We start from the raw sequence: 72,089 nt of genomic DNA, 5'->3' as shown, positions 1-72,089 counted from the left end.
GTTTATCAAAAATTGATGAAAAGGGGATTGCTGACACCTTTACAACCTAAGCCTTTGCCTAATCTTCTTCCTCCAAACATAGATAATGGACAATTATGTGAATTCCATCAGATGCCTAATCATGTTCTTGACAGGTGTATTACTCTCCGTCATAATATCCAAAACTAGATTGAACAAGAAAAAGTTATCATATCCACTTTTACCATACCTAATGTTAAGACTAACCCTTTGCCCACATTTCAAAATCAACCTCCCTCTACTTTGAACCTGATATCCATATCCAAATCCAAATCAGTTGACCCAGTTTCCTTCATTCACCCAATTAGTTTTAACAATGCATTCACTCCAGGCTAGAATGAGCTCAATTATCTTAAGGTAGTGGCAGAACTAAAGAACATAGAGATTATTGAAGCAACGTGTTGTCCAACATATGACAGACTTGAATCGAAATATGAAGAGATAGTAAAAGCAGACAAGTTCAAGTCATCCATCGAAAATAATCGAAGTGGCATAGACTTTAGAATTGTGTCATTCCATTTATAATAATGTTGTCTTTTTTTAAGTCTTCTTAGTTTTTTTAGCTTCAGTTACGTCAGTCTTTGAGTTCAGTTAGTCATTGTTAATTTTAGGCGTTAGTCAGTTTATGTTCTTTTTTTATTCTAATAAATAAAGAAGCTTTTGATTATCTTGTGTACAATAATGATGTGAACATAAAATCTAACATGAGAAATGACTTAAAGTTCACTAATCAAATTTGATAAATATTGGAGTTAAAGAGTACACTCAAGAAGTGCAAATTGGTGATACATTATCCTCAGGAGAACATGAGAAAATAGTAAACTTACTTGAATAAATTCAACAACGTTCCTACATGGTATCAGGAGGATAGATTGTACCAAAATAGATCAAGGCATAAAGTCGAGGGTGAACTTCAAGATCAAAGATTATTGATCGAGAATGATATAGTTGAAACTATTACAAATGTGCCAAAACCCACAAGAAGGGATCCATTGTGTTTTTTACTCAGAGAAAAGAATCATCATTCACAAAAGAATATGAGATTTTCTTCGAAGTTTGAAAATGGTTGAATAAGTCAACGTTAAATACAAAGAACTCAATCACACTCAACTTCGTAAAAGAAGATTAAAGATTACTCATTCTTAAAAGAAGATTGAAGATTACCCCTTCTTAGAAGAAGACTGAAGAATACTTTTTCTCCAAAGAAGACCTTCCTCGACAGAGTAATTAAGATATGAAGTTCCTAGAACTTTAACCAAATCAATTAGCACTTCACCAAAGGAGGCCTTCTTTGATCGAACTATTTTCCTGTCTTACCAAGGAAAAGATAACCTTCTTTAAGCCCTTTGCAGCCTCTGAAAAAAAAATCAATAGCCTCTTCTTTCTAAACCATAGCAACCAAACTCGGGAGAGAAGTCTAAGAATGAACTACGTTTTGATCTAATTCTAAAAGAAAAATAAATATTTGGGGTACGTAAGCAACCTGAGAAGTTACTTCAGGCCCGATCACGCAAAGAATAAGTGTATTTAAAAGAAAAATCTCCTATTGAAAGGTTCAAAAGAAAAGAATGTCAAACTAAGGGCATTAGAAAAAAAAATCAAAAGAATTGATAAAAAGAAAATAATGCCAAACTAGGGGCATTTAGAAAAAATCAAAATAATTGATAGAAAATAGAAAATATCAAACTAGAGGCACGTTGGGAAGTTGAGCCTTATATCTTTTCTTTTTAAACCATATCATAAGCCCACCTATTAAGTCCTCCTGAATCCTAATTGACTCGGTTAAGGTGCAGAGAACCGAGAAGTTGTCGAGTTGATTATTTAAGATCATCAAGAAAAAAAAGAAGTCTGCTAAGTTGAAAATCCGAAAAGACAACTTAGGAAAAATTTAAGGCATAACCAATAAAAAAGAAAGCCTGCTATGTTGAAAACCTGAAAAAGGCGAACTAGATAAAAATCAAAGCATCATTAGAAAAAAAAAAACAAAACCCGCTAAGTTGAAAACCTGGAAAGGCAACCTCTAAGTAAAAAAATTAGTACATCATCAAATGGGAGGAAAGGTCTCATCAAGAAGAAAAATTCATAAGGAAGATAAGAAATGCATAACCATTCAAGCCACAATGTTCGTTTTTCAGCCAAGAGCTCACATCCGACGAAGACAATGTTGAAGTCGAAAAAATCAAAAGTCATCTTGAACATTGTAAGATCTTCAAGAGTATGTTTACTTGTTCAAGTATTCGCTAATGGAAGATGTAGAATCATCAACCACTTTGCAAAGAAAGATCTTCTTTTCTGATATTTATCAAGATTTTTTAACTCCAGCTCAAGCATTTTTCAAAAGAATTTCGAAAGAAAATGATCAATCACTTATTGTACATATGATAATCTTAAGAGTCTTAAATTTAAGGGAATGTCAGTTCTTTCTATCTGTCATATATCAGAGTTCATATTTTTCAAACGTAATCTACTCCATCAGTCGCATGGTCAAGTTCCAATTAAAGCCAACCTTGAAACTAGGGGCATTTTTGAAAATCATTTAATTCCAAAATTTTATTCTTAATCACATGATAAAAAGAAAAATCTTACTTAAAAGTCTGATGAAGTCCAATGATAATTATGAATCCAGATGCATGATAAGCCAATAAAGGCTCGATCTTTCAAACTTTGAACTTTTTTGAATCATAGAATGAATTAATAAGATTATTTAAGTTCTTATGAATCTGAACCAGAGAAACGTGACTTAGTAAGTTCGAGTCTGAGAAAAGGGACTCCAATTTTTTGAATCATAGAATGAGTAGGCTTTTTGAAGTGCCTATAAACCTAAATTCGAGTCCGAGAAACGAGACTCTAACTTTTTGAATCATAGAATGAGTAGGCTTTTTGAAGTGCCTATAAACCTAAGTTAGAGTCCGAAAAACAAGACTCCAACTTTTTGAATCATAAAATTGGGTTGGCTTTTTGAAGTGCCCATCAAACCTAAGTTCGAGTCTGAGAAACGAGATTCCAATTTTTTGAATAATAAAATGAGTAGGCTTTTTGAAGTGCCTACAAACCTAAGTTCAAGTTCGAGAAACGAGACTCCAACTTTTTGAATCATAGAATGAGTAGGTTTTTTGAACTGCCTATAAACCTAAGTTCGAATCCGAGAAACGAGATTCCAACTTTTTGAATCATAGAATGAATAGGCTTTTTGAAGTACCTACAAACCTAAATGCAAGTCTGAGAAACGAGACTCTAACTTTTTGAATCATAGAATGAGTAGGTTTTTTGAAATGCCTACAAACCTAGGTTCGAGTCCGAAAAACGAGACTCCAACTTTTTGAATCATAGAATGAATAGGTTTTTTGAAGTGCCTATAAACCTTAGTTCGAGTCCGAGAATCGAGACTCCAATCTTAATAGGATTGTTTAAGCTCTTGTAAACCTTAGCCAGAGTCCGAGAAACGAGACTCCAGCTTTATTTGAATTATATTGAATTAACAGGTTTGTTTAAGTTCTTTAGCCAGAGAAGCGTGGCTACAATAGGTTCGAGTCCTATAAACGAGACTCAAACTTTTTCGAACTTTAAAAAAATAATTTCAAATAGGATTTAACGAAGTTTCTACAATGTTATGACTCTAATTACCTTATTGTTTAACCTTTCCATGATTGCTTTAGTTGCATAAACACATTTCAATTTTGAATCATTATTGTCAATAAGAGAAGATCTCTAGGACCTGACACATTTTTACTCAGTAAGCATCACACCATTGCACACACATGCACTTTTGCATTAGTTAAAGAGAATTTTTTTAAAATTTAAGGATTTGACACTATCAATGAGAGCTCACACTCGAGGACCTGACAAACTTGTTCGGGGAGAGTTTTACCTTCAAGGATCCGAACGTCCCGACAAATTGCTAAATCAGGCTACAAAATGAACTTCATTAGTTTTTACATTCAGATATCGCCCTATCTACCAAAATAGATTTGCTATCTAGTTTGCTTCAACCCTTTGCCAAAAAGGGGCATCTGTAGACACCTCATTTTTGCACTCGCCTGATTAATCAAATCGTCAACCCGATTGCAACGGTTCCCAATGATGGATGATTATTCTAATACTTTATTTTGTTATCAGATATGTTTCAAAAATTCGGACGAGATATCTCAAATTAACAAAACTGTAGAAACCACGCTACGCTAGGAAATATAACCCGAAAAACTTAGAAATCATCATTCTTTAGACAAAAAGAAGGTTCACGATAAAAATCACTAAAAAATGATCAAATTATCAAAATACCCCTAATCTTAAAATATCCCTAGACCTTATGTTACGCTTACAAAAATCCATTTAAATACATAAAATAACAAATCGAAATCAAATAAATCATTTTGTCAATTTTCATAGAATTCGATTAAATTACAAAAATACCCCTCATAAAGTTCACGACCATTCCACACAAAAAATTTCATAAATGATAAAAATCAATATTTTCATTGAATTTCGTACGAAAAATCAAATTCTAAAACATCCTGGAACATTGAAAAACGACTTAAAATGCAAAAAGTCCTCTCCGAGGGCAAAATGGTAATTTTATAATTTTAATAATTAAAAATTTTAAAATTAATAAGTAAAATATTAAATAATTAAAGTGAAACATTAATAAATTTAATTTAAAATTTTAAACAAAAAAAATCGATCAATCAGGCTCTCAGGCAAAATTGTTAAGGGTTGCCAAGATATTTATTCAAGGACCCTTTTATTTGGGGGTCCAAAGAATTAAAGATATAATAGAGGGGGGTTCTCCAAAAAATTAAAGTCAATCAAGTAAGACTAAAGTTAAAATTAAAGTCACTCAGGTAAGACTAAAGTCAAGATATTAAAGTCAATCAAGTAAGACTAAAGTCAAAATCTTAAAGTCAATCAAATAAGACCAAAAGTCAAAACCCTAATAGAGTTCTAATTAAATAATAATTCTATTTAACAATCCTAATTAAATAATAACTCTATTTAATAGAATTATAACTAAAATATAACTCTACATAAAATAATTCTAATTAAAATATGACTCTAACTAAAAGAATTATAATTAAACATTAATTCTATCTAAACAAACACTTATAAAATCTATAAATAGGGGTCCCTACACTCTATTTTTGGATAAAAAAATAAACCCTAAGCGAAGTAGGTCAAAAAGCTTATCTAACCTCTCATAAACCCTAATTTTGAAGCTCTAACTCTTTACCTAACACCCAAACATCGATTTTAGCTCGAAAAACACCTAGAAACCTTTTAAAAACACCTAGAAATCCATAAAAAAATCTGAAGAATCTAGATCTAAGAAAGAGATACCTTACCTCGGAGATCAGAAATCAGATCCGGAGACAAAGCGAAGCGAGGAATACTGTACAAGGAGCTACTCTATTAGATCTGAGGGAACAAGACCGTTATCTTCGGAAAGGTATAAATTTCTTATTTTTTGTTTTATTAGGTCTTTTAGCAATGTAGTTTACTTGGGAATCAGTAGAGACCGGCATTTATCGAGCGGGGTTGGTGCTTAACACCTTCCAACTCCGTAATGTGATCCCCGGACTCAGTATTTTTTTAGTAGATTAGTCGTTTTTATCCGTTTCGAGTCTATATTTGGTTATTAGACCGTAATAACTAGGTGGCGACCTCAAACCTCGAGGGTCAAAGGTGGATCTGTGCAACCCGCGGATCGAGAGCGCTTTCATCGACGAGGTCAAACACATCCTGAGGTTCTATAGCTTTATCTTTTTCTTTTCAGTATTCAATGCTTCAATTTGTGTTTGGACAGAAGTGATAATTTGTGCTTGAAAAGATTCTAAAATCTGAGGGAGCGCTGCTTCATCCATGGTACTTATTTTTTCTTATGGCAAAGACTGACTACTTAGCAATGATACTCTAGAAAGAAGACTTTTTTCGTGGATCCAAAATGGTACAGATAGAGGTTTAGAACGTTTAGGACCAATTATCACCTGAATGGAAGTACACCAAGATTAACCAATGATTCTGAAGGTTTGATTCTTAACCACATGGTTAAAATCTTGAGATTAGCCTAAGTCCGGTGGGAAACATTGAATTCAATTGCACTATAAGTCTATAATAACTAATAAGGTGAGACAGTTTAGTCATGGGTCTACCCCTGATTGGGATAGAACCTTTGATCAATTAATTTGACCCTAAGATCGAATCTTTTTGGTATAAAATAATCTGAGTTTTTGAAACTAAAACCAATTGGTCAACTGGTTTGGTTTTTATCAGTTTGATCTATTTGTTGATTGGGCCAATTGATTTACATTTCACACATTGGGTCGGACAGATATTGCGAGTCTAGTTTCAACGGCCTGGATCGATACACCCACTTACCTGTTGGTTGGATTGATTAGAGCAACCCCGTGAACACTATAGTCAGTTCAGGTCATGACCTATATGAAGGCTTTTAAACTTTAGGTTTACTACGTGCAATGCAATTTATCCGGCCACCCTTGCCCAAGTGTACCTATATACCTCTTGAGCGTACTCAATCAGACGGTACGTAGTTGAAAGCGCCCTCGATCCGCGGGGTGCGCGGATCCGCTTTTGACCCTTGAGGTTTGGGAGTCGCCACCTAGTTAGTACGGTCTAGGAATCGATCAATGACTCTAAACGGATAAAAACTAATCTAAAACCAAAAAAAAAACTGAATTCGGGGATCAAGTTACGGGGTTGGAAGGTGTTAGGCACCAACCCCGCCCGGCCAAAGCTGGTCTCTACTAAATTCCCAAGCAAATTACATTGCTAAAACCTAGATAAGAAAATAAATAAAAATAAAAGGTTTACCTTTCCGATGGCAAGGACTTGGTTCCCTCAGATCTGATAAAAAACACTCCTTGTACCGTGCTCCCTTGCTTCGTTCTACTTCCGGATTTGACTTCGGATCTCCGAGGCAAGGTATCTCCTTGTTTTTGAATCTGAACTCTTCAATTTCGTTGCGGATTTAAGGGTGTTTTTAGAAGGCTTTTGGGTGTTTTCTAGACTAAAATTGAAGGAGGGATGTTAGCTAAGGAGTTGGGGCTCCAAAACTAGGGTTTATGGGGGGCTAGGGGAGCTTCTAGACCTACTTTTCTTAGGGTTTATAATTTGATACGAAAATAGGGTGTGAGCACCTCAATTTATAGATGTTTTTAGGGGTTGATTTGGATAGAGTTAGTGTTTAATTAGAGATATTTTAATTAGAGTTGTGTTTTAGTTTGACTTGTTTTAGGTAGAATTGTGTTTTAATTAGAATTGTTTTAGGTAGAATTGTGTTTTAATTCAAATTGTTTTAGGTGGAATTGTTTTTTAGTTAGAACTCTATTAGAGTTCTATTATGACTTTTGGTCTTATTTGATTGACTTTTAATGTTTTGACTTTAGTCTTAATTGATTGACTTTCAATATCTTGACTTTAGTCTTGCTTAATTGACTTTAATTTTGACTTCAGTTTCACTTGATTGACTTTAATACCTTGACTTCAGTCTTGCTTGATTTACTTTTAATTTTTGGAGAACCCCCCTCTAAAATATCTTTAATTCTTTAAACCCCCAAATGGAGGGGTCCTTAAAGAAATATCCCACGAACCCTCAACAATTTTGCCTGAGAGTCCGATTAATCGATTTTTTAGGTTCAACTTTTTAAATTAATTTAATTAATGTTTCACTTTAATTAATTAATTTCGAATTTTTTAATTATGAAAATTGTGAAATTACCGTTTTGCCCCCGAAGAGGACTTTTCACGTTTCAAGTCGGTTTTTGATGTTCTAGGATGTTTTAGAATCGATTTTTCGTAAGGAATTCAATGGAAATATTAGTTTGTGTCATTTATGAAGTTTTTTTGTGTGAAATGATTGTAAACTTTATGAGGGGCATTTTCGTAATTTTGTCAAATTCTGTTAAAATTGGCGAAATGATTTATTTGTTTTTGATTTGTTATTTTATGTGTTTTAGAGAGTTTTCCTAAGCGTAACGTAGGCTCTAGGATTGTTTTGATGTTAGGGGTATTTTGGTAATTTGATCAATTTTTAGTGATTTTTATCGTGAAGTTTCTTTTTGGTCTGCAAGATGATGTTTTCTATGTTTCTGGGTCGTATTCTCCTAGCGTAGCGTGGTTTTTAAGGTTTTGTCAGTTCGAGATACCTCATCCGGATTTCTGAAACATATCTGGTAACAAAATAAAGCAATGGAATACACATCCATCATTGGGAATCATTGCAATCGGATTGACGAGTTGATTAATCAGGCGAGTGCAAAAATGGGGTGTCTACAGATGCCCCTCTTTGGCAGAGGGTTGAAGCAAACTAGATAGCAAATCTATTTTGGTAGATAGTGCGATATCCGAATGCCAAAGCTAGTGACAGTTCATTTTGCAGCCTGATTTAGCAATTCGTCAAGGTGTTCGGATCCTTGAGGGTAAAGCTCTCCCCGAATCAAAAGGTTGTCAGGTCCTTGAGCGCAAACTCTCACTGACGGTGTCAGATCCTTGAATTTTAAAGAATTCTCCCCGACTAAAACGAACAAATGTGCAAGTGTGTGCATTGTGAAAATTGAGTAAAACCTGAGCATAAATTGAGCATAGACTGAGCATAAACTGGGCATAATTTGAGTAAAATTTCGAGAAAACCCTCGACAATAACTGAGCAAAATCCAAGATAACCCTTGGCGGCATCTGAGCAAAATCCAAGATAACCCTTGGCGGAAACTAAGCAAAATCCAAGATAACCCTTGGCGGCAACTGAGCAAAATCCAAGATAACCCTTGGCGGAGACTGAGCAAAATCCAAGATAACCCTTGGCAGAGACTGAGCAAAATCCAAGATAACCCTTGGCGGCAACTGAGCAAAATCCAAGATAACCCTTGGCGGAGACTGAGCAAAATCCAAGATAACCCTTGGCGGCAACTGAGCAAAATCCAAGATAACCCTTGGCGGCAACTGAGCAAAATCCAAGATAACCCTTGGCGGAGACTGAGCAAAATCCAAGATAACCCTTGGCGGCAACTGAGCAAAATCCAAGATAACCCTTGGCGGCAACTGAGCAAAATCCAAGATAACCCTTGGCAGAAACTGAGCAAAATCCAAGTTAACCCTTGGCGAAAACTGAGCAAAATCCAAGTTAACCCTTGGCGACAATTGAGCAAAACTGGTAAAGGAATGAATGAATTTTGGGAAAGAATGAACGAATTTGGAGAAGACTGATTAGAATGAATCGGAGAATGAATAAATCTGGAAGATAATGAATCTGGAAGAGAAATGATCGATTCCAGGAATGATTGAATCTGGAAAAGAATCTGGAGAATGAAAGAATGCAATATCTCTTATGTGAGATCCCAAAATGCTTTTGTTTGAACCTCCAGGATTTATCAAAAAGTTTTATGAATTTAAAACCTGAGTTTTTATTTCTTTTGAACCTCAAAAGTTTTTCAAAAAACTGTTATCAAGAGGGCAACCTTAAATTTGGGGTTCTCATTATCTTTTAGGATTAACATTGCTCAAAAGCAAAATGCCTCTAGTTTGACAATGACCATGGCCTTGAAAATAATTGAACACATCATAAAAAAAATACCCCTAGTATAAGGGGGAAAAGTTACATTAACAAAAGAAAGAAAATGCCCCTTGTATGAAGGTTTGAAATAATTGATTACCACAAGCGCAATAAAGACTTAACTTTTAATTTTGATTAATTTTATTGAAGGTTTTGAGTCAGGCTCAAGAGTACAAAATTATTTTCTTTCGAGACTCATCATAGAATTCACCCTTATCTCCCTTGGTTCACTTGGGGTAGTAAACATTTTCAGATCGATCGTAGACAAGATACTTGGGGCTTCTGCGTCTATGCCTGGTTTAAGCTAAGTATTGAACTTAATTATTCGGACTTCTGATGTTTCAGCTCGGACCGCTCTCAGCTTGGGATTTTCTTCTGTTTTTCTTTGTTGCTCTAACTTTTGCATAGATCGCATTTTCAGGTTTTCAATCTAGCGAGCTTGCTCTAGCTTTTGCCTAGATCGCCTTTTCAGGTTTTCGATCTAGCGAGCTCTTCTCTTTTTCCTTGCTCTAATTGTTGCCAAAGTTGTCCTTTCAGATTTTCAACCTTGCGAGCTTGCCTTAATTTTTGCCTAAGTCGCCCTTTTCGGGTTTTCAACTTAGCAGGCTTCATCATTTTTTATCTTTTTCTTCTCTTCTGAACTTCTGGAGTCGCTGTATAATTATGCTTTGCTATCTTCCTTGACTTCTCGCACGGTACTTAAGAGGACTTTTATAGGTAGGCTTAGGACTGGATATAAAAAAGAAAGGGATTTTGAGGCTCAAAAACCCAAATGCCCCTTGTGTGGCATTTCATTTAAACTTTTTTCTTGAATTTTCTTCCCCATTTTGGATGATATTTCTTTCTCTTTTGATTTTTTTTATTTTTTTATTTTTTTGATTTTTTGTGTGGGGAAATAGATTTTTTTTATTTTGATGTGGTCGGGCCTGAAGTAACTTCTCAGGTTGCCTACGTACCCCAGAATTTTAGGATCAGACCAAGACGTAGTTCGAATTTTTCCCTCCCCTAGGTTAGGTGAACGGGCTGAGAAAGAAAAAGGCACAATTTTTTTTTTTTTTTTTGAAAGGGCTGCAAAGGGCTGAGAAAGGGGATAATGAACTGGGTAGCAAGAAAATTGATTCGGTCAAAGATGGCCTCCTTAAATGTAGTACCGTTTGATTTAGTCAAGGTTGGTTGGTTCTGGTAATTCAATTCCATCATGATCTTGAAGTCTGACGACTTTTCCAGACAGTATTTCCTTAATGAATGAATTTCTCCAATTTAGACTTTCTCCTATAGTCGATGAGGAATGTTCAATTTTCTTTGAAGTCTGATAGTTAAATCTTTGACTTGTAAATGATGAGCTTTGACCTTCTTGTCAAATGCACAGGTGACTCTTCTTAGATAAGCTTGCACGTGGTACAGGGCTTTAACTCGTTTTCTTCGATCAAGTTTAATTCTTCATACTGCTGACGAACCAAATGATTTTCCAACAAGATCCTGAGAGATGGAATTTCCATTTCAACTGGCAAGACTGCTTCCATGCCATACACTAAAGAGTAGGGAGTAGCTCCAATAGAGGATCGAATTAGGGTTCGATATGTCCACAGCGTGAATGATAATTTTTCTGACCAATCTCGATGTTATTGACTCATTTTCCTAATGATAGTCTTGATACTCTTACTAACCGCTTCAACCGTTCCATTGATCTAAGGACGATAGGAGGATGATTTGTGATTCCGGATCTTCAACTTTGAACACGGAGTAATGTTCTAAGCTTTGAAGTACGACCCATTATTAGATATCAGTTCAAAAGGTATCCCCATATCGATTGATAATATGTGATTTGCAACTCAAGATGTAGTAAGGATAGTGCTGATATATTTTATAACATCTTCTTTGATTCCATCGATATAGACGAGTATCTATTCCGTGTTGAACAACACCCAAGCTTGTACCTAACATACCCTCATATGATCACACAATCAAGTCTTTTGAAATTTCTGAGAAAATTCATTATCCCCTTGTGTTCCTCTAGAGATAAGATGGTTTCTATTTGAATCTCTTTAGGAATTTATTTCTGTTCCGAGGTCAATGACCTTTGCTTTCTTGAGCCCGACTCTTATCTTCTTGCTCAGGAGAAAAATCTATCCTTGAAGGCAGATTAGTAGTTAATTCGTTAATGCGCTCGAGGTATTCAAAAATTTTCTTTATCCGATCAATTTCAGATGGGGAAACAGACACATCTATAGACTCGATGAACTAACTTGACTCAATAGGAAAGAGTAGACTCAATATAAGGGAGACATGACCTTGCTGGAAAAAAAGGACTCGAGCTAACCCAAATGACTCATGAAAACTCAAGACAAGTACCCACACGAGTTTGATTAGGACTGAGGACTGAGATATTGCTTATAACCGATAGGATTGAAGCACTATGATCTTTAAAGAACAACTGGATGATGTTGAGAAATTTTGAGGTCATTTCTGACTGTTGATTTGATATTGACGTTTATTCTAACTGACCGGATTTACAACCCTAGCTAGATGATAGACGATTGAGCTTAGATACAATGATAACCCTTAAAACCTCTTTGAAGGTGAATTTAACCAATTTCAGTGTCACCCCCTTGATAACATTTGAAATGAACCCTGAGATTTTATTGAATTTTGTGCACCAATCCATTAAAAAGTTCATCCATTTAATGATTATTCAGAAGAAAAATAATTTTATGTTGCACTCTTGAAAAATATTGGAAAATAATGTTTTTATTTCACAAATCTGATTATATTTTTACAACATTTTTTGGTAGTTTTCCAAGGTCCATAAAAACTTTTCATGCAAAAATAGATCTTTTGCAAATTATTTTTCCTTCTTTTTCTTTTCTTTTGGAAAACATTTTCTTCTGAAAAATATTTTTTCTCTGAAAAATAATTTTTTATTTGGAAAGTATCTTCTCTTGGAAAATCTTGTTTTTATGAAAAATATTTTTTGGAAAACGTTTTTTCTTAGAAAACATTTTTTTTAGAGAATAACACTTTTTTTGGAAAACACTTCTTTTGGAAAATATTTTTTCTGGAAAATACTTTTCCTTTGTAAACTATTTTTCTTCTTTGAAAATTTGATTTCTATTTCGATTTAAATGGCCCGGTCCATCAGGATTGTTGGATCGAGTTGGGCTGGGTCATTTGCAAGAGATGGATATTTTATTGGGTCGGTGCACCCATTTTGATTTTGACTTGGTTTGATATACCGTATAGGTAATAATCTAAAACTCCAACTCAAATCTCTGAAGTAAAAAACAATCAATTTAATCCCCAGTTGAGAGGTGGCGCATGATGCTGAGCAAGGGCCCACTTAAATACCTCTCGTTTAGAATAGACGTTGTCTATCCCCCTCGTACAATAGGGTACATCGAGGCAGGATCTCGCTTACGCACTAATTTTAACCAAGAAATGCAGTTGGTGAACTTAGATTAACTTTGATATGCCGAATAAGTACGAGTCCAGGATTGGCGATCAGGACATGTGATTGTACAGCTTACAATAGGACAAAAGGCTCAGGTCGTCCCAACATGGGCTCATCGATATACCTTTCAGTGTCACTTGATCGAACAGTACTAATGTCCCAATTTTATATATCCTAAGGTATGTGACTGAAGTTGTGATTTTCATGAATGACGTCACATCTCTGAGGAGATCGGGACACACACTAGTGATACATTGGCTAGAAGAGACATGCAAGCGTGCAATGCAATAAAATAAATGTGCTAGTGGTGTGTGCAAAATAAGGTGGGGTGTGCATAGGGCGTTTTTCAAATAAAAGAGCCCATGGGCCTTATCATACTATTACGATATTGATATCACAAGAATATTAATCAAGAAAAATACCAACCCAATCCCATCACATCAGCATTAGGATCACAATAAACACGTCGAACACATATCTCAATCAAGATTATGGCACATCTAATAGGCAAAAATTATAGCACAAAAATAATCAATCATAAGACAATCGATGAAATAGGCACAACAAAATTTTTTATATTTTTTTTTCAAAACAAACTAAAAAAAATGATTCTTTCTCTATGGTCCAATCAAGGGTTACTTTGAACAATCCAAAATAAATTGAGATTTTAATGAATATTAAATCGAGGATAAGATGATAATCGTTGAGATAAGGGGTGATAACATTTTTTTTTTAAATAATTTTTTTTTACGATTTTTAATTAGAATCATCTCCTCATCACGAACAACATTAAAAAAAATAATTTTTTTTGTTTCTTAGTGCATCACTCAAAAATAATTTATTTTAGAAGAAGATGAAAAAATAAAAAATTATTTTCTGTTAACAGCACACTACGCATAAAAATAATTTTTAAAAAATTTTTTTTAATGATTTTTTATTAGAATTATCTCTTCATCACGAACAACATTAAAAAAAATAATTTTTTTGTTTCTTAACGCATTACTCACAAATAATTTATTTGAAAATGAGATGAAAAATAAAAAATCATTTTCTGCTAACGGCACACCACGCATAAAAATAAATTTTTTTAAAGATTTTTTATTGGAATATTTTCCTCATCATGGACAATATTAAAAATAATAATTTTTTTGTTTCTTAGCGCATAACTCACAAATAATTTATTTGAGAAGAAGATGGAAAATAAAAAATTCTTTTCTACTAACGGCACACCACGCATAAAAATAATTTTTTTTTTTTTTTTTTACAATTTTTTATTGGAATCCTCTTCTCATCACGAAAAACATTAAAAAAATTAATTTTTTTGTTTCTTGCACATCACTCACAAATAATTTATTTGAGAAGAAGATGAAAAATAAAAAATCGTTTTTCGCTAACGGCACACTGCGTATAAAATAATTTTTTTAACGATTTTTATTGGAATCCTCTCCTCATTACAAACAACATTAAAAAAATAATTTTTTTATTTCTTAGTGCATCACTCACAAATAATTTATTTTCACAACTTATCATCCATGCATAATAACGTGCTAAAAATTTTTATCCAAAAATTTTCTAAAACAAAAATAAAATTCCATGACTCTTACCCCAACTACCATCATTCCATCCTTAATTCATATGTCAATTTGAATATTTTAATATTTAGAGTCATCATAAAATGACCCTAGATTGAATCAAAGAAAGTGATACTCCAAAATAACATACTCAAAATCAATCCAAATAATGCCAAGAGAAGATAATACAACCCAAAAATATAAAATAAATTAGATAAAAAATGATTCAATAATCATTATTTCATATCATTACCCTATTGAAATCCTGCATTATTTAAGGTCATTCCAAATGACCCTAGATTGAACCATAAAAAAATGTGCCAAAACAAAATATTCACCATTCAAATAAGTAATCAATAATTGAGCAAGAAAGAATGATAAAAAATAAAAATAAACAAAGAAACAAACAACTAAAAATAAAATAAAAAACTAGGTCATTCTGGCAATGTTTCCCATACTTGGGACTTTTCAAGTCTAATCCTTAATAATCCCCAATAGAGTCGTCACTGAAAGCGCCCTCGATCCGCGGGGTGAGCGGATCCACTTTTGATTTTTGACGTTTGGAAGTTGCTACTTAGTTATTATGGTCTATGAACCAAATATTGACTCTAATAGATAAAATAACTAATATACGAATAAAAAGAAACCATAGTTCGGGGATCACATTACGGGGTTGGAAAGTGTTAGGCACCAATCCCATCCGGCAAATGTCGGTCTCTACTATTTCTCAAAAAAGGATTATATTGTAAAAAAAGACCTAGAATAAATAAATAAAATAAATAAATAAAGTAAAAAGTATACCTAGATGATCGCAATGATTTGTTCCCTCAAAGTTGATGGAGAGACTCTTCGTATGAGATTTCTTACTTTTTCCTCCGTTACTGGATCTACTTCAGATCTCCAAGTTGAGGTGTCTTATTCTTAGATCTGAGTATTTCTTAATCTTTTGATGGATTTCTAGGTATTTTTGAAGGATTTTTGGGTATTTTTAAATAAAAGTTAGGGCTTGGATATTAGGTAGGGAGTTGGGGGCATCAAAATCAGGATTTGGAGAAGGTTAGGGAGACTTTTTGACCTATTTTTTCTAGGATTTATTTTGACCTATGAAATTAGGTTGTAGAAGCTCTATATTTATAAAGTTTTTTGAAAGAATTAGGGTTTGACTAGATCTCCTTTTAGATGAGTTAATTAGGGTTTTGACTTAAGTCTTATTTGATTGACTAGGTTTCTTTATATTACAGTTTTAATTAGGATTTTGACTTAAGTCTTATGTGATTGACTTGTTTTTTTGAAATTAGATTTTTTAATCTTGCGTATAATGAAAGAATATATTTTTAAGTCTAGTGGAGAACCCCCTAATTATATCTTTAATTATTTGGACCCCTAGATGAAAGGATCTTTTAATAAATATCAGGGGGTTCCACTTAAATAAGTGGGCAACCATCAACAATTTTACCTGAGGGCTTGAATGATTAATTTTCTTAGTTTAGATTTTTAAATCAATTTTATTAAGATTTCAATTTACGTTAATTAATGTTTTATTTATTAATTTTGATATTGAAAAATTATCGTTTTGCCCCCGAAGAGAACTTTTGCGTCATTTTTCGATGTTCTGAGATGTTTTGGAATCGATTTTTCATAAAGAATTCAATGGGATTATCGATTTGTGTCACTTATGAAATTTTTGGCATTAATGATTGTGAATTCTTATGAGGGGTATTTCCGTAATTTTATCAAATTTGATGAAAATTGGCGGAATGGTTTATTTGATTTCATTTTGTTGTTTTACGTGTTCAAATGAATTTTCCTAAGCGTAATGTAGGCTCTATGGATGTTTTGATGTTAGGGGTATTTTGATAATTTGGTTATTTTTAGTGATTTTGATCGTAAAGGTTCTTTTTGTCTGCAAAATGATGATTTTTATGTTTTGGGTCGTATTTTCCTAGTGTAGCGTGATTTCTAGAGTTTTATTTTCTTGAGATATCTCATTTGAATTTCTAAAACATATCTAGTGACAAATATAACATTGGAATAATCATCCATCATTGGGAATTGTCGAGATCAGGTTGATGAGTTGATTAATTAGGCAAGTGCAAAAATGGGGTGTCTACATCCAACGTTGTTGTCTCATATTTAATTCTCGTTATGAGAATATATACTTGAGACTCTTATGATCGGAGAATACTTCAAACTTCTCTACGTATAAGTAATGCTCCAAATACGTAGTGCGAACACTATAACGGCTAACTCCAGGTCATGAACGGGATAATTCTTCACATGATTCATCAACTTCCTCGATACATATGCTACTACCTTCCCACGCTGCATCAATACAACTCCCAAACCAATCCCAAAAGCATCTCTAAATATCGTCAGATTTTCACCCAGACTTGGTGATACTAAAACTGGAGCGGTCGTCAACCTTTCCTTCAATTCTTGGAATGCAGTCTCGCATTTGTCATCCCATTCAAATTGGACGTTTTTCTACGTTAGCCTTGTCAACGGTGATGCAAGAGTGGAGAATCCCTTAATAAACCTTTTATAATAGCCAACCATCCCTAGAAAACTCCTAATATCTGTCACTGTCTTCGGCTGTTTCCACATCAACACGGCTTCAACCTTAGAAGGGTCTACTACTATCCCTTCATCGGACACCACGTGTCCTAGGAACTTCACCTTCTAGAGCCAGAATTCACACTTGCTAAACTTGGCATATAACTAATGCTCTCGTAGAATCTGAAATATGATTCTAAGGTATCTCTCGTGGTCCTTCTTCGACTTAGAGTAAATTAGGATGTCATTTATGAACACAATGACAAATTTGTCGAAGTGCTCCCAAAATATCTGGTTTATTAGATCCATGAATGTTGCAGGCGCATTCGTCAGACCAAAAGGCATCACTAGATACTCAAAGTGCCCTAGCCTGGTCTGAAATGCAGTCTTCGAAATATCCGCCTCCTAGATCCTCAACTGGTAGTACCCAGATCGCAAATTGATCTTAGAGAAGTATTGGGCATCCTGCAGTTGGTCAAATAAATCATCGATGTGTGGAAGGGGGTACTTATTCTTGATGGTCACTTGATTTAACGTCCAATAGTCGATACATAAATGGAGTGACCCATCCTTCTTCTTGACAAACAAAACAGGTGCTCCCCAGGGTGAGGAACTCGGTCGAATAAACCCCAAATTAGTAAGCTCATCAATCTGCACCTTCAACTCTTAGGTTTCTACAGGAACCATTCGATACGGTGCGATGGAGATATGCCCTGTGCCTGGTACCAAATCAATAGAAAACTCTATCTCACGACTTGGAGGAAAACCCGGTAATTCGTTTGGAAAAACATCTCCAAATTCCCTGACTACCTCTACCACATCCGGTGATGTCTCTAGCTCTGCCACACTCAAAGTTCCCAACTGGTTGTATAAAAAACCATCTCTTCTATACCTAGATCCTCGAACCTTGACCTTCGGATATCCCGACCTTCTAAGGACTACCATCCTCACAAAACTATCTACGTGAGCATGGTTCTGCACTAGCTAATCTATCCCTAATATGACATTGAAGTCACAACTATCTAATGTAATAAGGTCGGTATACATCTCCTGGCCCTCTATCCTAATTATACAATTTTGACACAATCTCTGGGCTATCTGTCGGTTTCCAAATGGTGTGGATAGTTTCATTACTCGACCAGTGTCAGAAATCTCAAAGTCTAGCAACTGTGCAATCTCGGTGGAAATGTATGATATAGAATAATCAGTGTCAAACAAAACTTGAATCCTAATATTGGAAATCAAAATTGTACCTTCTAGTACTTCATTTGAAATTGGTATTTCTTCTAGAGTCAGATGATACACTCTACCCTGGAGTCTAAGAATCATCCCTGACTGTGGTTGTGGTGAAGGGCAGTTTCTTTTGATGTGTCCCATGTGTCCCATCTGTCCGCACCCAAAGCATGCCAATAGTCATGTCTATATAGGTCTCTGTGGGGCAGGTGGTTTTGGATTCTATCTAATTAGTCCCCTTGGCCCTACTGGCATTACTGGAGCCCCAACTGGTCCATAACTCAATGGTGTAGGAGCTCGAGACTGTGAATACGTGGGTACATAGGCACTTGGTCTCGAAAACATTGACCTCTTGGCCAGATCAATCCTAGGAAGAGACGAAGTTTGGGATCGACTAGTTTGCCCCCTCGAAGTATGCAACTCCATATCCTCTCACTTAACCCTTTAAGCTCAACTCACTATGTCTATATAGCTGGTGGTCTCGATCACTGACATCCTGGCACTCAGGTAGGGTCATAGTCCTCTGAAAATTTGTGAGCCTTCTGCAGATCGGTCGAGATAAGCTCGGGTGCATATCGTGATAACCTAGTAAATCTCAACTCGTAGTCTGTAACAGATAGGTTGCCTTGCACCAAACTTGAAAATTCATGATGCTTGATCTCTCGGGCCGTCTCCGATATGAATTTATCACGAACATCCTCTCAAAATCAGACCACTCGAAAAGTCCATCCCCGAAAACATTCCTCTCAGAACGCCACCAATGGCTGGCATCCCTTTCGAACTAAAATACAGCCACCGGTACCCATTGGTCATTCAGACACTGCATGGTACTTAGAATCTCTCGGATTCTCAAAACCCATTCCTTAACCTCAATCGCATCGAAAGAACCTCCAAATCTTGGTGGACGTAGTCTTGGAAGTTCTGTAGCCACATCCCGGGATCTGTCTATGCTTGGGATGGGGGAGTTTTCACGGCTCTCAATGGTACAACCTGTGGCCGTAGCTCTTGTGGTGGCTTCTGGGGTGGAATAAGATCGGCCTCTTGTGAAGAAGCCTGGCGCTCCCTCAACTCAGCCACCTCCTCGGCTAGTCTAGCCTGTGACTCAAGCATTTTCTCCCTAAACTTATTCTAGGACTCAGCCATCTGTCCCATAAACAACATCAGCTGCACTATCAGATCAGGAGTCTGATCCAACACCTGTCTCGTTTTTATTGTGTTTCGGCCTCTCCCTCGGCCTTTGCCTCGTCCGCTAATCTCATTTCTGTTCATCAGTAACATGGCATTTATTATCATAAGGCTAAGGTCATTCTTATGAAAGGGTTAATTGATATCTTGAATAGGAATTTAGTAATGAACATCATCTTTATTACTAATAAAATGAATCTAGAATCCTATCTTAGTCTTACTAGGTTCTATGGACTCTAGACACAGAAGGGCTCATAATCCCAATACAGAACTACTCATGAGCTCTGATACCATCAATGGCACCTCGTCGAACACTAACACAAATCCCGATGACACCTCGAGGTATTAAGTGGCGCCTCGAAATTTCGGCATGGTCTCCCCTGTTTATGTCAGCGTCCCACGAAACTCAAAACCTAATAAACAATCCAACCAAACCTAAATATAACAGATGCCAAGATTTTATAAGGTACAAAAGATAGTAAATTACGAACGGCATAAGGTTAAATCAGAGTGCCCAAAAGATAAAAAGATATATTAGGTTACAAAATTTCATCTTTACTTTAACATAGACCTATTACTCGGCCCAAGAACTATAAACACTTCCTAGACACGATAACTCCTAATGAAAATAGTCCCAGTGCTCACCAGGTAGTAGATTCTGATCGTTGGTATGACCCACCAGATGATCCTCGCCCGATGGTTCTATGTCTACCTCTCTGGCTGCCGGCTCTGAAGTTAAAAAAAATGGAAGGAAAGGGTGAGTAACAATGGTTACTTAGTAGGTCCACCAACAATTCTTACTAGTAACCTCACCTAACGTAATCGAGTAATCATACTGATACATTTCAGAATATGCAAGCTTTACAAAATCAAACTACGGTTAACTGGTACATATAGATAGGAATGAGCAACTAAACAATATAAAATCTCACATAGCATCAGTCATCCATACTCATTATACATTTTTATTCTTATGCAAATATAATTGACAACATTGAAATAGTAGACATGCTTTGCAATTTATAATTCAAAATAAAACAGCAGATACATATTACAAAATGGTGGAATACTAGAATTAGAGAGTTGGGATTTACGACTGGATCACTTCCAGTCTGGACATGATGTTACTACATAAATCTAGCTTTTAACTCCTAATTTGTAGCCGATCGCTGCGCTTATCACACTGGTGACCATTTATCAGGCTTAGGTGGGCCGTTTGATGTGACCGTAAGTAATGGGTCTCTTTTCGATATGTTAAAACGTTTGACTACTACTAGATTGTTAGTAATCACTAACCAATCATCTTCGTCTATGCCTATCAGGCGTGCATGTGATTCCCAAATTAAACACTCCATTCGTAGACAACCACCTTTACAATACACATTCACTGGTAAAGATAGAAATGAATGGACCCGGATTCCAGTTGTGACTCTCCTCTAATACGCGTCCCATACCGCGTATGAGTTTGGTGCTCCCTACCGTACATCCCAAGATAGTTTATCACTCCGGATGATATGACTTACTATCCTTTCAGGCATTCGCAGACTCTTTAACAATTCATAAAATATTACTTATATATATTATTTTTCTTTTAAAAACAAATGAGAAATTAACATAACAAGGTTGAGAGTAGATATCCAGTTCCTACAATGCAACAGTGGCCCGCCTAAGATAAATAACAGTACTCAACGTCTCTACGCTAACAGAATTTAAATAACCATGTAACCATTCATTACCCCAGGATATCCTTTCACCAACCTACACACAACATACAATATAAAATGCAGAGATCACCCCTCGGGTGTGATTTTGACATTGTACCGATCATCTCCTTTTCCATTCTTTCGATGTTTTCATTTCTCGAATTTTCAAATCAAAACTTTTTTTTCAAGTTTCTCAAGTAACTTTGACCATTTAATCAACAAAACCATTAAATTTTTATTAAAATGGGGTCTCAATGAGTACGCGAAGACAAACTGCCAAAATTGGGAAAAGTTGGTGAAAATTTGGCTAACTGTTAGAAATTCAAATTTTCAAAGTTCTCAAAATTAAAAATGGATTTTTGGAAGTGAAAGCCTTAAACACGAGATTCGACACCATATAATTTTTATAGTCTAATTCCAAGTAGCGCGAAAGATATTAATTTTTAAAAATTTATCAAAAACGTCAAAATTTACGTTTTATTCTTGAAACCAAAATTCGGATTTTAATCCTTTAAGATTTGGATCTTGAAACTATTCCCATTGTTCCGAAATGGGGGGTAAAACCTTAATTTCATTAAAGAACTTAAAGTAAATGCATTTACTTAAATTTTTTTAATGAAATAAAATGTGGGGAATCATGTACAAGTCATAAGGAATATAACCCAAAAGCCAGAATCAATTTTGAAAATATTTTTATCGGTGGAAGAAGCATGTCTCTGTCGATGGGACCGACAAAATGGCCTTGGGTAGGTGTCGGTGGGACCAACAGCTCCTGCCAACAGCACTGAACAACATCGCCAAATTTGGATTTTTCGATCTTTTTTTAGATTTTTCTTCCGTTCTTCGAATCCTACGATCCACCCACGAATTTATTGTTAAAACTTGATAAAAGCACATCAAATCTATAATTCTAACATGAATTTAAAATCACACAAGATTTCTATGATTTAAGAAGAAACAATGAGTTTTGTTAAAACCTAAATGCATACTTTTAAATCTAAAGATTACCACTAAGAATCACAAGTCCCCTACTTGGTTTGTGGATGCAAAATATGATAAGCTAGCATAAGAATCAAGTTCAGCGACATGAGTGACGAGTTTGGATTGACTTGGGTGCAAAACGAACGAGTTGGTTACGAAACCCTTGTTGAAGGAGTCCTTCCTCTTTTGACGAAGGTGGACGACTCCTCTTCGACGTATGATGGGCCTCAAAGTGGTTAGGTTCAAACCCTTATGTTATTTTTAGTGAGAGCTCAAGAGAAAGAAATGAAAATGAAGGTTTAATAGGGTGAGAACGTAGAGTTCATCGAGTTCGACGATTTTTTTCCTTCTTCATCGATGATCAATACGAGCTTGATCGCGATGGGGGTTGGTGAGAATGGGTTGAAACCCTAGAATGGAGAAATGGCTAATTTGGAGTTCTTTAGAGAAGAAGTAAAGGAAATGAAATAACAAAAAAGTTATCTTTCTTTTAAACAAGGGCTAGGGCATTTTTGACATTTCTTACTTGTTTCTATCTTTAACGGTAACCCGACTATTCCGACTTGAAAAATGACAAATCAATACTCTATTTCGAATATTTTTTTTTGTTGCAGACCTATTGGTGACATCGAATTTTCCTGATTCTCGTTTTAACGAAATTTCACTGTCTTGGGTCCCATTCTACACGAAATTCGAGGATTTTCTAACTTTTTCATCCAAAAGTCGACTTTGAACGTGCTTACAGGTTAAAGTATATATTTCGATCATCTTGAATCTAATGGCGAAGTCAAAATTTGTTAAAAATGAACGACTGAAATTCGAGTACTTTACCCTAAGTCTTTCTTTTCGAATTTTATCAAAATTTACAATTAGATTTCTTCGAGATATAGATTAAAAATTCGGGGTGTTACAGAACGCGTATGAAAGTGGAGTTACAATTGGAATTCAGGATTATTCCTCTTTATCTTTACCACTGAACTTGTAATGTAAAGGTGATCATATACGAATGGATTGTATATTTGGGAATCACATGCACGTCTGATAGTCATAGACGAAGATGAGTAGTCAGTGATCACTAACAATCTATAGTAGATTAACGTTTTGACACATCGAAAAGAGACCCATTACTTACAGTCACGTCAAACGGCCAGCCTAAGCCGGATAAATGATCCTACAAGTATAGTAAACAGCAACCAGCTACAAAATCAAGAACTAATACTTTATTATGAAACATCATGTCCCGACTGAGAGCGATCCAGTTGTGAATCCCAACTTTCTAATCCCACTACTCCACCATTGTATATTATGTATATGTTGTTTTATTTTGATATATAAAATGAAATGCATGTTTAATATTTTCATTTGGTCAATTAGATTTATATAAAATGAAAATACTATAGTGGGTACTGTTGATTGATGTAATGTGAGTTTTAAAATGTTTAGTTGTTCATCCCTAGTTATATGTATCAGTTTATCGTAGTTTCTTCTGTAAAACTTTGCATATTTTAAATTGATTTAGAATGTTTTTTCGTTCATGGTAGGAGAGATTATTGGTAGAAATTATTTACTTTCCTACTAGATAATCATTGTTATTGAGCCATTTCCTTTTCTATTTTTTAGTTTCAAATTTAGAGCTTGACGAAGCAGGTATAGAGTACGAGTGAGAATCATCTGGTAGGTCAGATAGAAAACCAGAGTTCATCACCTGGTGAGTATTTGAGCTATACCCCCCAAGTGGTGTCAATTCATCTTGGTAGTCTTATGAATTTTGTCTTAAGTGTTAGGACTTTTATTAGAGTGGGGAATGTTTGTATAATCTTGTATGGTTGTTATCCTTTCGTACTCTAATTTATCGTACGTTATTTGATATATATAAGCTTCCGCTTGTATTATATTTTGTATGTATATATGCAGGATAATTTATGTCGTTTATCAGGTGCAGGTTGAACGCCTTGGAATGCTAACATAAACAGAGGAGACCATGTCGAAATTTCGAGGTGTCACCTAGTGCATCGAGATCTGACATGGGGCTTTGTGTTAGCATTTGACGGGACGCCACACATCCCATAATACATAAGAACTCAAACAACGCAATATTATCCTAGAATAACATATCGTTATGAAAATGTCACAACACGTTATTTTTTATAGGTTTAATAATATCTTTAATTAATCACTAAAATATTACATATAAGTATTTATTTTTTTTTAAATGTATTGAAAATAAAATATACACGTGTTTTAAATACCTAATCCCTACTTAAATGTACAGTTTTATCTCTCTTTTCCTTTTCTTTCTTTCATGTTTTATACGATCATTAATTAAAGTATTTCTCTTCTTCGTGACTTATACAGTCTATAACTGAAGCATCTCCCATATTCTTTCTTTTCGTGTCGTATACGGCATTTGCCGAAGCATCTCACAAACTGGGTACTTGAAAAACATGACAATCAATTAAGAAATCGTTCTCATATTTTATTTTAAATAAAAAAAAATTTTACCTAACTTTTTATAAACAAAAAATATTAAAGTAAACTGTCTATTAATTAAATGTATTCAAAATCATGCATGTTTATAAAAAATGAACAAAATATATGAATTGTATGTAAAACAACAACTTATATAGTTGTTGTATTTTCTTTTTTGATAAGTACAAAATAAATATAAAACATGTAAAGCAATAAATGTTTTGATCATTCAATCTAGCATACAGTGTAAATATTATACAAAAACAACAACTTTCATAGTTGCTGTATTTTATTTTTTTATGTATAAAATATGTATAAATTAATAAATATTTTGATCATTCAATCTAGTATAAATAGTGTAAATATTATACAAAAACAACAACTTTCATAATTGTTATATTTTATTTTTAGCACGTATACAGATGCATAAAACACGTATAAAGTAACTAAAAATATATAATAAATTCTTTTTAAACAAAATAATAACTATTAATATGCTTTAAACTCATAAAAACAACAGTATATATATATATATATAATGTGCATGCTCTTGAAACTAATTACAAAACAATTTTTTATTTTAAAATTACTAAATCAGAAATATTTTAAAAATATAGAACAAATTATGTTTTACTATAAAGTTTAGAAATTATTTTCTTAAAATATTCTTAAAGCTATCAAAAAAATTGAAAGGGCCTACCTTTTTTTTTTTTTTCCTTTCCTTCTTTCCTTTATCTTCCTTCTTTCTTTTCTCTTCATTTTCCTTCTTTCTTTTTTGTATAGAATATGAAAAAAAAATCAACTAACACAATATTAGATATTATCAAATAATATCTAGGTATTATCAAATAATATCTAGATATTATTAAAAAAAATTATAATTCTTTTTGAATTTCTTAAAAAGTTTGACTATGATCAATATGACTTAGTCAAAATTATTTGACCATGTTGAGTTGACTTAAGTCAACAATGGTTGACTTGATTTTCTTTTTTTCTTCTTGGACATTGCAGGTGCGAAAAATTAAACCCTTCCCTATTTGGGGTGATAACATGGGATATATGTGTGATAGTGAGGTGTGCGAGTCAATAGGCCATCAATCACTAGAAATGCTTCAAAGATTTTTTCATTTAGATTTATAAATATTAATCCACTTTTCCACTTTGAAGGGTTGTTTGAGTACCTCACAGGTGAGAAGAAACAAGTCTCGGTGTGTTTAAAAGGAAGCTCACCTTGTTAATAGTTCAATAGACAACTTAATTGACTTGGGGGAGACACCCTGTTACATTTATTGCTACAAACATGTATTCGAATTAGGTATATGCTCTTTATCCTATTTCATTGAGGAATTGCCACGTGTAGATAGATATTATTTAGTTTATTTGTGTTGAATGAAAATCCACCACAACTACTACACACCCTCTTAATTCAATGAGATCTATCATAGTTGTCCATCTTGAGTGTTCATGAGAGATTTATGGTATAAACAAATTTCTTTTTCCCTACATTAATTGAGTTAATAAAATTCTTTGTTTTGTAAGCAAGTTGAGTATCAAATTTCCAAATATTGGCAAATATGAGTTTTTCATAGATTGGATAAAATGTCACACTTGAAATATCTCTTCATGATTTGGTACCCAGTGTGAATATCTTGGTTTGGAAATCATAATCAATTGAAACTCAAATAACTTTATGTTCTTCAGACAAAGGACTAAAACCTAATCCATACATTTAGCACAGGAGTTTCGAATTCCAATAAGCAATTTTATGTATCCTTTGCTTGACAGTCATATCTATTGTGATAAGAAAGTACTCTTAGTTCAATTCTATAGAACGTGGGTCTCCAAAATCCGATGTCATAGATTCAAATGATACAGAGCGTGATTTGTTTTTCTTACTTCTTAAGTCGAATTACAATGAAACAACTTAACTAACTTGAACAACAACCCGAATTTGATCCCATAAAGATCTTAAAAACAAGATCGCAGGGGTTGTCTTCCATGCACCCATTGACCCTAACGTAGTTTTAGGTAAGTAGAAGGCATAATTGTTTTAAATGCTTGGCTTTGTTGCTAAGTTAAACTTGACATGGGCAACTGATTTCGATAGTAAAAACTTTCCTGTTTCAACTTGGAACTCTAAAAATCTTAGCTTTTAGGAAAAATTACAAATTCAACTTGTACACAATTGATCAGTTATGAATGTGGACCCAATTAATTTATTATTTACTCTATAAGAGTCTAAATTTAGAAGCCCTTCATCATCCTTTTGTTGACTTGCAAACTAAAAACCAGAAATTTTTTCATCATTTCTGTCTTTGAGAACTTGATTTTTCAAAGAATACATTTTTTTAATTTTACACATCCCTAGAAAAAGTTGAAGGTTTAGATTATTATAAGGCCGGCCAAAATAGGAGCATTAACGGGCAAGTCTAGCCCGATTGGCCCTTACAACCTATCAGAAAATGGATCTAGATTCATTAGTTTTCAAAAACTTGGTAAAGTCCAAGTCAATGACTTTGGAGCATGTAAGAGGGATAAATTAAAAGGTAAGAAATATGTAATTCTTGAGTATTAGATATATTGTTGAACTATAATTTTATATAAAACTATAAAATAAACATATATAACGCACGTGCACTTTACTAGTAATATATAAATATGTTTAAAAGAATGGGTCTAACCCATTACATAAAACATTGAAATACATATGGGGTTTTTTTTTTTTCAAATGTTAGTGGGACATATCCCTGAGATTTTATGGTTTAATGGTCAAGATTGTGTACATGTTTATTTTTTATTTTTTATACCGTTCTTATAAAGCAATGACATTTGTAAACTTTTGCAAATATGATATTTTTTTTTCATTACGGTATTTTATAACACTTTACTTTCCGAGAGCTTGATAGCAACTTTGTAAAATTTCAACAAAATTTTGCAGGTGCTCGGTTGAAAATCATAAATAATTTCTTTACTAAAATATTATTATTTATTTACTATTATTTTTATATAAAATTGATCCAATTTACAAAATGATAAAAGTTCCTATTGTTTTGCAACAATGCATAAATTTATCAATTTATAAAGAAATATGTAATACCTCAAGTTTTCGATTCGTATGTCGAGGAAAATATATAATAGAATTTTGAGAAAATCTTGAAAGTGGGATTTAGGAGTAAAATTTTAGGATGTTTCTGATCATTTTTAATAGAATTTGAGTTCACCATTGAATTCAAAATGATCAAAAAACATATTTTAGCCTGTAAGCATGTTCAAATGGGAATCCGAACACAAAAGTTACAAAATCCTCGATTATCGAGTCGGATTAGATTAAAATAATAACTTTTTGCTAAAGTAAGAATTTTTAAAATTAAATCATACCATTGGGTTCGTAACAAAAAATTATTGAACATGGACTATTTATTTGTCATTTTTGGAGCACAAAAAATCGAATTATCTTAAAAAATGAAAATAATGTCAATTTTAGGGGTCACCTGAGGCCAAAAATGTAAATTTTGTTAGAGACAGAATTTGTAGAAATTGACCAGATCATTAGACCTGAAATGAAACATTAGATAAAATAGAGTATTCATTCGTCACTTTTGGAGTCCAGATGGTCAAGTTATCGTCAATCGAAACAATAAGCGAAATACCAATTTTGTCCCAAGACTTTATATAAATAAAAATTTTAATTTTTTTTATTCTTCACATTCCCAATCCATCCAAAACTAGCCAACGAATTTAAACGAAAATTTCATTTTTCTTTGAAACTTCAACATCAGATTCGTCACGAACGACCCATTTTCGACTATCAACGCAAAAGAAAAAAAGGTCCGCAGCCTCGACATCTATAAAACCAACTCAAGATCTTTTCATTTCATCTCATCTTCACCCCATATCATAAAAAATTAGTTGTATTTATATACGAGAATTTCAAAACTTCAATTTCAGGTTTCATTCGTTTCGAGATCAAATCGTCCTCCATCGCAAAATGGATAAAGGACGATGACGTCGAGATCTTCGAAATCATCGGGTCAAAATTAAAAATAAATCTTCTCGAAGTTCGAACCGTCTTGATTTTCATATCGATTTCCTCAATTTTTGTGCACGTGCTTCAATTCCATCGCCTAGAGATTGTAAGGAACTTTCAATTTCTATTAGTAATCGTAGATTACGAAAATTTCGTTTAGGATTTTAATAAAAATTTGTGGTGAATTTCTAAAAATATAGAATTCAATTGGTTATTTCAAATTCATACAAGAACTTGCATATTTGATATGTTTAATTGATTTTATAACAAATTATACGTGGATAGGATATTTCACCTGGTCTTATGTTGGCCAGTTGGGTTCTATGCAATGCTCGAACCCCATGTTGATAAAAGTTTTGTAATCTTTCAAGTTAATTGAAAAAAAATAAATTTTAAGATTTGAAAAATGATTTAATATTCAATGAACTCATATTGAGTTAATGAATATCAGAAAGTAGATATTTTGTTTGAGAGATTAAAAACTATAAAAATCGAAAAAAAGAAAAAATGGTATAAAATGGTAAAATGTCAGAGTCACACCCGAGGGGTGATGTCTGCATTTTACATTGTTGTGTTGTGTGTAGGTTGGTGAACGGATATCTAGGAATAATGTTATTGGTTGCCTGTTTATTTACTTTCTGTTAACGCGAGGTGCTGTTTACTTTTCCGTTCAATTGTTTATGTTAAGCTGGGTGGCCACAGTTGCATGGTAGGAAACTGAATATCCATTCTTAACCTTGTATTGTTAATTTCTCTTTTATTTTAAATAAAAATAATATATATATAACTATTTTGTGAGCTGTTAAAGAGTCTGTGAATGCCTGAAGGGATAGTGCGTCATATCATCCGGAGTGGTGTACTATCCTAGGATGTACGGTAGGGACCACCAAGCTCATACGTGGTATGGGATATGTATGAGAGTGGAGTCACAACTAGAATCTGGATTATTCCTCTATATCTTTACTAGTGAACTTATAATGTAAAAGAGGTCGTATACAAATGGTTTGTATATTTGGGAATCACATGCATACCTGATAGGCATAGACGAAGATGATTAGTCAATGATCACTAACAATCTATAGTAGTCGAATGTTCTGATACATCGAAAAGAGACCCATTGCTTATGGTCACGTCAAACAGCCAGCCTGAGCCGGATAAATGGTCAACCAAGTGTGGTAAGTGCAGCGACTGACCACAAAATCAGGAATTAAAAGTCAAAGAAAAATTGTAACATCATATCCCGACTGGGAGTGATCTACTCGTGAATCCCAATTCTCTAATTCCAATACTATACCATAGTATATTATGTATCTATTGTTTTACTTTGATATATAAAATAAAATGCATGTTTAATATTACTATTTGGTCAATTATATTTGTATATAAAGAAAATGTTATAGTGAGTATTGTTGATTAATGTAATATCAGTTTTAAAATGTTTAGTTGCTCATCCTTAGCTATATGTAGTAGTTAATCATAGTTTATTCTGTAAAATTTTGCATATATTAAAATGATTTAGTATGCTTATTAGTTCATGCTAGAAGAGATTCTTGGTAGAAATTATTTGTTTCCTTACTGGGTAACCATTATGACTCATCCGTTTCTTCCTATTTTTTTAGTATCAGAACTTGCAGTTGGCAAGGCGGGCGTAGAATCAACGAGTGGGGACAATCTAGTGGGTCAGATAGACAATTAGAGTCCGTTGCTTGTTGAGTACTGGGGCTATATCCCTTAGTGGTATCAGTTCGTCTAGAGGTATTTTGAATTCTATATTGAGTGTTAGGAATTTTGTTAGAGTGAGGAATTTCTATATAATCCTGTATAAAAATTTCTTCTTCTGTACTCTGATCTATCGTACGTTAGATGTAAATAGGCTTCCGCTAGTATTATATTTTGTATGTATATATGCAGGATTGTATGTCGTTTATTAGGTGCAGGTTGAGCGCTTTGGAATGCTAACATAAATAGATGAGACTATACTAAAATTTTGAGGCTCCACCTAGTACCTCGAGATCTAACATAGGACTTTGTGTTAGCGATTGACGGGGTGTCACAAAATAAGGATACACAAGAGTTAAGAGGATTAATTAATCAAACTTGACATTAATGGTTGGAACATCCAGAAGAACTGATTAATCAAACAATTAAATTTTAGAGTTAAGTGGTTGTTCATTTCAGAACCTTTGACGAGGTAAAACAAGGGATTTCTTTTAAACTTGGATGTGTTTGATTGCACGAAAAATATTTACTTAGCAAATTATTCACTTGGCCAGGCATATCCTTTTCCATCGTTTTAGCACATCATGTGGAAAACTTGATTAATTTTATTTTTAAGATTTTTAAATGTTATTTTATCATTTAAGTTATGAAATACATATTTTTTTACATTAAAAAATAATAAAATTTATTAAATGATAAAATAATATTTAAAAAATGCTAAAAATAAAATAAAGATAACCTGTGATTTTAGATGATAATTTAAATCTGTTTAAATAATTTTTTTGATTTAGGTTTGCTTCCTAAACTAAGAAAACATTTTAAAAAAAATACTTAAAATAAATTACATTAAAAAAATGATCAAATAACATTTAAAAAATACTAAAAAAAATCATATTTTTGAAAAAGTATAAGATAAAGTTATATTTTATTATTTTAAATTAAAAATAATTGAAAAATACCACCTTCAAAGGTTTTTTTAATTAAACTAGAACGTGGTAGGTGCAAAAGCACATGTATCAAAATGACTTATTAGTAATTTAAAATACTAATAAAAGGGAATTTTGACGTCTATATAGTAAAAAAGATATTTTTGTAATTTTGACAACTAACCACCTAAATTATAGGGATTATGGAATCTTGCGATGTAATTTTATTAGTTTTAGTAGGGGTACACAATAGATTGGGTAAATCCGAGAACCGAACCAATCCGAAGTCTTTTGGATTGGATTGGTTCGGATTGAGCATGGCTTGGCTTGGGTGCGGATTGTAAAGAAAAAAAATATCCGATTGATTTGATTTGGTTTGGTTCTAGATTAGGGGTATAATAGAACCGATCCAATCCAAAGTATCTATTATATATATATATATATTGTACTAATTTTTATATACTTTTACAATATATTTAAAAAAAGAACGATTTTCTCCTAATGAATTTCAACTTTTTTTCTATTTCATTTTATGAGTGTTTTGTGTCACACTCATATTTGAATGTGATTATATATATATATATATATATATTTCATTAATTATGGATCTTTGAATTATAAGAATTTCTCTATCGATTACTACCCCATTTAAAATATTCATGGAATTTTCATTTTTTAAAATAAATTCCAGTAATTTTTGGTGCATAGGTAGACCGATGTAAGATCGGACTAAGGGTTTGTTAATTTTGTGTTGTGTGTGATGCTTTGTTTATGTTAAAATAATAAGTATGTTGATGCGTGTTATGTGTTATGTGTGATGCTTTGTTTAAAATTTATTTTGCTTAGTTTTAAGTTTTAATTATTTTAATTTTACTATTGAAAATAATAAGTATGAGAATCGAGATCCGATCCGAACCAAGGTTGGTTTGGATTGGTTCAGTTCTGTAAGGTAATTGGATTAGTTCGATTCCAACCTTGTAGAACTGATCATGTTTGGTTCGGTTCCAATTTTGTCAAAATCTGAACCATGTGCACCCCTAAGTTTTAGGGCATTTATGAGATCCAAATTTTGGTCTCGTGTTTTTCGTAGGAGAGGGGTGAGAAAAGATTTGTGGCTACTTGAGGCAAATCTAGTAAAAAAATATTGAAATCAGGTTCTATACATCCTGTAAATAATAAGTGGTTTTTATCTGGCCCACCCTGCCTGGACAATTAGATGGGCATGCTTGGGCTGGGATTTTGAGACCCAAATAGCAACAGCCATATGGCCTAGCACAAGTCAGACTTAGTCCAACCCATTAACATTGTTAAAGCTTGGTGGCAAGTGACCCAACGTGGATTCATGATAGCCATGGTATATGAAAGGAAATATATTTTTGGAGCTGCAGTCTAGAGTTCTTAACTAGATTTCTTTCATTTTTGACGGTTGATACGACACACTTGAGAGATCTACAAAATTTGCCACCTTTTCATTTTTGAGTCGTGCTACACTGACTTTGTTGGACACTACACTCAACATTGTACTAACATGGCAGTGTACAGATAACCATAGACTTCTTTTCTCGAGATTTAAGTTAAAAAAATCAACAATTGTTTATGTACTGCCACATCAGCACATTGATGAACGTAGTGTCCAATGAAATTTTCTTTGCATTTTACATCATAGGAAGTTTCATTCCAACTCTCCTTTCCTTCGTCCCCCATTTGGGGTGGGGGATGGAACAATCTACGTGGCAATTTACACTTGAAAAACTTTTCTTAATGCTCTAAGTTTGATATGCCACACCTGAAAATCCAACAAATAAATATAAGGAAGAAAAAAAGAAGAAGTATGAGGAGATTTGAAAAAGAGTTGTGATTTTTTTACTCGAAAATTTTCACTTATTATGTACTTAGTTGATGTAGCAAGAGCACAGAACCATAAATCTTTTTCTTCGAGATACTCAAGGTAAACGATCAACATTTCTGTGCCCTTGCCACATCAGTGGAGTACGGATGAGATAATAATTTTTTAAAAAGTATTATCGTTTGTATATTCCTCTGTGTTTTAGTTTGAGATGTTCTTTGTTTCTTCAAAATGATGAAATATCCCCTTGACCTTTGTCCTCTTATAGACCAATGTAAAATGACTATCGTTATCTTCAATCTTTAGTCATAAACTCCTGATTTTTACAACCTTGCCTTGACCATCTTGTAGGAAATCTTTATTTTTTTTCTTTATAAAAAATTATGTCATTTCTACCTTATAAATATCTTATCTTATTTTCAAGATTTGAAGGTTAAAGACAGTTTAAGAGAGACCTAATAAGGAAATAAGAAAATAAGAAAATTGACTCACAAATCCACCTTTTTAAAATATACTTTATTTACATATCCTTATATAGTAACGATTCAACTGAATCATTTAAATTAATAGAAAAATTCTAAGCAACAAACCTAACAAACTCAATGCTTAAGATGAAAATTTTTTTATTCAGGAGATTGAATATTTCTCATTTTGGAGGGGACAAATCATTGGTTTTGCTATACATTTAATATGGGTATTTAGGTCATTGATTATTAGCCTAATAGAGAAGACTGAATTCAAGGGGGCCTATCATATCATCAGTTTGAAAACATAGGGGTATCTCAAAAATATTAACCAAAACGTGGAGATTTACGTACCACCCAAAAAAACCTCCTTGTTAGCCGTCACTCATTGCGGCACCTTATCGTTCTAAAGATTGCTGATCCTACGAAGAAACCATGTCCATGGTAATCTTTCTTTTTCTCTCGATCGGTTAATATTGGTTTTTTTTGTTTTTGTTTTTTTCAATTATTTCGAATTTAAATGAGCCAATCTATTGATTGCATTCTCCAATATTGACTGTAAATACAAACCAGGTGATTTCTTAGTATAAAAAATTGATATATTCAATTTACAATCTTTTGTAATAAATAGAAAAAAAAAAGTATAATAAATTAAAATAATTGAAAAACTAATAAAGTTATTTAAAGATGATAATAGAATATTCTAACTCTTGATAACTTGGACAGTAAAGAAAGCAAATTGGCATTTTCTGACACCCATAGATGCCCATTCTTTAGTTGAAAAGATGCAATTTGATACTTTTAAGTGCTGATATGGTCTCTACCTTTATCTCTATCTTTTTTTAATAGATATTTCTTTAATTTTAGTTATCTGGATATGGATATGCCTTCCAATAAGCCACATTCATGCTCGATATTTCGGAATAGACATACCAATTATACCAGAGAATTTATTTCTTTATGACTTAGTGGACTGCATTGTGAACTTGTCTGACGACATTCGCTCTTCATGCTAAGATTAAAATTTATAGACCAATTGTTGGGTTTGGTGATATAAATCACTGTTCTTTTGTTTCTTAAGTTTAATGGGTTTTGTCCAAGGGTATTTTGGGTAATGTCATTTCATCAGTGTATGAGAAACAAAAGGAGTTCCTAGATGGTAGTTGTTGTCCATAAAGGGGGTATTCTCTTTGTTAGAGAGTGTGAGAAAATATTGAGTCTCTATGTATGTATTTTTCTTCTCTTATAAAACCTAAATGCTCATGGTTCTTGAGGGTGATTTTCACATGGTTGTTGCGGGTTTGTGACAACGGGAGTGAGAGTGATTTCTTGTTTGGGTTCTTACTAAAGTTGGGTGTAGAGATTTGGTGGGTTTCACTGGAGAGTTGGAGGCAAGTATAAACTTCCATACTTGTAATTTCTTCCTTGAGTAGTGGATTTCTACTTGTCGACTTGTCCATGGATATAGTCTTATTGTGGGTAAACCACATATATCTTGTGTTGTGGTTGTGGTCATTTCTATACGCTCTTTATTTTTCTTGTATTTGCTTTGCAACACATTTCTTGGGGTTTGGTTGTTGGAATTGATTGCTTTGGTGTTATAAGGGATTAATTTCAATAATCAAATTTCTGTGTGTGGCTTGGGATCTAGCCACAACACCAATGACCTAAAAATGATAGAATACCAATTTTAGTAAAGTTTTAACAAACCACTCGATTATTCAGGACTTGAATGTGTGTATGTGTGTGTGCGTGTGCGTGCTGAAAGGTGGGAGTGGGGGGAGGGGTGCTGATGAAAGGGAGAAAATTGTAATCCTTTAAAATTGATGGTTTCAAGCAATGTTTACATAATCAAATTGGATTACTTAGCAAAAAAAAAATCGAATTGGATCATAAAATCGTAACTAATGGGATTGAATTCAAATCCTTGGATCATAGTATTCAAAAATATTTCCGTCAGAAATTGAGAAAACATGAATAATATACAAAAACTAGATTATGCCTAGTTTGAAATCTGAATCCTACGATTCATTTCAGATAGTACAATTCACTATTTTATAGTACAATTCATGCGTGAGACTCGATTTGTTATTCATACATATCAATAAAAGTCCCAAATCCTACGATTTTAATAACACTAGTTTGAAATATAACGTGCTTATTTATGCATGTCATTGGCATTGGGAAGTGGAAAAGAAAGTGTGTACTCGCCTTAATGGAAGGCATGGCTATGATTGAGAAACCAAGGTGGTTTTTAGAATTGAAACCATGATTCTTTTAAGTTGACAAACCAAACACCTTTCGAGTTGTTGCGAGTAATCCACCATAAATGAGTAGAGCTTCATCTCTCCATCCTATCTCTCGCTCAAATCCTCTAGTTTATTTGGACGACTAGGGCTAGGAAGGGTTAAGTAGAAAGGGATCAAGTTTCATTGTTTTATACATTTTGAGTTATGATACTCATAGAGGATTTGATGGTTTTTAAGAATAAAGTGGAACCAACAATAATAATAGTGGAAAATCAAATAGTGATTGTATGATACCACTTCATTGGGAAGCACAATGACTGGCAGAGGTTCTACTAGAAGCGTTCAACGTCTTTACTGAGAAAGAAGGGTGGGGGAAGTCACTTATCAATGGCCACGTTAAGTTGGCAAAAATATACTTTAAGGAGATTGGAAGATATATTTGACTTTGTGAATGATTTGGGAAATGTTGGAGCCAATCTTTATGTTTCCCAAAGGATTAAAGACGAGTGGGTGGACGGAGGTTGCTAAAGATTTGAGAATCATCGTTTTAGGAAAACTCAAAGGCTCATTGTATGCTTTTGCCTTTAAGTTGGCAACCATTGTTTTCAGGCACCATTAAAGGTGAAAAATCAACGTGTTGTCAAGTAATCAAGTTCTGAGAGGGTCAACGCCTGCCATGAGATCATTCAATATCCATGCTAAGGTTCAAGAAATGGCGATTAGCCATCATTTGTGGATGGTCAGATGAAGGGTTGCGTCCCCTTGGAGTAGGGATTGGGTCTTACATGGATTGAAATTAGAAGGTTGCCATTCCATCAATAAGGGATTTTCTGGGTGGATTATTCGAGACTGATAATTCAACCATTTGCATATTAGAATTGATGATTAGTTCATTGCAGGGCATCGTTAGTCCCTAAATCAATGGGTGTGGCTAATGAAAACTTGTCCTACTCAGTAATCATTCAGGTTATCAATTCAAGCTTGAGATAGATTAACTTTTGTGATTGTGGTGGTGGATTTGCTAGAGGAATGGTGCAGGAAATTGTTAAGGAGGGGCAATCATTCGATATTTAGAGGTAGATTCAAACAAGGATGGCCAAGCTAGGGAGGAATCCAATGGTGGAACTTACTCATATCGTTGGCAAAGCTCAAGGGGTCTTGGGGGAATCATGCCCCAATGAAACTAAAGACTTTTGGAATCTGTATGCCCTAACTCTGAGCATGTCTTTGCCAATAGTGGTCGAAGTCCATTGATTAATTATGGTCCTTGATTCCCACATATGGAAAATTTGAAGAAAAATCAAAATAAAAGCTTTTGATGTTAAGCAACCAAGGGCATCATTGATGCACAGAGCAAAGGAAACCTATTTGTACAAATCATGAGTGTTCTCCGATATCGAGAAGAATCGTACCAAAAGTTGACAAAGTAGCAAGTAACTTTAGGAATTCATACTCTCTTGAAGATTTTTACAATAGTTAGACAAGCGATTGCCTTGCTTTGGTTGCAATCTCAAGGTGTATCGAGAATCCAAAATCTAGTATAGTTCTCAAAGACTCTCTAGAATCTAGATTATACTCACTATGGTCAAGTAATGCCTCGTAGGTCCTATGAAGGTTGTTGATAAATCTACAACGAGCAACTCAAGGATTTTTCTAGCCAGTCTTTTCTATCTTGTTTTGATGCCAAACGAAGATCTTTCCCCTTTCTAATGTCAATTATGGGATTAAACATTTTTGGGTCAAAAGGGGTCGGAGCCCATTCATGTGAGCATGATTTTTGGCCCACGACTGGTGTCCCATTGGCATCTTTCATCTGTTTTCAACACTCCAAATATTCTCAATCCTGTTACAATGGAGATGAACTTCCACAGTCCAACACCCTAAAGGTGCCACCACCAATGCATGTTCTAAAGCTTGCCTAAATCTTGGGATCAATCTTTTCCAGTGGGGAAAACTAGTTATGAATTCCCTATGTCTTCGACTTCAAAAGAATTGCTTGATAGGAGTCTGAAAATCAATACTTTTGTAGTCCAATCAAAATTTGGTCCTCACGCCTTCCCATATTGATGTTAGATCTCCTATTCCTATTGCAAGTTTGGAATCTCACCTAGAAGCTCATCTCCACTTCGAATTCTGTGAAGGCCTGGCTACCTTGCATACCCATGGTTTTGGCTACTGTTCATACCCAGGATTTTTTATCTGGTAAAACTATTTTCTTTTGAGGTTTTCCTCTTGTTTGGGCAAAAGGCACACTCTTTGCCATTCCAAACCCTCTTGCTCTTGATTTGGCTGTTGTCTCAATTTCCACTAGGTTATCTTATGGGGGGGTGGGGGTTGGAAGGAGCGGAATAGATGTATCTTTGAGGATAAAGTGCAGAATCTGCAGGATATTATCTTAGACATTTTGGGTTTGCTGTTTTTTTGTGGGAAAGCCTTTAAGTAGTTCAAGGGAACTTTTTTTTGAGGATTTCATAGTATATTGGGATATGATTTGTTATCTAGATGCTTCTTAGTTTTTGTTTGCTTTTTTGTTTTGTTTTTGTACTTTAGGGGCCTTCTCGTCCCCATTTTTCAACTTATATAAAAAAAAATCCTTATGATATGCATCCATTTTTTTGGTCAATCTTCAATTTTAGTTGCTTGCCAATTCTTGGTGTGGGTTGAATAATTTTTTTTATGTTCTTCTTAAACTTGCTGATTCTGAATTCTGGGGTTGGTTGGAAAGTAGTAGATGCTGACAATTGGTCGATGGTTCACTTCCTGTCTTTCTCAGGTTCTCTTAAATCAAATTCCTTTATTTTGCCCAATTGAACCCAAGCTTAAGAAGTGCCACTTGGCGAAGTGGTAAGATGAGTGGATGGTTGTTCCCACATCCTAGGTTCGAACTCACTTGAACCCATACTTCTTATGCTAACCACTAACCCATCTTTACCTATAAAAAAATTCCTTTGTTTTGCCCTGATAGAACTCCGATATATTACATTCCTCTTAATGCGACTGAGGATGTTGAAATACCTTACTAGGCCTACATATGATTCTAATCGGGGGTTGTTGTTTGGAAGACTTGGAAATGGGTGAGTGTAGTGTGAACCCCCTTGGGATTTAGGAGGAATTTATTGAGAAGATTGTAGATAAGTTTCTAGATCAGTTCCTAAAAATAAAAATCAAGTTGGGTATCTATACTCTAGAAAGACAGATGAGACTCTAGTCTTGTTTCATGTCATAATAGCCAAAAAGATAGAGCTTGGGCTGATATTCAGTAGAAAAGGCAACACTTTTGCTCTAGTGTCCTTGTGGGATGACCAGGCCCATCCCAATTTGACTCCAGGCATGATTTGTAAAAAGATCAAGTACAGGCCAAGAATCATGAGGCCTCCATCTCTAAAAGGATAGCATAGTGATTCTGAGAAGGTCAAGAGGCGTAAATCTAGTTTGGTTAAATAAGTCAAAAGATTAGAGTTAGATTTGATGACTTCCCTATCAGAGTTGCAGGTTTTAGGAGAAAAGGATGGGCTAACTCATTCCAATGTTAACAAACACCTTTTCGTGGAACATAAGAGGTTTGAGGGATGGTTGATGATGTTGGATTTTTTTTGGGGTCTACAATTGTGCCAAGGGAGAGATTTTAACATAATTAGGTTTTCTTTTGAGATGAAAGGCTGTTCCAGGCTAACTAGCAGTATGAGATTGATTTAGGAATTTGGGAAGTGCCACTTGGTCCAACAAGCAGGACGACCCAATTCTTTCATGGTTGGAAAAATTTCAGGTTTCTCTTATTTGGAAAGAATACATCAACTCTGTCTTGCAGGTCAATGTTCCTAATCTAACATTGGACCATTCTTTTATTGCTCTTGAAGCCGTTATTTTTGGGCAGTTGCCCTTTTCTTTTTTGTTTCGAGAACATGTGGCTTGTCCACTAGAATTTTAATGATCACGAGGAACGTTGGTGGAATTCTTTCTCGTTCTCTGGAAGGACGGGATATCGATTTCAGATGTAGTTAAGAGCCTTAAAGGAGAAATTGAATATTTGGAACAAGGAATCTTTTGGAAAATTCGAGTTAAAAGAGAACGGATTGTTGGATCTCATTGTAAGGTTGGACACTAAAGAAGAAGTAGGTTCCATATTGGATTTTGGGAAAGATGGGAGAATTAATGTCAAAAATGAGTTTCAAAAAGTTGTGGTTATGAAGAGTTTTGTCAAACGTAAAAGTCAAGGGTGCAATGGATCACGGAAGGATACAATAACACCAAAATCTAAATTATCCATCGAGCTTGAAAATCAACAGGGAAGTATGCATAAAAAAATCAATGAGGAAGTTTTGGAAGGGTAATAAAATTAGAGAAGGGGTAGTGGACTTTTATAAAAGTTATATTCGGAAGATCATGGTTTCTCTTGATGCCATTCCAGCTAATCATTAACCTGACTGTCTCGCCCCCAAAACCTAAAACTAATCCCCATGATTTCGTGTTAGATTTCAGAATATTGATGGATAACTCTTTCATTGTTATAAACTTGCAAGGTAAACGAGTCCTGTTCTTCCTTTCAATTTGGAGTATTATTTCTGAACTGAAATCAGTAAACCGTAGAAAGTGAGAATGCTGTCGACGTGTTTTGGCACTCTTTTATCGTAGTCATGCTTTGGCACTCATTCATAGTTGGGATGAAACACTTTCAGCTATTAGTCCTTAACATAACACAACCACTAGCTGAGTTTAAGATAGGCATTTTTAAAAATATGTTGGAAATTTTTTTATTTCTCAGGCTATTTTTCATTTATCCATTATGTGCTTTTAGAGAACTTGGGGTCGCTTGATCATGGTTGTGTTTATTTGTGGTTCATAATTATTAGTTACATACTTTAGATGTTCAAACATGCAGGTAATCAGAAATTCTAGAGAAGTGCTGGGGGCAATAACCATTGGCAAGTCTGCTCATGTTATTTATCTTTTTACTTTGTTTTTTCTCGCTCAGTATGAGATATTTGCTTGACATTCTCAATATTACAGGATGCACATTTCATAAATGTTACTTTAAATTCTCTCATATTTTTATAGATGTTCTGTCAAGTATGAGACATGGATTATTGCCAACCAAATCATTAAGCGACCTATCTTTTCGTGGCACTGTAAATCGTGTCCACACAACATGTCGACTACCAATTCCTGGGACAACATCGAGAACCAAAGATAAAGCTTCTTCAGAATTTTTGAGGGACAAAAAATTGGTTCCTCATTCAGATCCTCCTAGTATCAAAGATCTCAACCTTTTATATCAACTGGTTGATCAGAGGTCCATTTTTTCATATGGTTTCCGTATCTGCAGTTTTCTTCTTAATTGCCATGTTGGGACAAGTAGCATAGGAAGAGATGAGAAAATGATTTTTTTTCATTCTTATGATGTTTTAGATAGCATATACTGATTTGTGAGACCCCACATTCTTGGGATAAGGCTTTGAAGCGTATTGGTTATGGTGCAGTAGCAAGCTCACCATCCTGACTGGAGCAGGAATAAGCACGGAGTGTGGGATTCCTGATTATAGAAGGTTTCCTTTTAACCTTTCCATTCCTCAATTTAGTTAAACATTGGGTATTTTAGAAACAACCCCCTTTTAAATTGGTGAAATTAGGTTCACATTCTTTTGCAAAATGCAAGATTAGGTTTACCCCCTTGACTGTAAGTCGATGTTATTTTTTCTTGATGATTTATCAGTGAATTTTTTTCCCCAAATTTTGATTTAGTTATTTAAGTATTTGAAGAGCATTTTGAAAATTTCACTGTTAAATCATCAAGAAAACACAACGTTGATTTACGGTCAAAGGGGGATAAACTTAATCTTGCATGTTGCAAGGGGTAAACCTAATATCACCAATTTAACAGGGGGGTATTTCTAAAATACCCTTAAATATTCATCTAGGTGACCGTCTTGCTTAGCCAGGACCCCTAGTACCATTGCCAGCTTTAGGTGGCACTGATCATGAGGCTGTCACCTAGGCCCTAAAACTCTTGGCATTAAAGCATTGGCGTAACATACCAGCAAAATCCTTATTACACGAAGTATACTATAATTATCTCTAATAGAGTAGTTTCAACATTTTTTTTTTCCATTCATGTTTTGGAGACTTGGCTTAAGTTTTGAATCCTTGCCTATCAAATTTTGATGCCTTGGCTAAGTTTACCTTCTATTTTAATAGGAACTCTGTGAAACACAAAACAATGCCCCTCACTTAAGTTTATAGGAGGGGTTGTTTTGGTAAAAGAGAAGAATCCCTCTTCACTCCCTCTACCTGTTTCACCTCTTACCTGTTTTTTGATTTGGGGCTTTGTTCCCCTTTTTTGTTTGTTAGACAACTGAACTCATCTAGTTTTGGTTCATATTATCGACTTTTCCTTTCAGTTGAAATGTAGGTTTATACTAATGTAAGTGGTGATCAGTATACTTGAGGCCATATTTAATTTTCAGAGACTTAGGCAGGGTCGTAGACTTACCTTTCTATAAAGTACACATTTTAATTTGAGAAAAACTATTTTGATTTCCGAAATTCCAATCTAATAGAAACCAGTGGAAACAATGTCACATTTGCTTTGAAGTATGAATTCTGTTCTACTCTACTTCAGTCTTCTTTTTATTTTTTGGGTACATAACAATATCCTATCTTTGTTTTGTTGCAGTCCAAATGGAGCCTATAGTTCTGGTTTCAAGCCAATTACACATCAGGTGATTTGAAGACACTTTTGAGATCCTATTCCTCCCCCATTACATTGATCATTATGGGTTTTGTGAAAGTTCCACATCGAGAGTGAATAGGCAGGTTCGAAATGCTAATATTAGTAAAATATATAAATATATATATATATATATATATATATATATATATATATATATATATGTGATGGGTACTAATATTGGATTATTTCCTAGCCCTAATAATTCCTATATATATATATATATATATGTGATGGGTACTAATATTGGATTATTTCCTAGCCCTAATAATTCCTAAATTTGTTAACATAGTCAATTCTTGTTTGATTAAGCGGAACAAAGAAGACAGACACGCAAACAGGACAAAAAAGAATAAGATATCTCCCACCATCCTCATGTATATTTAAGTAGTCATGATAAAATTGCATAAACCACCCCTACTGGGGATTTCTACTGAGAAAAGAAATAGAAAGCAAATGATAGATGACACCAACAATGAGAGAAAATGGGAAGTATAATATTAATATACTACAATATGCCTAATTACATAGAAGAAGTGAATTATAAGGCTTTGGCAGAAACTCTACCAAAGGCTTAAACATTGTGATAAAAAATTTCTGAACCAACCAATAAACAACTTGGATTGGTAATGACAAAAATATCATGTATCTATACTTATTTTTTATGCTGGATAAAAAGTGTCCTAACAAATGGGCAAAGTTGCGACAACAGACCCTGCAGTTATAGTAAATTCAATTGAAGGATAAGGGAAACACAGAAGTAGGTGAAGCGTAGATAAAATTTCATACCTTGATTTGATTAGCAGCACACTACACTCCCTAAAATGGTGAATCACTCAAATAGAGAAGAATTGCAGTGATCTATCTCCAACATAAACTTTATCTCCTGAATTCATAAATTTGCAGTTGTCAGAATTTATTTTGACATATTTTTTCCACTGCTATTTTGCAATTTTTGTTTCTAGTTGAATAAAACAAAGAAACAACATGCTTTAATAGTTGAAGGTGCCACCTCAATAAGGTGGTAAAGTTTGTGAGAGGTAACACCATAGACATTGGGATCAAAGCCCCATCTTCACCAGCTTAGCTAATCATTTATTTACCTATCCCATTTACTAAATCCAAATCTAAATCTAATAAGAAGCTTGAGGAAATCAGCTGGTAAGAAAAATCTAGAATAAGATGGCTTAAAGAAGGCAACAAAGATATAGGATTCCCCACATAATTGCTAATGGTAGAAGAATAACTAATGACCTATCCCATATAACAGCGGATGGGATTTTGGGAGGTCAAGAGAAAATCTATGACTACGTAATTGATTACTAGTTTTGTCTTTATATGGAGCCTTGCCAATGGAGACCTAATCTTGAACCATTGTTGGCAATAGGGCTCCTTGAACACATTGCTTTCCTTTGCCTTTTTACAAGACGAGCTGCCACATTCAGTGTTTTAAAGTGCCTAAGGCATACTTGAGGCGTTTTGGATTCTTGAGGCGAGGCGTAAGTCTCAAGATGCAGTGAGTTGCAAGCCTCAATTAATTTAAAACAAAAATTCCTAAAAAATATATATAAAAATTATAATAAATTCAAAAAATATATAAAAACCAGTAAACAACCTTCAAGCATCAAATAAACACTAAACAATAAAAATGTAGGGAAGTAGAAATGTAATATAGGAGCAAAATAGCGATGTATCATTATCATTACTCATAGAGTATCAAATATCAAATAAACTACTACTCTGAGCTTAGGAATGAAGTTTTAGAGTCTATTATAAACTAGAGAAGAATTAAACAACTAAAAATCATCTTCACTAGTAGGGTTGTCCAAGGAGTCATCATGATATCGGATTCCTATATCATCTTCTGGATCTGTCTCTATGTCTTCACATTCCTCTTCATCTATCAAATGCAATGGGTTGGTTTCTTTGCCTTTTCCCTTTCATGCATCTAAACAAATTCAAAATTATAATAATTAATATAAAATAGAATTGAAGAAACCTTTAAATTATGTATAACTTGTATAAGTTAAGAACAAGTGAACAACATAGACTAATCTAATTAATTGCTTACCTCTTGCCTTATGTTGATTCATTGATCTTTTTCTTTTCCTATTGTAAGTGATTGTCGTGGTCTGGGATGTTGGAATTAAAGAGGGTACCATTTCAATGTCCTCATCTTCTCCCTCAGCTTCCTCACCCTTGTGGGTCTCGTGCTCATCACCCCATCTCCATGATTCCTATTGTTATGATCTTAGTCTACAAGTCACTCATTATTCGACTCGATTTGCTTCACCAACAATGGATCTTCGTCTGTTTTCTTTCTCAATTTCAATTGCCTTTGCCTCAACCTCCTATTGTACATAACATAGACTAAGGAGTTGAGCTTAAATTGCTCCAATCGATTTCTTTTCTTAGTGTGAACCTAATGGAGGAAAAAAAAATACATAAATAAAGTAACACTTTAATTAACATTAACAAGAGATAAGTATGATATTACCTAATTAAATACACTCCAATTTTTTTCACACCCTGAAGATGTGCATGTAAGGTTCAGGATTCTTACGACGAATCTTGTCAATGTTGGTGTTGTATCTACATAAGCAATCCACCAAATTTATTATCATATAATTGACATTAACAAGAGATAAGTATGATAAATTATTGAAATGTTAAAAACTTAACATATGGATTAACAAAAAAATAATTAGAAAGTAGAAGTAAAAAACTTACTAGGACTACGTTTGTTTCGGGTAGATATTGTTTGATTAAGACCAAAGAAGTATGCGTAAAGTCATCAATTTGCAAGTGAGCCTCTCTTTCTTTTGGATCTACAATTAACTTCTCTATACAATTATACAATCCAAAATTGAATTCATGGTGGGTAGGGAAGTTAGGCTCATAATGGTATTGGGGTTCAAGTAATATGCCGCGGCATAAAGATGTCGATGTAACTGAAAGTTCCACCTCCGATCAACTATCTCCCATATAGGTTTGTACTTGTCTTCATCACCACCCATGCTTTTTGCAATTTCTTCTTTCGTAGCATCTATAAACTTATATATGAAATCCATTGTTGACACTTTCTTTGAATCCACCCTTTTCAAAACACCTACTAAGGGCTTCGTGGTTTTTATTGCAAAAATAATATTAGACAAAAAACTTTTGTCTTTTAAAACCGAGTCTTTTACTTCTTTTCCTTCTTTATTCTTTGTCCAAGAGATCATTGCCCACTTTTCGAATGCAAACATGACCTCAAGAGGTTGTTTACATTGCATCATACTCTGCAATGTTTAGTAAGCAATGGTGAATTAAGTCACTGCAGGTGGAACAATCTCCTTATTTCTGTAGTTTATCATCAAAGTTAGCACTCATCCATTGCCATAAATAAAATTCGCTATATTCTTTGCATTCTTTAATGCATGGGCATGTCTAAGTAGCTCATCAATTTTCTCAAGCATTAAGTCGATGCAATGGGTCGCACACGGAGTCTAATATAATATTTCTCTCTTTTCCATCGACATCACCTTCATGTTTGAAGTATTGTTTGTAACAACTTGCACAACTAATTCCTCCCCAACCTTATCAACAACTGCATCTAACAATTTGAACATCAATTTAGTATCTTTAACCGCATTAGATGCATCAATTGATCTCAAAAATATACTTCCCTCTGAATTATTAACGAGCAAGTTAATCGATTGTCTTCCATGTATATCCTTCTAACCGTTGGTAATCCTCAATTATATCCAGGTCTTCTTGTATTCATCTATCATTTTATCTACAATTTTCACATCTTCTTTCAAAACCTATGTTTGCATTTCATGTGGAATTGATGGCCTCAAAAAAGATGGACTGCTACATACATTGAAAGAAGTTGCATTTTCCAAAAAAGAAAAATCTCCCAATGTCCAGGCATACTTGGTTTCTCAATTCTTTTTTATTTATAATTGGAGAACTTTTGGACAATGGATTTCGACAGTCTTCGTCAACATCAACAACATACCAATCCATAGGTCTCTAATTCCTCTTGAAGAAACAACTCCAAAGTCCAAACCCCCCTCCCCCTACTACCTCCTCCAACTCCAAGACCCGGAGCAGAGTCAACATCTTCTATAGGGCCGACAAAATATGCCCCTTCATTGGCCAAATTTTCTAAATTTCTTTGGCTCATTATCTTCTTTTCTTGCCCCTTCAATAAATAATCTTTCATTTCATTGTTAACATCTTCGGGTACATGTAGGCATGGAGCAATGTTTTTTTTTCTTCTAGTAGCTGCGAGATGATTTTTCAACCTCTTGACTCCCCCCATTATGATTTTAGAATAATAAAGGCATTTTATGTACATATAAGTTCTTGCCCACCTGAATTAGGTCCATCAACTTTAACCTCAGGCTTCCAAGCGGGGTCTTTTCTATTATCCCCACCTTTTTGCACTTTTTTACCACTTCGTCTAGGCATTTCTATCAATTACCATCAACCACCATCATAAATAAGTAGAATAAAACAAACAACAAAATAATCAAACACAAAATAAGAGAAAAATATGAGATTTTGAAGAAAAAAATAGGTAAAAAAATTCAAGAATGTTGTAGAAAAATCACATACCTCAAAACCTTAGAAAATCCTTGATTTGTTAGTTCTATTTGACCACAATCTTCATAAGAAAATTTTAGGAATGGATTAGAAATCGGATGAGTATTGGAGACTCTAGGAAGAAAACTTGGTGTAAGGAGATTTTAGGTTTTAAAGAGTGATTTTGAGAGATCTCTTGATAGCCTAAGTTTAGAAGACAAAAAACACTTCTATTTAGTAGACTCTATTAAATAAAAGACATTGGGGGGGGGTGTATTTGTGTAAAATAAAGCTAGAAAAAAAATCAATTATTTTACCCATGACATTGGTGTTTGTCGAACACATTGAGGCATAAGCCTCACTTATAATTGAGGTGTGAGGCATGAGGCGTAAGCCTCACTGATTTTTGCTAAGGCTTACCGTTTTTAAAACAGTAGTCACATTATTGGTGTGGACATTCGAAATGCAGTTATTGAATTTCACAAAATATACATTCATAGGTCGGAGGAACACTCATTACCTTCATTACAAAAAGAGATGGTGTTGAGTACCTTAAAGATTATCATTTGATTAGCTTTATTGGTGCTACTTACAAATTTTTCTCTCAAGCTCCTACTTCAAAGATGAAAGAGGTCATGACTTAAAATTATTTTCCTTTCAACGAGCCTATGTGAAGGAGAAGTAAACCTTGGATGGAATGTTGATTGTTAACCAATGCATCGCTTCAAGACTAATTGATGGGAGTCACGGGATTTTATGTTAAGTCAACTTGGAAAAACAAATTATCACATTATCTAGAATTTCTCGGGTTACATGAGTTGAATTGATAGGATTAAAATTGATGATTAATTAATTAGCCCTAATTAGGCTTTAAAGGATTACATAGTGGAAAAAACTAAAAGGGACAAAAAGACTAAAAACCTAATAGAAACATAATTATTCAACAACATGTCTCAAAGGTTAGCTTTTGGTGGTAGATGGATTAGAACTTGCATCTTGTCAGTATTTATTTTCTACTTTTGTTAATAGTTATCCAGATGGCTTTTTTACAAGTGCGAGCGGGCTTAAGCAAAGGTATTGTGACTTTTGCCCATTTGTTGTTGTTACTGAAACTTTGAGTAGAATGACATCTAGGGTAGCTAAATGAATCTTGTAATGTGCTTCAGGGCAGATGAGAAGGGGGGGAGGGGAATCAATTACTCATCTGTAGTTCATTGATTAAAATATCTTCTTTGCAGGAGCAGCTCTTGATCAATTGTCCAATTTGAGAATTGCCCTATTATGTTTTGAGTCAATTTCCTAGCTTTGGGTCAATTTGGTTAAAAGCCATCTCTTATGTCAATTTAGGTATATCATGTTCTCATAGTCTCAATCCACGTTCTTTTTAGTCTTGCTCTCGCTCTTCTAGAACTTCAAACTTGCACATTTTCTTCTATTTGGGGCGGTAATGGCTTGTAGTGCCCATGACCGAACCCTCCTAATCGATTTTTCCTTAGTTTATCAGCTATTGGTGGGCTACTCCTATGTGTTCACGAGTGCTTTCATTTCTATTGTCTTTATAGTCTTTCCACTCATCCGTCTCAACATCCTCACCTCTGCTACCTTCAATCTTTAATTTCGTTTCTTGATCACCCAACCTTTAGACCAATAATACATAGTCGGTCTTGTTGCAATCTTGTAAAATGTTCCTTTTTAATTTGATTGGAATGGGTCAATCAGATAGCCCACCAGGAGTATACCTCTGTTTTAACTATCCTACTTTAGTTCTATGGGACAACATCCTTCTCAAGCTTATAGTCCTTGTGGATAATAGAACCAAGGTTATAGAAATGGCCACTTCAGGGTATTGCCATCAATTTTTATTGGCCCTTTCTCAATTGGATGTTGTTACTAAAGTTGGTAACCACATCCTCTATCTTGGTTCCACTTACTTTTAATCCATTGAACTCCAAAGCTCGAGTTTTGCAGTAACTCCCTCTTTAGTCTCATCAATTTACATTACATCATCTGCAAATAACATACATCAAGGGATGTGCTCTTGAACATGAGTAGTTTCTTCATGGAAATGATGCTACAAAGGTGTGTTCTTAATGCTCACTCTATTGAGTGATTTCTTCAAGAGGGATTTCCTAAAATGGCAAGGACATTCAACAAAGCTTTACCTTCTGGTGGAATCAGTTAATTACGGTGAAGATTATTTTTATTTTATTTTTTTATTGTAATTTGGAAGGTCATGTTAGGTAAAATCCAGATTATTGTTCAATTACAATGTAGAGGATGGTCCATCCCTAATAGATGCATGCTTAGCAACCATCATGAAGGGTGTCAAGTTGACCATATTTTACTTCATTACATATATCTGGTGAAAGATAGAACTTTTCCCTTCAAGATTATGAGACTAGATGGGTGATGCCTAAGAATTCCTACTGTTTGATTGAAGGATGGTTCTTTAAAGGGTTCTTCCCTTGTGGCTGCTTTCTTTGGAAGCTATCTCTTTTTATGATATATTGGTGCCTTGGGAAAGAGTGTAATAGTTGAATTTTCGAGGAAAAATAGGGCAACCATGGAGGCTTGATTCTTAAGCTCACCTTGCTAATATATGTCCATTACCATCCAAGACACGAGAGACTTGGTTATTAATTGGAGGGACATTAGTTTCCAATTGTAATTCTTATTTTGTTTCTCTATTGAGAATCTCTCACTGTGTACTGGTCTTCATTAGCTTGTATTTCTCACTTTTCTCTAACAGATCGTGTATCCGATCATAAAAGCAAACCATGTTCTAATACTTGCTCTTCTCTTTTCTGTTTTTCTAGCTATAAGTGTTCTGTTTCTAACTTTTATTCTCTTGTGGCTCATTATGTGATCAGGAATTCCTCCGCTCAAGCCGAGCCCGTAAGAGGTATTGGGCAAGGAGCTATGCTGGATGGAGACAATTCACTGCAGCACAGCCAGGTGCAGCTCATACTGCTCTAGCATCTTTAGAAAAAGTTGGTCGAATAAATTTTATGATCACCCAAAACGTTGACAGGTAACGGCCCCTATCCCATATCCTTTAGTAAGGAAGTCTAAAGAATCCATATTGAGTATAATGAAACTTATTCATCTGTATTTTGTTTCAGGTTGCATCATCATGCTGGCACCAACCCACTTGAACTACATGGGACTGTGTATTCTGTAATTTGTCTAGAATGCGGTTTTTCTTTCTGCCGGAATTTGTTTCAGGACCAAGTAAAGGCCCTAAATCCAAAGGTTTGCCTTCTGCTTTTTCAGTATACTGTCATTATCTATCCTTGCAGATATGATCTAAACTTCTGACGGTACCATTGTCACTTTTTATTTATTTATAAGTATGGTGCCATTGTTGCTTGCTGCATTATTTTATTATGTGAACACTGTCAAATGGTTGTCCTTGGAAAGAGTTTTGGTTGGAGCTTTCGATACCTTTGCATGGGATGGTTCAGTACGTTCCTATATTGTTTGTTGGAAAACTTTCATGGTTTATTGTGTTACTTTCCATAGAGAAAGCAGTGTATTGTAATTTTTGTTATGTGCACTACTAATTTGAAAGGATTTTTCACTCTTTCTATGATGATCTCCTCGACCTCCATTTGACTGTATTACTTCCTTTACCTTAATGAAGGCTTATACTTTTCAAGAAAAAAAATTATTATAAAAAAACTATCAAATATCAAGTCAAAGTCAAAATTTCAGTAAATGTGATTGTTGATGAACCGTGGTCAATAGTTATAGACCACTCTGCATTACTTGCATCTCTTACAATGGAGCATTAGATTCTGTCAGAAGAATGCCAATAATAGAAGTACGTGGAATAGGTAGACAAATTCCAAATATTAAAATTAGCAGCATTTATATGTTTGGAAGAATTTCACTACGATTTAAATACATTCAGAAAATGTAAATTTTACTTTTCATCTCGTTATGTATCATGTATTGGCAATCTGTCCTTAAATTCAGTTTCTTGATGTGTTAATTTTTATTGCTAAAAACCTTTTTCAAGGTTTTATCAATTGTTTGTACCTTCAGCATTCTGAAACTGAAATTGGTGAGGCCATCAATATTAAATATATATCATTCTGGGTGATTAATAAGTAACAAGGACATGCCACTTTAGGAATGTTGTGATTTTGGACACATATTGACACACAGCACACCCTGATGAACATCTTATGATGTAAGTAGTGTGACCCTTTATTTTAATGATTTTCTTTAAAAAAGAAAATTAAATTATGAAAGAGGGTTGGTGTAATCTTTCTTCCAAATACTATTTATGTTGTTAAACTAAACCATGGTTTAATAGTAGAATATATTTTTATTAAGTTATGGTATCTAGAAATGTTTTCATATACTTGTCATATACACAATTTTTTAGTGTGGAGTAGTCCCAACAGGTGATATACTAACGAAAGGCCAATTGAGATGCTTTGATCATGTGCAGGGAAGGCTGATTGCAGTCCCTGATAGAAGAAATGTACAAGTTGAAGATCCTAAAAGAGAGGAAGAACAAAAAGAAAGTGGATTGAGGTGGTGGGAGTGATAGGAACACACTTGAATTAACATAAAACATAGCCTTATAGAGATAATTGAATGGAAAGCAAGATTTGTTCAGCCTACCCTAGTACGATAAGGCTTTCATGATGATGATATTTCATTCCTTATTTTATTGTAAAAATAAAATAAAAAATTCTGAATTAAATATAGCTAAATATACATCATGTTAGACCTTGTAAATGACAGGTACCGACACATTTGTCCATCTCTTTGTTATATAGTGTTTATTTGGGATTTGCAATGGACATTTTAACTGTTCTATGATGTTTTGCAGTGGGCTACAGCAATTGAAAATTTGAACTTTGGAAACCCTGGGTCAGATAAGAGCTTTGGCATGAACCAAAGGCCTGATGGTGATGTTCAGATTGATGAGAAATTTTGGGAGGAGGATTTCCATATCCCTACCTGCCAAAAGTGCAATGGAGTGCTGAAACCTGATGTAAGATTTTCTTCCTACTAAAATGAGATTTACATTTTATGAGAACCACAATCAAATCAGTGCTTTTTATTGGTAATAATTCTTTTTTTTTTTCTCTAATGTACTTTAGGTAGGTCTCTTAAACCCATTTTTGTTATTTTTGCATTTAATTTGTGGATGGTGAAAGTAGATAGATGTGGAACAGTTCACAGTTCACGGGCATCGGTCCCAGCTGAAAGCTTAAAACAAGTTCGCTGCACATCAGATACAAACTGGGGTCTCTGAAGTGATTAACACTTCATTATTCAATGTTAAATATGATGTTTGCTAAATTAATTTAATCCTTTCCAGATACAGCGTTTATATCACGCAACAACAGCAAGAATCAGAGAGTGATAGAGTGTTGATGTTTGTAGAAGTTTATGAATGACCCGGAAAACTGAGAGAATATTTCAGCACACACAAGTGGTGTTATTCTATTATACAATCCAGCAACAAATCTTGTATTGTTAAGTCTGGCATGCCATGGTATGAACGAGGCCCCAAATGTATATTACAATGTCATGAGTTACATAGTGTTGCTTGTAGAAAGTAGCAAGCATTTTAACCTGAAGTATTTCCATGCGAAGCATGCTTATCTCTGTAGGATGCTCTCAATACAAGAAACTGGCATATGAGCTTCCTATGGGAGTACTAAAGAGCAGTGGTTTACTTCTATTTACTGTTTCTTTCATGTATTTTATATATGATATATAATCTTTTTAGTTGTCAGATTGGTTCTTTTCATTACTAGATATGAGGTTTGGTTAGTTATTATATTATTCACCCTTGCAACTTGTGTATATTTTTGCCATGTCAACCAGTGAATGCTCCTGAATTTCTTTCATCAATAGTTTTGTCGTGAGAAATTGTGAGCGATGATGATTGCAAAAAAGAGAGAAAAAAATGAAAAAGAAACAAAAGAACGGTATGTGGGAATGAAGTGTTGAGGTGCTCTTATTTTGTTGTTTGTGTTTAGGTTGTCTTCTTTGGCGATAATGTCCGCAAGGATAGAGCTGATAAAGCAATGGAAGCTGCAAAAGGATGTGATGCTTTGCTAGTCTTGGGTTCCTCACTAATGACCATGTCTGCTTTCCGACTTGTGAGGTACAAATAGTCTGTACATTTTTTCCATGTTAAAAATAAGCCCGAGATATGGAAGTTTCCATGTTATTTAGAAAATTGAACTATGGAAACTGGGATCATCATGCAATGGAATTGTTTTTTTAATTACTTGAATATGAAAAATATATATATAATTTCACCTCCTCTTGTTTTGGTAAGGCCTCTGATTTACTTGGCCTTGGTTATAGTCTGATGGAAATAGTATTCATAATGAAGCTAAGGAACGCAATTGGCCAATTTGCCAAAGAATACTCATCATAAGATATGAATTCCATTAGCAAGAATAAATATTTGGGCATATGGTTGTGTAATTCCCTTTGATGACTCTGACACAAGTGGAGGCTCAGCTATTGTAGCACTAATGTCCCCCTATTTGGGGGCATTTCTTCATCATTGTTTCCCAACTGACACCCCTTGTGTATCATCCTCCATGCATGAAATTTCTGATTTGATTACTGGGTACCATGTATTGGAAATATTAGAATAGTTAGTTCTAGTTTTACTAATATTAGTTTATTTCTTCTTATTTCTTTATTTATTTCTTTGTAAGGGCATTTATGACTAATCCTTCATTATTGATTATATATATGCCAAGCTCTAATTATAGAGCAAGGTTTTTCTTTTCTCTTCTAAAACTCTTCTTGGTATTAGAGCCTCCATCTTCGTTTCTTCTCTTATTAAAAAAAAAAAAAATTTCTATGATCAAACCTGCGATCAGGTTTTTTGCTCTAAACAACCTGCGATCAGGTTGTATGGCTTGAATCAAGTCTGTGATCCTAACTTTAGGTCATTAGCAAACCTGCGATCAGGTTTTACGACCTACAACAGCCTGCGATCAGGTTGTATGGCCTGAATCACGTCTGCAACCATACCTCTAGGTCCTTAGCAAACTTGCGATCAAGTTTTATGCCTTGCAACATCCTGCGATCAGGTCGTATGCTCCAAATCCAATCTGCGATCACATCTACAGGACATTAGGAAACTTGCGATCATGTTTTATGCCCTAAAAACTTCCTGCGATCAGATTATATGATCATAAACAAGCCTGCGGCGCCAGCAGACAAAGATTGCAGCCTTGCAATCTGTTTATATGCTCTATTCAAGCCCTGCGATCAAACATTCAGGCTGCAAACAGTCATTCGATCAGTCTCCAGACCCTAAACAACCCTTGGGATTAGCCCACTAGACCTTAACTGCCCTTACGATCAGTTCTACAATAGCTCTAAGGTTGTACGAAGATATTATTTTGTGGCTTTCTTTGATAGCAACAAGGAGCATTTATTTTTTTCTTTGAACTTCATAGTTGCAATGACAACGCCTCACGAGACTAAGGATTCTACCACAACTCTTGGGGCAAATTTCTTAGTCCAGCGTATAACCAATGCACCATTAGATGGTCTTAACTTTCAGTCCTGGTCTAGGTCTATACGCCTCTATTTGGGTAGTAGAGGCAAATCTGGTTGGTTGTCAGGTGTTATTTCTAAGCCATCATTCACTGATCCAAAATTTGAACAATGGAAAATTGATAACTGCACCATTATTGGATGGTTATATAATTCCATGGAGCAACGCATCTACACTATGTTTATGTATCATGAGACCGTCTCTTCTTTGTGGACAACTTTCACTCAAACATATGCACATGCTCGTAATGACTCCCGAATTTATGAACTTTACTGGGATATTGCTCAGGCTACACAGGGAAATCAGAGTATTGCTGATTACTTTGGATTCCTTCAGTCTCGATAGGAGGAACTCTCGCACTATGAGTCTATGGCTGAGTTGTCTGTTGAGGCAGCTGAGTATGTAGTCAAGAGAATTGCTCGTCATCGGACATATCAGTTCCTCATGGGTCTACGCCCTTAGTTTGAAGCACTGTGGATTCAAATTCTTAATACCACGCCTTTACCGTCCTTATTTGAGACATTTGCGACCATTGATAGCGATGAGCATCGTCACCGTGTCGTTCCCTCTTAGATTCAGTCTCCTGCCATTATCTCTGCTTTAGATACAGATCAGATGGCTCTCGCGATCAATTCGAGTTTCTCTAACTCCCGTACTCAAGTATTTGGGAATCGAGGTCGTGGAAGCCATGGACGTGGTAAAGGTAATGGTCTTACGTATAGCCACTGTGGGAAGACTGGACATGAGAAGGCCCGTTGTTTTCAACTCTATCCCCACCTGTTGAGATCTTCTGGTGGACAGCCCCGTGCTGCTGTTGTGGAATCTATTTCTGTTGAACCTGCGTCCCTTGGAACTATTGATTTGCAACACCTACAGACACAGATTACAACTATTGTACGGGATCAGCTCCAAGCTCAGACTCCCTCATCCTCAACAGTCGCATCTGTTACCATACCTCCAGGTAACTCTTCTGCATTTCATGCCTCTCAGTCTGGCTCTGCTCCTCTGACTTGGGTAATTGATTCTGGTACCTCTGATCACATGACCGGTGAATCTAATAATTTTATTTCTCCCATTTTTCCTACTATTCATAAGGAGGTTCGTCTTGCTGATGGGTCTCTTACCCCTATTCACAGCAAGGGTACTATCTCCTTGACCCTTGACTTTTCACTTGATTCTGTTCTCCATGTTCCTAACCTATCTCTTAACCTTATGTCTGTGAGTAGTATAACAAAATATCTAAATTGTTCTGTAACATTTTTTCCTACCTACTATGTCTTTCAGGACCTGACTTCGAGGAGGATTTTTGGCAAGGGGCATGAGAGGGATGGGTTGTACCTGTTTGGCGTTCCACCCACTGTTGCTCCAGTTTCCGTCCTCCCACTCATCGGAAATCATACTTTTTCTTCCCAGACTTTAGACTTATGGCATGCTCGCTTAGGACATGCTAATTTTCAGCACTTATGTTCATTATTTCCTGCTTTAAAAACTTCTTGTAATGGACACAAATTTTAGTGCTCTGTATGTGAGCTTTCTAAACACACACGTACATCTTATATTCCTCGCATGCATCGTTTTAATGTTATTTTTGACTTAGTACATTCTGATGTTTGGGGGCCTTCTCCTATTGTGACTTTTAATGGTCATAGATATTATGTTACATTTATTGATGACTATTCTCGTTGTACTTAGATTTATTTAATGCATTCTCGTCTTGAGGTGCTCCCTATTGTTGCTAATTTTCTAAAAATGATTCAGACTCAGTACAACATAACTGTCAAATCTCTTAGGACTGATAATGGAGGAGAATATATTTCTGATGGGCTTCGGTCCCATCTCTATACACATGGTATGCTTCATCAGTTAACTTGCCCATACACCCCTGAGCAAAACGAGGTGGCGGAACGTAAGAACCGCCACCTCATGAACATTGTCCGTTGTCTTCTACGAGGGATTTATTCCCAAGTCCTATTGGAATATGGCTGTTCTTACTGCTGCTTTTTTAATAACCCGTGTTCCTAGCCGTACCTTAGGGGGACGGGTGCCTTTTCATGTTCTTCATCCTAATAACACTCTCTTTCCCATTACACCGAGAGTTTTTGGGTGTACTTGCTTTGTTCAGGATAGAATTCCCCATCGCACCAAACTCGATGACAAAACCCATCGTTGTGTTTTCTTGGGTTACTCATCTATGTCAAAGGGGTATCGGTGTTATAATCCACTCACCCATCGTCTTATTCATTCCCTGGATGTCACATTTTTTGAAAATGTTCATTTTTTTCCTGTTTCATCTTCTTTGCAAGACTATTTTCCTTTGCAGGACTCTATAGTACTACCATCACCGGTGTTCTCCCCATCTTCTTTTTCATCGCCGCTGCAAGTTTACTCTCGGTGCCCTCCCCCTTCTCAACCTTTGCCACCATCTTCTTCGGACTCAAGTATACCACCTTCTACATTTACTCCTGTTCCTTCTATTTCTGACTCTCACTTACCTATTGCACTTCGCAAAGGTAAGCGAGGGTGTGTTACTAATCACCCTGTTGTCCAGTTTGTTTCCTATCAGGGTCTCTCTCCTTCCTATCGAGCCTATCTTGCCGTCACAGACTCTATTCGAATTCCTCGGTCTGTATCTGAGACTTTATGTGATCCTAAATGGACTAAAGCTATGACTACTGAGATGGATGCATTGCAGAAGAATCATACCTGGGAACTTGTTTCTCTTCCCTCTGGGGTGCGGACTACTGGCTGTAAATGGGTTTTCACCGTCAAGTATCTTGCAGACGGTACTATTGATCGCAACAAGGCCCGCCTCGTTGCTAAGGGATTTATACAGACTCCAGGACAGGACTTTGGTGCCACATTTGCCCCTGTAGCCAAATTTACTACTGTTCGTCTTCTTATCTCTTTAACGGCATGTCATTCATGGCCCTTTCATCAACTTGATGTGAAGAATGCCTTTCTAAACAGTGATTTGACAGAAATCATTTATATGGATCCCCCTCTTGGGTTTCATCTTCAGGAGGAGTATTTTGGGAAAGTATGTCGTCTTCTAAAATCTCTGTATGGCCTAAAGCAGTCTACGCGAGCTTGGTTCCAGTACTTCTCTGAGGTCATTCTATCTATGGGTTTTTCTAGATGCCACTCTGACCATACTTGCTTTATTCGACGAGGAGTAGGTCGCAATACAATGGTCTTGGTTTATGTGGATGATATTATAGTAACTGAAAATGATGTACAATGGATTAACAGGGTTAAGAGGCAATTGGGTAATGTTTTTAAGGTCAAGGACTTAGGTCCCCTCAAGTACTTTTTGGGGATAGAAGTGGCCCGTTCACGTCGTGATATTTCGTTATCTCAATGCAAATACACATTGGATCTTCTTCAGGACATTGGTATGCTTGGTTGTCGTCCTGTCTCTTCTCCAATGGATCAGAATCATCGTCTTCATGCTGAATCTGGGGAGCTTCTATCTAATCCTTCATCTTACCAAAGACTCATGGGCCGTTTGATTTATCTGACTAACACTAGACCGGACCTTTGCAGTCAGTGTAGTCAGTCAGTTTATGCATACTCCGCGTATCTCTCATCTTGACGCTGTGTATCGTATCCTTCGCTACTTGAAGTCTCGTCCTGGTCTCGGTTTATTTTATTCGTCTACTGCTCAGCCATATTTGTCCTGTTTTGCTGATGCTGATTATGCGGGTTCTATTACAGACAGGAGATCTACATCTGGTTTCTGTACTTTCTATGGTGGTAATCTTATTTCGTGGAAAAGTAAGAAACAAAGTGTGGTTTCTCGTTCGTCTGCTGAAGTCGAGTATCGTGCTATGGCTCTTGACACATGTGAGCTTCTTTGGCTTAGATCTTTGCTGACAGAGTTGGGATTCCCTATTGCGGGTTCCTCCTCGCTATTCTGTGACAACAAGTCTACTATCATGCTTGCATCTGACTCAGTCCTTCACGAAAGAACTAAGCACATTGAGGTTGATGTTCACTTTCTCAGGGAGAAAGTTCGATCTGGTGCACTTGAGATAGTCTTTGTTCTTTTTTCAGATCAACTGGCCGATATGCTTACAAAGTCTGTGGGACCCTTTGCCATTAACTCTCATCTCGCCAAACTGGGTCTAGTTGATATATTTGCCCTAGCTTGAGGGGGAGTATTGGAAATATTAGAATAGTTAGTTCTAGTTTTACTAATATTAGTTTATTTCTTCTTATTTTTTTATTTATTTCTTTGTAAGGGCATTTATGACTAATCCTTCATTATTGATTATATATATGCCAAGCTCTAATTATGGAGCAAGGTTTTTCTTTTCTCTTCTAAAAATCTTCTCCATGAACATTTTATGAAACTCTATGGCCCTTGAAAACAAAGAGTACTATCCTACTTTCGCGTGATTCACAATGGTGAAGGAATCTACTCTAGTGTTCAAACAATAGAAAGGCTATTTCTTGTTTAGTTTAGAGGGATGCACTGGGATGTAGATTATTTATCTTGTGATGGCACATTTTTTTTATTTGATAAAATAAAGGTGACCTTGAATAGATAGTATCCTACTTCCATGTGATTCACAGGGATGAAGGAATCAACTTCTTTATTGTTCGGACCTATGTTACCTGGTTCGTTGGTTCGCTTGGTTCAAATCCAGGTTTGCTGTTCATGGTTCTCCACTCTTAAACAAACCTGGTTCTTAGAGGTTAGGTCATAGAGGATATTTGAAGTCATTTATTTTAATAGCATAGAAGAAAACTCAGGTCAAGGGACACCTCATCAGTTTGAAAACAGGGGTATATCTCTAATATTGACCAAATCTTGGGATTTCTAAAATGAGGGTTATCTCTAACATTTACAAAACTGTGGGGGCATCTCTAAAATTCACCAAAACATGGGGGTTCGTCAGATTCATTGATGTTGACGAACCCACTATGAACCAAACCTCAAATTGGTTTGATTTGTAGTAGTTCACAGTTTGGTACTATATTAGCGAACTCGGTAACAAAGCTTCAGACGACAGAAATTCTATTTCTTTTATAGTCCAGAGGAATGCACTGGGATGTGGATTATTTGTCTTGTGCCAGGCACATTTTTTTATTCAATAAAAAGGTGCGTTTTTTGTGCAAGATTATTTGTCGAACTTGGTTTTTCTTCATGTTAAAAATAATCTGGGGTGAGTTATCATTGCAGCCAAATGTGCCCATAGGAGCATAAGATGACTCGCCATAAGGCCATGGTGATATTGATGACAGTAATTGATGGTTGGCTGGTTGATATGTGCATGGTTACTCCACAATATATTCCCATATCTGACCATGTGGACCTATGTATAGACTATAGAGAACTATTTAAGCACAAATTCATATGTACCCACTTGTACAAGCAAGATGAGTTTGAGATTTAATTATATGCATAAAGCTGAAGCTTATTTTGCTATTTCATTTACCATGTGAGCTTTCATCATAGTTATTCAAATTCAATAATTAAAATAGATGGTTTTAATTAAGATGACTAGCTCTGCCCTGTTCTATTATTGTCATTTGCTGAAAAAACTCATCATACTGAATTTCTTTTCAAATTGAATTCCACAGAGCTGCTTATGAGGCAAATGCTGCCATTGCAATTGTGAATATCGGTGTAACTCGGGCTGATGACTTTGTGCCCTTGAAAATCAATGCTCGATGTGGGGAGGTATAATCCTGTAAAATCAAACTTAATGGACAATACTAGGCATAGTTGTGTGAGCTTCATCTTATTTTCAAGTGCCTATATTTGCTTTTCCAGGCTCTACCTAGGTTGCTTGACATTGGATGCCTCACTGTACCCACTCTGCAATGAGTCCTAAAAGAAATATCGTAAGAGGTGAGTTAATGAAATATTATTTCTCATAAAATTTTATGATTTTACCATGACCTGCTAAGTAGTGTTTAGTTTAAAGTTATTAGAGGTGATGTTCAAACTGTTGTGCTGCCTCATTGTCCATTTTTAGATGCACACACATAGCCCAAGGTTTTTATTCAATGTTATCAAATAGCATTTGCGACCCGCGTATGGCATATGTGGTAGCATATTGCACAAACTATTTTTTTAATCTAAAAAAAAATTAAAATAAGAAAAAAAAAGTTTTAAAAGGTCCGAAAAATATTAGAAAATTAAAACAAACCTAAAACAATACATTGGATACCTTTCATTTTCAAAATTGATTATGTTTAGTCATTTAGTAACAAAAACAAAAGAAGTCAAAATAGTCAGTAATGTATAAACTTTTCCATTATACAAATGTGGCTCTACTTCAATTATTAAGTTCTAGTTTGGAAACTTAAAATGGACTCCACCTTAAGACTTTACTCACAGGATTATATGATCTTATGGTAGAATGCATAAACTCAATATTTTGAAAAATAAGATTTAAAGAGAATATATGTGAGTGAAAGAGTACTAGAAATAGCTTAGAATGATGCAAGAGTAGGGTATTTTTAGGAGAAGATAGATTAAAAAAAGTTAAAAGTTAATGCTCCAATAATCAAAATTTTAACCACTGGAGTAATATGCCATCACATACTGCATGTGCCATTGCATACTTTTGTTTGGAATGGCATAATTTTTTAGAATCACTAAATCACATATGCCATGGCTAATATGCAATTTACTGATAAAAATTAACATATGTGATTGCATTTGACAACATTATTTATATTATAATCAACATTCATCTATATTATAATGAAAGAATACCGAGTACTTCCAGCCTAGATAAACATCACTATCATCGATTTCTCTCTTGATTTCAGCTAGGCTTGTTTCAGTCAGGCAAGGGAATCATTCGTCTTGGCCTTCTCAACAAACAAAGACTTCACTTTCCAAAGAGCAATGGCGTCACTAGGAATGGAAAAAATCGTAAGGAAATCCTTGGACCTGCTTCAAGACTTCATGTTTCCCATATTTTTATTTATGTTATCAATTGATGGTTATTTCTTGTATTACGGGCTCATGTTGTTTGTATATGATCGTAATAATTAGTGAAATGTTTAATCAATTAATCTATGTATCTATCATCATCAAAGCCTTCTCAACATTTTGGGTCGGCTGAATGAATCTTGTCCTCAGCACAATTCATTGTGAAGCCATGTCTCTTGTTAATCTGGTATGTTTTGAAGTGGCAGTTAGTTGGACTTGGACTTGGTTACAGGAATTTAGTCTAGGAGTTGTGTAAGCCCTATCATTTGGCATGCCAAATCAGAGTTGGAGTTGATAGATTTACACATGTTAATTTAACCGAAAAAACAACATTATCGGTGATTTGTAAAGACTAAATTTGATCATTTTTCATGCAGTGATATGATATCTAGCCATTGTATTGGAATGTAATTACTTTTTTTCCAAGTGTGTTGGTTTTTTGTTTTTTTGGTCGATGGGAATTTACTAAATGGCCCATCTGATTGATTTTCTTTTTGAATTATGCATTGATCTATCGTCCCATCCTACATGGGCCACAATGAATTTAGTTACATCTACATGTCATTTGCATTTGATTTGGTTTGTGAGAGAGGAAGAAGGGAAAGATTTGATTAAAAATAGAATCATTAGCACTATAAACAAGGATCACATTGTATTCAAACATTACACTTTTAAACAAAAGAGTGTCAAAGAGAACAATCTTTGTTCTAATAGAATTCATGTGTCATGTACATAAAAACCAAACAAAACTTTCATCTGTGAAAAAAGATTCCAACTTTTTGAAGATGGAAACCAAATGATCTTCAGACAGGTAAAAATCATGAAAATAACTTATCAAGAAGATTTGGTCTTGAAAATAAAGAAATAATAGCAAAACACATGAAAATTGATAAAAGATGTCCCTAATGCAAATCTCTCTTTTTTTTTCTTTTTTTTTTTTTTCATATTCTTCAAAAGAGGTTGGAAATAATCAATATAAAACTCTAGAATTGCCTTCCCTCATTTGAAATATCCAGCTAGATGATTCAACGTGACACAAACTTAGTGAATACTCAACACCATTTGATTCATCATTGATTAGATTGTTAGATTTATCAATTTAGAGCTTTATCATCTCTGCTTCAAGTTCAAAATGACCAATGTAGCAAACTTTGTTAACATAAAAAATCTTGTAAGCTATGATTTGAACTGAGAATCTATTATTTATCCTAAATAATAGGGAAACTAATTAAAGCAAGAAAGAAAATGGAAAACATGTAAGAAACCCTGACTTGAGTAATTTTCTTCATTCAATCCATAAGGAGAGAACTTTTGATGCTTATAGCTCAATTTGAAATGGGGTTTCTAAGCTAAGCTGTTTATGGTTGCTACTTAACTGCAAAAATATTTCTGAATAGATCTTCTTTAGAGCAAATAACTGTGTCAATCCCTGCATAGGTGGGCACTCAGCCACTTGGCGGATCTTTCCGTCAGTCCCTTCTAAGGATCTTGTACACCGTTCCTTCGAAATATCCCCCAACATTATCATAAAAGTGAGTTTATTCATAAGATTCCTCTTTCAGAATTAAAAGCATGGCAACTTCAGCTGGATAACAGATTAACTACAGCAAAGAGAGGGTTCAATATATATTAAAATGAAGAAATGAATGAGGTTATTTGTTACAATTGAATGGGGTATTGTTGGGTGCAAGATGAGGTCTCCCCACCCTTGTCTACGAAAGCATTGCTGAAGGCACCATTTATTCAATAATTTATCATTCATTCCTCAGTAATCCCAAATGCCAATGGCTTGTTAAGCGCTTATTATCAATCAGGAAAGAGCCACCACAGCAGCTAAACAATGTCCATCCAACAATAAGCACTCAGCACTGCTACTCATTGTATAGAAGCACAACCTGAAATGAGACACATAGAAGCAAAGGCAGGTACACGCAAATAGAAGGAGATACAGAACAACAAAGATATCATCCATAGATTAACAAATGAATGAAGTCATGTTGAAGAATTCCTGTGAATTGATGACCTTTCAGAAAGGAAATGAGTTATAGGAAAAAAGGGCCAAATAATCCCAGATCTAATCCATGTTTTAGTGCAAGACCAATTTGGTCGCACGATGCACCCCGGGACTATGAAAAAAATTGCATCTTCGTTGAATTAGGGGCAATGATCCAGAAATGTTGTCTATGCAATCCTATTAAAGGAGGAATGCAGCAAGCGCTTGGAAAATGGATTTTGAGATTCCCCATTTCTCTGATGTATGACAATCATCTTCACCTGAACTTGAAACGTGCACTTGATCTCCATGCCTTCGCTAAAGAAAATAATAACACAAAAATTATTAGAAAATTAGGATCTTATTTACAGTTGGGAAATTCTCATAGAAATCAATTCAGTTTAATGTTTTGTACAAATGGTCATGCATTGCCCTGAAGAACTCGTGAGAGTGTTAATGGCAATACGTATAATTGGTTTTGCCAAGTAAAATGACAACGTCACTCAGACACCCTTTTAATTAAGCGAAGAGTGTGCCTGACATACCAGTGCCAGTGCTTGTATCACATTGTGCATGTTTCAAGAACCTATGTCTAGTCTTACATGTGCCGTGCTCGTGCCTGTGCCAGTGCCAATGCTTGTGCCACATTGTTCATGCCTCCAAGCACCTAAGTTTAATCTCACCTGTGCAGCCTTACTGAGAGGCCCCCAACATTCTATACGGTTATACTTCTTCGAACTAGAATGGAAGCACACCCAAACCAAAGCCTCCTTAAGCTCCGGATGCGCTTTGAATAAGATTGATTCTCCATGTAACACAGCTTTAAGAACCTAAGAATGAATCACAATAACTGTGAGAGCAATGATCTTCCATATCATCATCGTGACTGTCATTTCCACACAAGATAGCAGTAATTCAAAAAGAATGGAGTACCTCATCACCCAATATTCAAGGTTAAATTTTTTAATGATCTATTGATTCTACTGATGATGATGACGTGTGCAAAGATGTTAGAATGGAAACATTAGACGATGAAGATAAGATCGATAGTTCTTGTAGGTTGTTGTGGTAGAAGATTAGCTCACCAATGGTAACTCCTTGGTGAAGATATGGTATCTAAACTCTGCTGCTAGGTCTGGCAAGACATGGGGACCGCTCACATGGCAATGGACATGCAGACACATCTCCTCCTTCACCTTCTTCCATTCAGCCACCACATCATCCCTACTATACCACCCTTTCAACTGCAACAACAAGCGTATATGTAATGCAAATAACCAATACAAGCACCCAAGCTTTCCTAACTGGAAAATATGGTTTAATCCCAATACCATCATCAATCAAAACCATTCGATCAGAGGTTTCCATCTAGTATATGGCATTTAAAATGTGTTGCATTAGAGTCATTTTTTATACACTTTTTTTTTTATAAGCAAGTGGGTTAGTGGTTAGCAATTAGTAGTCGAATACGGGTTCTGAGCCCAAGTTTTGGTATCAACACGCACAGACTTTAAAAGACTTTTTAAACACTTTTTTTTCCATAAGCAAAACGGCATAGTGGTTAGAATTAGTTGGTGAAGGCAGGCTCTAAGCCCAAGTGGTGGTATCCACACTCATAAACTTTAAACAAATTAGCAAGCTAGCACTTGCAAAGTAACCTTATTATACACTTCTTTTATGAGAAGGTGGGTTAGTGGTTAGTTATTAGTTGATGATGGAAGGCTCTAAGCCCAGGTTGTGGTATCATCATTCACAGACTTTAACCAACTTAGAAGATCGACAACTTCAAGGTCGGCTTATATACACTTTTTTTTACAAGCAAGGAGGCTAGTGGTTAGTAATTAGTACGTGAAGGTGGGCTCTGAACCCAGGTCATGGTATCAACACTCAAACATCAAACAACTTAACAAGCTAGCACCTTCAAAGTTGCCTTATATACTCTTTCCTCCCCCAACACACACACAAAAAAAAGCAAGCGGGTTAGTGGTTGGTAATTAGTCGGTGAGGATGGGTTATGAGCCCAATTTGTTGCATCAACACTCACAAACATTAACCAACTTAACAAGTTGGTACCTTGAGAATCGCCTTATATACTAAAAAGTAGATAATAAAAACACAAACCTGATCATGGTTGATGGTGTTGGAGATGGCCAAGGTTAGGTTAGCTGTGAGATCGCAATGAGATAGGGTGTAGGTTCTTGGGATAATTCCAGTGTACTTTTCCATTTCATCTCCCATGAAAACCACCTTCAGCTTTGCAGCTTCAAATCTTGCTGGAGGCCCCAAAAGGCTAGCAGCCTAAAAATAAACATATATCAGCACAGAGGTCCAACTTGGTAGTTCTCAACAAAGTTCTAAGAACTGTATTTGGGAATCAAAATAGTATCTCAGCCAAGTCTGGTTTGAACCAACCAATCAGATATTATTTGGTTGATTTAAATCCTCTCAAACTAGTTCAACAGATTTGGATTAATTGAAAAGAGAAAAAAAAAACTGGAACCTGAAAAAACTGGTTGACTCGGTTGAAAACTAAAAAAAATTGATTGAGATTTTCAAAAATAAAAATGGGCTGATTTTTTAAATAAGTTTTGGCAGAAGTAACGAGGATCCCTGATTCACATAGGCAAACTTTCTCAATGCTTTCTGAGTCCATTGCAACTCGCTTGAGTCAACTAGGACTGAACAGAGTTTGAAACCATGGTTCTTGAGAGCTCATATCCTTGCTAAGTTCTAACATCTACCCAATGAGGAGAACAAGTTATTCTCTAAGGGCTAAAATTTCAGATGGATTAAACAGCATTACCAATGGGCATGGGCATGCGATGCAAGTCATGTTCCAATGTGAGTAAACTATAAGGGGATGTGGCGTGGGGACACCGGGATAGTCCTAAGTTTGATAAAAACAGGGAGTATTATTAATTAAGAGAGTTTCTATTGCCGTGCCAACTTTCGCTAATGCCACCCCAAGATGTGTGCTAATTCTTTGGTGATTTACATATGAATTGGAGTGGCATTAGCAAAAGTTGGCATGGCAATAGAATCTCTCTAAATTATTATTTTTATTTTTTTATATTTATATCAATGAGGGTGCATTGTAGAAAATACCCTTATCAGACACAAAGTTCTGACTTAGGCTGCAAGATTGAGAAACCTATCTGATCATATTCACAGTAGTAATGGAGCACATATGTGGTACTACCATTTGATTATGAAAGAATGAAAATCAAATGTAGCCCATTGGCAAACTCTAAATGGCTGGTCTGGCTGCAACATTAACTTTATTTGAATTGAAAATACACTTATACCTCAAAAACCCACAGAAAGAGATCTATTCTTGAGTATGCTAAAAACATGATTTACATCACAATCCACTAGTTGAATGGAGTTCAGTAGGCAACCAAACACCACTTAAGTTAACAATGCATTATAATTACAAGTTCAACATTGCAGCCTAAAATTTAGCATTGATCACTTATTTACTACTTTTTTCTATTGAGGGAAAAAAAAATTGATTTATAGAGAGCTAGACTAGATAACATAAAGGATAAGATTGATTGACTACCTGAAAAACAAGGGGGTTGTAGGAAGATCTTCTGTCTGAGAAAGAAGAAACCAAAAGTGCTTTGGGTCTCCTTTTTGAAGAAGAGGAGAGCTTGTTGTGGATGAAGAAATCCCTCTTGGGTGAAGAAGAATTACAAGCCATGGAAACATAACAAACCCCTTCTTCTCTTCATCTTTCACATTTCTCTACTAATGCTCTCTCTTCCTTCCATCTCCCCATTGTGTGTGTCTGTGTTCTAGAGAGACAGAGAGAGAAATAGTGTTGATGGAGTTGTGGATTTTTGACAATTTTGAGTTTCACTCTTTGATTTTGTGGACTCAATTCTCAGACCAAACATCTATGTAGACGTCTTCACACCACATGTTTGTGTGAGGTCCCCTTCGCCTTTTGTTCTTTATTTGTTGAGTTGTTGAGAACTCAGAGAGATGAAGCTTGTAACACGTCATTACTTTTTCTTTTTCTTTTGGATGATTTTGAGGATAAAGTGATCAGAACTTTTGATGACGTGGCGTTACACCTATCATCAAGGTTCTTGGGGACTATTACAGTACATCATACAACACAAAGTTCATCAATCAATTAGGATTTGAATCGGGATCATAGTTAATAAATTTGCGATTGATTCACGAATCAGACGTATAATAATCTTCCCGATCAAAATTGCCGTTGGTTTTAGAAATTTAAATTAATTCGCGGATCTTTGAATTTTAACGACTAGATCGTGATTAGTACGTATATTTCGTAAGTATTTTAATAAAATACTTTGTATTTTTCTGTGATCAGTTCTTAACGTCTCTCTGTCTTTCTTAAAACCTCAAGAGAAGAGAAAAAAAAAATCCTAAGTTGAAAATCGTCTCCACTTGCCCACCGTAGAGTTTACTTGTCGACCGTTCGTCATCCAGTGCAATTTTTGTCGTCAGATTGTCAGTGACAAAGAATATCCTCAGTCCTCCATTGCTCCATGCACCCTCACAATCTCTACAAGTAATTCCCCTCCACCCCTTCTCCCCCTCCCCCTCGCCCCCTCTCTCTCTGAAATTTGTTACTCTACTCTGCCTTTGTCTATAATTATTAGATGGATTAAAACTAAATCATTAATTGCGAATATATATTTTATTGGATGTATATAATTATGGATTGTTTACTTATTTACTTAAGATATTTTTAATTTAAATATTGATAATTTGATTAGTAGATTAGAATTCTTAAATCATATCATATATTATATATATCCAAAATTTTGAAAGTTTTAAAAATTGTTGAATCCGAATCATTCTCGAATTATTTTCATATCGTATTTTTACCGTCCTGCATTTTTTCGTTGAATTTTTTAATGAACCAATGCATTGCTATTCCGAATGGTACCCAATTTATTTTCGTACCGTTTTTTTCCCGTCCACCGAATTGCTAATTATGGTTGGGACCATAGTTTTGAAACTTCGTCCGAGTCAACTTGACTTGATAGAATTTTGGGATGACTTGGTCCCAAACTCTTGGAACTAAGATTGTCGAGTCAATAAACATTGAGTCAACTTATCAACTTGGAAGAGTCAACCTAAAAACCATCTAGTCTGTGGGGTTATAATTATGTTCCACAACATGGACTAATAATACACCTCCACGTGACCACTAAAGCAAGACAAGGCTGAGTCGGAAAGGACATGTGTCTCATCCTTAAAGTAAGAAGGATCATTTGGCGGGGTGAGTAGTTCAGTAGAGTTATCCACACATCATCTTAGCTAACTCCTTGAGGGGATTCAATTTGAGTAACATGTGTAAGAATTTGAAGCACTCGGCTTAACATGGCGGAGCACTATAATTCGTTGAAGAAAGATTATGGAATTAGTACAAGAATAAAAACAGATCTTAAACGGAAGGTTTCTTAGGAGCTATAGGATTCTAACTAAAATGAGATTCTTAAACCAAAATTGGAAGGAGAATAGCATGAGAAAGAATTGTGATTCATCATGGAATCAACAAGATAAAAATGGAAATTCTTAATCCAAGCATGATTTTAGGATATTTCGCAAGATTTTCAAAAAAAGAAAATTACCAATGTGAGAAGGACTTTGGTAATTTATAAATACAAGTTTCAACACACAAGTAATGGACTTTTCATCTCGTCTTCTAATTGAGTCATTTTGAATTTTTTTGCTAACTTGATCGTGGGTCTTAATTTGGGAAACCCTCCCAAATTTAAGACATTTTTTTGCAAGGAACATAAGGGAGATCACTCGCGGCTCTAGGGTGAGGTAATTTCTTTTTTACCTACATCTTTTGGCATTCGCCATGGGCCATGGGAATAAAAACTCTAAAAAAGATTCGAAAGTTTGAAGAGAAAATCATAGCACCGCATTTGAGAAATGCCATTATGGACAATAAATTTTATAAAGCTTCCTCGAGATGCGCAAAATAATATGACAAATGATTTTATTAATTTTGATGAAAATGATGATGATACAATTCTTAGTACACTCACTAGATGGCGTGTTCTCCTTTAATTAACAATTAGATTTTTTAAGATGATGCGTGATTTTCTTCTCTCCAGGCTTCATGTTTTATTGCCTGAGAATGATGGTTTTTTACTTTGGAGACGGGCTTCGAGCTTGATCTTCTCTGAATGTTGGTGTCCAAGTATTGTAAAAATTTGTTTCTTTTCTGGAGGAGGGCTTGTGACATTTTTCACTAAAGAGGATGGAGCCTCTCTTTTGAGAGAAAATATATGTTTATTTTCTCTAGGAGCAAGGGATCTAAGCTCTCTTCTTTGGGTGAAATGATCTAGGCCTTTTTTGAATACCTAGGCTTTGGTATTTATATAATCAGGTAAGAATGGTTTTCCAATTTTACCCCCAATTTAAAGTACTTTAGTAAATTGTTCTGAAGATCGAAAAGATTTTTCTCCAATTTCGATAGTCATAAAGACTTCTTAATGAATTTGACCCATCTTTATAATTATAAAGCCCAAGATCAAGTTGTTTAACGATTTATCAAGCTCATTTGGTGGATTTTGATGGTTTGATTGTGGATTAACCCAACTTATGGGTGTATGGGCCTAGGACCTAACATCTATCACTCGAACAAAGACAATTAGATTTTATCTACGAAAATCTTAGTCTATTTCATAAAAGGTTATATTTAACAAATGGACCCAATTAGATGTAGGGCTCATTAGTAGCATTTAGGGATCCTTTTTGTTATATACTATGAAAACACGGGGTTATTGTAATTTTAAAGAAATTTGGGACTATTGTACAATGTTTGCATTCATACAAATGCCCCTTCAATGACATGTCATCAAACACACATCTGGTCATAATGTGTCATTGACTTTAAAGAGTATGGTTGAAAGAGATTTGAAATATTTTTTCAATTTTATTTTTTAAGAAAACACCTTTTTTATTTGTTGGGTTTGCTTAGCAAGGATTCTGATTTTGTTGAGATTCCTTGATCCCAACGAAATCCTCAAATCTAGTTGGAGATGGACTGCTTCAACACATTTGATTTAACAATTATATAAGGCAAATCACTCTTTTCTTTAGCTAATTTTAGAACGAAGCAAGTCAAGAAAGAAAGACATTTCGCCCAATGTACTCTCTTCATATTCTTCTTCCTCATTTTTAGCTTTTCTCTATCCACTATTTGCAAGACCTAAGATGGAGAAGGAAGCAACAATATTCTTTCTTCTCCAATGTATCCATATTTGAGAAAATCCAACCATTTTTCTCTTCATGATCGTCAATTTTTAAAATTTGATTTTTGGTTATTCTTATGCCCATGTATGATTGATGTTTGATATTGTTTTTATGCTGTCCTGATTGATTGATCATTGTTATTTTATTTTTTACTAACATGATTGATTGTCTAGCTAATATGTCATGATCCTGGTTGATATATATCTTTGATGTGCATGTCTTAATTTTGCTCTTGATGTTATGGATATTTATGTTTTATGATCAATATTTATTTGATATCCATGCTTTGGTGATGTGATTTAGCCTATGAACCCATTTATTTGAAAAAAACCCTGAGCGCACCCTACCTTATCTGCACTCACTCCTTGCATATCTAATTTATGATGCATTGCATGTTTACATGTCCCTTATAGCCAACATGACAACTCCAATCACGTACCTATATGATATATAAAATTGGGGCATTAATACCGTTTGACCGGGTAACTCCAAGAAGTATATCGATGCACCCACACTGGGATGACTTGGGCCTTTGTCTTGTCGTATATCGCACAATCACATGTCTTGAATGTCAATGTAGTACTAATATGTGGTTGGTCTCCTAGTGAGATGCTAAATCATTTGTAAAAGTTACAACCCTAAGCTCATGCCTATATGGTATATCAAACCAAGTCACCACCTATTGTCTAATTGGGTACGCCCGAGAGGTATATAAGTGTATTTGGACAAGATTAGGCATAGAAATTGTGTTGCACATAGTAAACTTAGAATCTAGGACTTTCCTATAAGTCATGACGTGAATCAACTATGGGTGTTCCCAGGTTGCCTTGTTTCAAACCCAACCATCAAATAAGTGGGCAGACCAGTCCACATCAATCAACCCAAATCAGCAATATTGATCCGCCCTAATTAAATAAACTTAATCAAGTTGATGAAATATATCAATTCAATATGAACTAGATAAACTAGTTGGCCCCATTGGCAAATGGATTTAATCGATCCTTGATCGATATAAAAACTTGATGGGTAAATTGCAGAGATAGAGATTAAAATATGAACTTGTGTAAGTTGAATTCGTTCCCCAA

The 72,089-nt window shown here is 34.9% G+C and overlaps 2 protein-coding genes across 6 annotated transcripts; one reads left to right on the top strand and one right to left on the bottom strand.

The window, feature by feature from the left end:
• The first annotated feature begins 34,011 nt into the window (after positions 1-34,011).
• On the top strand, positions 34,012-62,183 carry SRT2 (sirtuin 2). Of its 4 annotated transcripts, none has more exons than XM_086431927.1 (12): positions 34,012-34,146; positions 40,831-40,873; positions 41,007-41,241; positions 41,429-41,494; positions 42,622-42,667; positions 50,118-50,278; positions 50,370-50,499; positions 52,094-52,258; positions 53,256-53,383; positions 60,392-60,491; positions 60,585-60,662; positions 61,592-62,183. In XM_086431927.1, the coding sequence occupies exons 1-11, from the start codon at positions 34,138-34,140 to the stop codon at positions 60,636-60,638; spliced, it is 1,137 nt and encodes a 378-aa protein (XP_086288053.1). In that variant the 5' UTR covers positions 34,012-34,137; the 3' UTR covers positions 60,639-60,662; positions 61,592-62,183. The 4 variants fall into 4 exon arrangements, with proteins under 4 accessions (XP_086288053.1, XP_086288052.1, XP_086288051.1 ...); XM_086431926.1 differs by having other exon boundaries at positions 40,959-41,241; positions 61,611-62,183; XM_086431925.1 differs by having other exon boundaries at positions 40,959-41,241; positions 61,607-62,183.
• A 1,171-nt stretch (positions 62,184-63,354) lies between these two features.
• Positions 63,355-67,698, bottom strand: LOC147409846 (STAY-GREEN-like protein). Of its 2 annotated transcripts, none has more exons than XM_086431929.1 (5): positions 67,313-67,698; positions 65,872-66,048; positions 64,836-64,994; positions 64,434-64,580; positions 63,355-64,063 (listed from the first exon to the last, which is right to left on the bottom strand). In XM_086431929.1, exons 1-5 carry the CDS (start codon positions 67,451-67,453, stop codon positions 64,028-64,030), a joined length of 660 nt encoding a protein of 219 aa, XP_086288055.1. In that variant the 5' UTR covers positions 67,454-67,698; the 3' UTR covers positions 63,355-64,027. The 2 variants fall into 2 exon arrangements, with proteins under 2 accessions (XP_086288055.1, XP_086288054.1); XM_086431928.1 differs by having other exon boundaries at positions 63,355-64,068; positions 67,313-67,695.
• Positions 67,699-72,089: the final 4,391 nt, after the last annotated feature.

The sequence above is a fragment of the Akebia trifoliata genome, chromosome 2 (assembly GCF_017979445.1).
Source record: "Akebia trifoliata isolate Shusen 1 chromosome 2, ASM1797944v1, whole genome shotgun sequence".
Classification (NCBI taxonomy): Eukaryota; Viridiplantae; Streptophyta; class Magnoliopsida; order Ranunculales; family Lardizabalaceae; genus Akebia; species Akebia trifoliata.
This window is presented reverse-complemented; position numbering and strand designations above follow the sequence as displayed.

Bases quoted from the DNA above. Each gene is read 5' to 3' on its own strand.
- LOC147409846 (XM_086431928.1), bottom strand. From the start codon at position 67,453: ATGGCTTGTAATTCTTCTTCACCCAAGAGGGATTTCTTCATCCACAAC. The intron at 64,995-65,871 runs GTTTGTGTTTTT...TTGTTGTTGCAG, and splicing joins ACACCATCAACCATGATCAG to TTGAAAGGGTGGTATAGTAG. The intron at 64,581-64,835 runs GTGAGCTAATCT...ATTCATTCTTAG, and splicing joins TCACCAAGGAGTTACCATTG to GTTCTTAAAGCTGTGTTACA.
- SRT2 (XM_086431926.1), top strand. The intron at 41,242-41,428 runs GTCCATTTTTTC...GTTATGGTGCAG, and splicing joins TATCAACTGGTTGATCAGAG to TAGCAAGCTCACCATCCTGA. The intron at 50,279-50,369 runs GTAACGGCCCCT...ATTTTGTTTCAG, and splicing joins ATCACCCAAAACGTTGACAG to GTTGCATCATCATGCTGGCA.